Source organism: Nuphar pumila, chromosome 12 (assembly GCF_984573655.1).
Source record: "Nuphar pumila chromosome 12, dmNupPumi1.hap1.1, whole genome shotgun sequence".
NCBI lineage: Eukaryota > Viridiplantae > Streptophyta > Magnoliopsida > Nymphaeales > Nymphaeaceae > Nuphar > Nuphar pumila.
The window spans coordinates 100689358-100761446 of record NC_143260.1 but is presented as its reverse complement, the minus strand read 5'-3'; the positions used below and the strand labels follow the sequence as shown (position 1 = coordinate 100761446).

At 39.4% G+C, this 72089-nt stretch overlaps 3 protein-coding genes across 5 annotated transcripts in view; all 3 read right to left on the bottom strand.

The window, feature by feature from the left end:
* LOC149821324 (uncharacterized) overlaps positions 1 to 614 on the bottom strand; it is a 982-nt gene extending 368 nt beyond the window's left edge. Inside the window, exon 1 of the mRNA XM_089983710.1 lies at positions 1 to 614. This exon is cut by the window's left edge and continues 368 nt beyond it. Coding sequence (XP_089839836.1) covers positions 1 to 559 — 559 coding nt within the window. The 5' untranslated portion in view covers positions 560 to 614.
* Positions 615 to 20175: 19561 nt separating this feature from the next.
* Positions 20176 to 43287, bottom strand: LST8-1 (Transducin/WD40 repeat-like superfamily protein). 3 transcript variants are annotated; one of them, XM_089983769.1, is made up of 11 exons: positions 43057 to 43287; positions 42855 to 42956; positions 42621 to 42733; positions 22737 to 22806; positions 22306 to 22383; positions 22098 to 22214; positions 21857 to 21951; positions 21151 to 21230; positions 20927 to 20986; positions 20698 to 20833; positions 20176 to 20510 (listed from the first exon to the last, which is right to left on the bottom strand). In XM_089983769.1, the coding sequence occupies exons 1-10, from the start codon at positions 43180 to 43182 to the stop codon at positions 20706 to 20708; spliced, it is 969 nt and encodes a 322-aa protein (XP_089839895.1). In that variant the 5' UTR covers positions 43183 to 43287; the 3' UTR covers positions 20176 to 20510; positions 20698 to 20705. The 3 variants fall into 3 exon arrangements, with proteins under 3 accessions (XP_089839895.1, XP_089839894.1, XP_089839893.1); XM_089983768.1 differs by having other exon boundaries at positions 20176 to 20507; XM_089983767.1 differs by having other exon boundaries at positions 20335 to 20507; positions 20729 to 20833.
* Positions 43288 to 64500: 21213 nt separating this feature from the next.
* On the bottom strand, positions 64501 to 66754 carry LOC149821322 (glucan endo-1,3-beta-glucosidase-like). The gene is made up of 3 exons (XM_089983133.1): positions 65614 to 66754; positions 64768 to 65050; positions 64501 to 64650 (listed from the first exon to the last, which is right to left on the bottom strand). The coding sequence occupies exons 1-3, from the start codon at positions 66676 to 66678 to the stop codon at positions 64622 to 64624; spliced, it is 1377 nt and encodes a 458-aa protein (XP_089839259.1). The 5' UTR covers positions 66679 to 66754; the 3' UTR covers positions 64501 to 64621.
* Positions 66755 to 72089: the final 5335 nt, after the last annotated feature.

The window sequence follows — 72089 nt, the reverse complement described above, 5'->3', positions numbered from 1 at the left end:
GGTGAGGCATGGCGAGCATGGCCGTGTGGTCCAGGAAGTCGTTGAGGGACGCCACGGACTGGACTACCATCCTCAGCTCGTCGGCGCTGGAGAACCCGACGCTGCCCTCCCGCCGGACGGCGTACACGTAGAAGGTGATGCACCCCTTCCTGAACTTGAACCGAGCCATCTCCAACCCCGCCACCCCGCGGATCAGCTTGCGGTTAACCTCCCCAAGCGAGATCTCGTACGGCCACGCCCGCTCCACCCCCGACCTCAGCGCCCCGGATTCGAACACGAAGATTACCACCTTGGACTTCTTGGTGCCGAGGCCGAGGGTGAGGGTGTGGAGGGCGTGGTGGGCCAGGATGGTGAAGTTGGTCGGCAGGTACGCGGCCGTGGAGGAGAAGGGGGAGTTCGTGGTGGTGGCGGTGGTAGCGGCGAAGGAGGGGAGGAGGCGGAGGAGTTGAGGAGGAGAGGCGCGGCGGATGGTGAAGTTCTTGATGAGGATCTGACCGCCGAAGCGGAGGCCCTTCACCTTTGAGGATGGTAGGAAGGAGGCGCCTTTCTGATCCTCCATGCACTATCTCTTGCTCTTCCTCACTATATCTCTGTATAGTCTAGCTAGAATCTAATCTTGAGAAGGATTATAGACAGAAAGACAGGGGCAGGCTTTTTTTTGGGGGGGGTGGGGGTGGGGGGGTTCTGATAGAAAGAGAGAATGGGTTTCTAGTCCCCTCTTTTCTCTTAGTGTGGAAGAAGCACTCTGAGAGAGAGAGAGAGAGAGGTTATAGTCTCTTTCTCTCTGAGCGAAGAGCCACTTGAGAGTTTTGAGAGAGAGAGAGAGAGAGTGAGAGCGATGAAGTAGGAACGCATTAAAGCAAAATAAAATGAGAGAGAGAGAGAGAGAGAGAGAGATTAGTTCCTTAATTTATCAAGCAAGTTGCCAGTGAAGGCAAAATGGGGCTTTTGCAAAAGCCAAATGGGAATCGTTTCCACTAAGGTGACGTCCGCAAAACCTTGTGATTGTAATTTTTTTTTGACGAAAATGGTCCCCTATTATTCTATAAATAACGTTCGTACTACCTTTTTTAGGAGAATGTCGAATATGCCCTTCAACAATCTTGTTTTTTGTTAGAAGTCCATAGTTACGGGAAGCGCGCGCTTCCCACTCGCTTGACACTCCTTTTTTTTTTCCCTCCCTTTCTCTTTATTTTTTTATATTTTGTTATTATTTATTTCTTTTAGCCTCAGACTCGTTTTTCCTTTTTTTTCCCACTCGTTTTCTTTTTAGCTTAGCATAAGCTTCTGCAATGGCTTCCAAAACTAATGCTTGCCTCACCCTTGGTGCTTCTTTTTTTAACACTAGCTTTCCCACTTTGGTTTCATGCATCACTTTTCATAGTCCATTTAGCTTTCATCAGTCATCACTACTCATGGAGCTGGAAAGGAGACAAGCCACTCATGGTTCAGCTTGTAAGGAGCTTGTCAAATTCGTAAACTAAACTTGGCAAATTCAGCACAAATATTAGGAGTTTAACTCTGCTCAACTTGTATGCGTATACAGCATCAATTAGTTGAAACACATAGGTGCAAGTTGTTTTGACTCAATTTGAACATGCAGTATTATCAATTTATTAAAGACCCATTGTGTTATTTTATAAAAATATTTTTTTAAGTCATGCAAATTTAGCACATTTATAGTCATTGATCTTTAAATCACTAGAAAAACTTGTAGACACTACTTTGCATGATTTAAAAGTTGATTCACTTAAAAAACGCAAGCAATATGATATAACTCATTGATATTAATTCCCCAGAATTATCTTTTTTTCCTCTCTCTCTCTCTCTCTCTCTCTCTCTATATATATATATATATATATATATATATATATATATATATATATATATATATATATATACCAACAAAATATGTAAACTTGTATGAATTAAGATTTTCATAGTTTTTTTTGCAAATCTAACCCTATAGATACATTCGACATAATCCATTTGTTTGGAATCGATTATTGAACACCACAACAAAGCAGTGGATTAGCGACGACCACATTTCGTCGCTAATTGCGATGAAATAACGAGCGATGTATTCCGTCGCCAATCCGTCGGTACTAAACGGCGACCTCAGCTTGGCGACGGATTTACATCCGTCGCTAAGCCGTCGCTAGATTTATATACATAGCGACGGATGTTTCCGTCGCAAACACGAAAAAAAATAAAAAAATTTATTTAAAAATTAAATACCGAGAACGGTACAATTTATATTTTTTGTAAATAAAAAACAAACTACACAAAAAATTCCATATAAAAGAAATCTACAATAATTAATCGTTCCACCTTAAAATTAACAAGTTTAATTATTTACAATTCAACAATTACAATTAGGAAACAAAAAAAACAAAACTTCTTCAACACAGTTCTCTAATCATCACCAAGATTTTGTGCGTTTTCTTGTTCATTGCCTTTATCTGTCCCTTCAGATCCGCTACGTTGATTATCGCTAGCAGCCTACATAAGAAAAGAACAATCAGTATTGATAAACAAAATATAATGAAATAAATTACACACTATATGTGATTCTATCATGTGCTCATATGTGTTCTAAGGCAATAAAAAAACTTTATATGTGATTCTATCATGCTCATATGTGCTCTAAGGCAGACAAAAAACTCTATATGTGATTGTATCATGAATTATATGTGTTTTAAGGCATTAAATTTTTTTTATATGTGATTATATCATGCTCAGATGAGTTCTAAGGCAGCTAGAAAAACTCTATATGTGATTCTACCATGCTCATATGAAGAACAATTAGAATGCTACGATGAAGAAAATATCAAATTTATCATGCAATATATGATGTCATACAATAACAAGAATTTTGATGCATGCATTGGTAACTTAATATTTTCATGTGCAAACTATTAATGACACGATAGAATCATTTAAAACATGCTTTTATTATACAATTTCACATGGAAGTCATAATCAAATTGAAAGTAACTACATGCAAGCATGGATACAATTACATCAAACATTGCAATACATCGTAATCATTCATATCAAACAAATGACAAACATGTACCTGCAGCAAACACTCTTCAATATCTCACTAACTACTATCATGCCTAGCATGGACTCCGTACTCCAAAAATAAGAACACTTCCATATTCATACATTAAAATCATGCTCAGCATGATCTTCGAACTCCAACAAAGCAACCCTAAATATCAACAACTAAGCGAGTATGTGAACAATAAAGTGTTACATCTAATAAATTAAATAACATGTGAACGCTTGTATCACTTACTTACCATGGGTATTTACCCGATTTGCATTGTTTTTGTCACTTACTTACAACAGGTGGCTGAGCACGAGCTGGTTCCGTTGAAAAATCTGCACAAAAAAACATTGTTTTAAAATGAAGTCACCATAAAAAAAAGAAGTTGTTCCGGCAAGGGGTCGACGCCCCTGCTGTTCCGGCAAGGAGTCGACTCCCCTGCTGTTCCGGCAGGGGGTCGACCCCCTTACGGAACATAGGGGGTTAACTGACCCCCTGTTCGGGTAGGGGGTCGACCCCCAGCCTTTTCGCCAGTGAGTCGACCCCCTGCCGAAACAACATGGGGTCGCCTGCCTGCCTGAGCAGGCAGAGGGTCGACCCCCTGCCGGAAATGCAGGGGGTTAAGACCCTGTCGGGGTCGACCCCCTACCGGAACAGCAGGGTGTCGACCCTCTGCGTTTCCGGCAGGGGGTCGACCCCCTGTCGGAAAATGCAGTGTCGCAAACGGCGTTTACCTGCCTCCGGGCGGCGAGGCCTGCGGACGGTGGGACCGGCGGATGGTGGGACCGGCGAATGGCGGGAGTGGGACCAGCGAACGACGAACGGCGGGAGTGGGCGAACGGCGGGAGAAGCGAAAGAAGAAAAGGAAAAACTGTCTGGGATTAAGGTTATTCGAAAATTAGCGACGGATTAATTATGTGGCTAAGCCAACGTAAATCAAATTTATGAAACGAGCGACAAACTATATTCCGTCGCCAAGTCCGTCGCTAATTAGCGATGTAACAACTTTTGTCGCAAACGTCGTCGCCAAATGGTGCGGCCGTAATGACAAAATAATATGTCGCAAAAGCCGTCGCTAATTAGCGACAGACTATATTCCGTCGCTAATTTTGTAAGCTTCGTTCATTATAGCGACGAATGTTTTTCGCTCGTTAATCTGTCGCTAACTAGCGATGAAAATATTCCGTTGCTAACAACATATTTTCTTGTAGTGGAATCATCATAATCAGATCAAGAAATGTGATTTTGTATGCTTGAATATTTATAAAAATTTTGAGTTGTTGATTTTTCAAGCCTTAAAAGACCTTTCTTATGCATATTAATGAGATGATGTAAGAGTCTGTTTCTATAAAACCAAGCATCTATATTGCATAAAATTTTAGAAAAGGAGAACTATGAAAATTTTGGTGCATATCAGTTTAGATATTTGGCTGGTTTACTTCATTTATCCTATATATATATATATATATATATATATATATATATATATATATATATATATATATATATATATATATATATATATATATAAAATTTGCAGTGCAGGTTAATTAGTCAATGTGTTCTGCCTTTCCAGAGTTTAGAGTTAAACACACTGCTTGTAACTTTAAAGTTAAGTTTTTTTTTTAGTAAACGAGTCAGCTTGAGCTTTGCTCAATAGATCTAGAGTTCAAATCCTGCTGCTTCCAGCTTTAAAATGATGTATCGTTTTTGTGCATGAGCCGGCTTGAACTCAACTAGTTTAGCTTGAGCTCAAGCTCAGCTCGGCCTGCTGTAAAAATGATCTGGGCTTGGACACCTCATGTTCAGTTGGTTCTACTCGTTCATCAGCCCCAAACTTACAGCAAAGGAGCCATCATGATAACTGGGCCACAAATCCATATAATTGGGTAAGTACAAATCCAATAGAAATGGATAAGGGTTTGCTGAATATAAAATCCAAATACAACAAACGTGCCAAAGTGGACGCAGACCCATTCCACTAACAAATGTCGGTTAGTGCATCGGCTGGACTATCACCGAGTTTGGGTCAGATTGGGTCCAGGTCTAAGAAAAACGGACCCAACATGTGATAGCTTCAAATGAGCATCATAATAAGGAACTAAAACACATCTTCCGTGTGGGCCCCATAACCACTTGATGGTGCTTGATCCATCCAACCAAGGTCCTGACCCAGTTCTCCTTTTTTAACATGGTCAGCATTAGGATTGTCAATGGATTGAGTATGACCCGATCCTGAACCATACCAGATCATATAGGGTCAGGGTTTGGTTACAAAGAAAGGGGTCCAATTAACTATTTGGGTCAGATTCATGCGGTCCAATTATTAAATGGGTTGGGTATGGTTTATAAAAATTTATACAGAACCCGGGTCTGACCCGAATTCCGATTAAGATTTGCAATTTTTCAATGTAAAAAAATTAAAAAATATTATTTTACAGGGTATGGAGCTGGTCTGGTTTATGTAATTTTTATCAAATCCGGGAATGGTTTTTCTTATAAAAAATCTGACTGGACCCAAATCCAGATCTGATAATCACATCACTTAGTCAGATATAGGTGTGGACCCACCCATTTTGGCAGGGGTCCGACCCGTTGACACCCCTAGTCAGCATGTGCTTGTTTGGCATGACCCTAGTGATATGCTGCTGGATCGAGCACCATGTTGTGCTCCAGCTTGCACATCTTGCGTGGTGCTTTTTGCAGTCATTTACGGTCTGGCCTCGAGGCAGCAGCGTGCTGGATCCTGCACATGATCTCCAACCCATATTCCAATTTCCAATAGGAATGTAGCAAGGCACAACCCACAATTGGATCCATATCAAGATTGTGGTTGCTATTTTTGTATAGGGATTGACATGCAGGATGGTGGGACCCACACAAATGGGATCCCAGCATCATCATGATGCATCAAGATCTATGACCATCACCATTTTCACTTACCTTGATGCCCTAAACAGTTCGGTTTATATCCGATCAAATCTGAATCCATTTAGCCAGATTCTGTAGTCAAAAGTCAGATATGATTAATAACCGGATCCGGGCACGGTATCAAGTTTTGCACTCGAATCCAAGTCCAAACCTGATTACATGTAAATATCGGATTTTAAGTTAGATCCAAATTTGGTTTTGGCTGATCCCCGTCCGACTCTGAATCCGCTTGTGCTATATTTAATTAGGTCATGCTCAGTAATGCCTACATCCACACCGAGTCCAATATGTTTACATCCCTACCGGTATCAAATAGGGTTGTCATTTGTAGGATCTGAATAGGGTTCAATCTTATCCAGATCCATTTTTTTGGCAGATATAATTATGGTGAATGAGATCTAACAAAAAATGAGTTGGATCCATGAATAGATTGGATCCAGACTTGGATGAGGAGCCCGTAATCCAAAATTGATCCAAACCCACATGAATCCAATCTATTCATGGCACTAATGGCTAATTAGGATAACAGTGCCTTGGTCGTTAAGACCATGGCTACATTGTAAAGTGTTTTTTTCTAAAAGTTAAATAAAAAAATCATAACTCAGAGGAACAAAAGCAAAAATGCAATAGTTTGGCAAAGTTGACCCATAGATGTCAAGGATGTAAGTGTTAATGTAAATTGTAAATACCATATTCTTAAACTCTTCTTGAACCTTATTAATTGTGTTTTTTTATGTAAATACCATATACCAAAGCAGGCAATCTTCGGGTGCAGGGCCGTCAACTGGTCGGGTTTACCCAGACCCGACCCATACCAAACCCTATAGGGTCCGGTATGCTGATAAATGAGAAGACCTGATTAAGACCCGGGTCCGGACTCAAAGGTCCGATTAATACATGGATCCTGATATAGTTTGTGAAATTTTATACCAGACCTGGGCTTGACCAAAGTTCCGATTAAGACCCACAATTTTTCAATATAAAAATGATAAAAAATGGTATTTTACCCGGTATGACCCTCGTCTAGTTCATGTAGTTCTTATCGGGTTTGGGTATGGTTTCTCTTATACTGGGTGTGAACCCAATACCATACCCGAAATCAGTGTCAGGTCTGGTTTCACTTGGGTCTAAACCAAACCAAACCCGTTGACACCCCTATTCGGGTGGAGTCACAATTCAAAAAAAAAATCTCGGGACTGGAGTTAAGCTTTAGGGAGTCCACCAGCGAAAGGCACTCCCACTGGTGGAGGCCCGCAGCGATACTGACGTGCAAATCGTTCGTCTGACTTGGGTATAGGGGCGAAAGACTAATCAAACCGTCTAGTAGCTGGTTCCCTCCGAAGTTTCTCTCAGGATAGTTGGAGCTCGCGAGAGTTCTATCAGGTAAAGCCAATGATTAGAGGCATCGGGGGCGCCTTGTCCTCAACCTATTCTCAAACTTTAAATAGGTAGGACGGCACGACTGCTTTGTTGAGCCACGTCGTGGAATCAAGAGCTCCAAGTGGGCCATTTTTGGTAAGCACAACTGGCGATGTGGGATGAACCGGAAGCCGGGTTACGGTGCCTAACTGCACGCTAACCTAGATCCCACAAAGGGTGTTGGTCGATTAAGACAGCAGGACGGTGGTCATGGAAGTCGAAATCCGCTAAGGAGTGTGTAACAACTCACCTGCCGAATCAACTAGCCCCGAAAATGGATGGCGCTTAAGCACGTGACCCACACCCGGCCGTCGAGGCGATTGCCATGCCTCAATGAGTAGGAGGGCGCGACGGTTGTTGCGAAACCCTGGCAGCGAGGCTGAGCGGAACGGCAGTCGGTGCAGATCTTGGTGGTAGTAGCAAATATTCAAATGAGAACTTTGAGGGCCGAAGAGGTCTAAATCAAACCTGGAATGAAGAGGTTAGAACCTTCTTCGTAAGGCCACTACTTAAACTCTCAACTGTAAAAAGGGTAATTTACATATAAGCATCTAATTGTGCTCATTTACTGCATTACCCCTTGTTTGTGCTCTCATTCATTTACACATACACACATGAAAAGAAAGAGAGACAGGTTGGACCATGTGAGAAAACATAAGGGTTAAAACTATCATTTTCAAGACCCAAGGGATTTGGCTTAGTGGGATGAGAACTAGACTGTTTGTCGGGTAGTCTAGGTTCAAATCTTGTGGGCGTCGTAAGCAGAAGCTTGGCGACTCCCTAGGGTCGAGGGGTAAGCCCTCAGGTTCAAAAAATATTGTCGTTGGCACACGAAGCAGAAGAGAAATGTGTGGAAAGAGTTGTTTTTTGTTTGTTCTCTTGGGAAGATCTGTTTTTACTGAATAAGTAATTCCCTTGTTCAAGAACAAAGTCACACATAAAACAAACACGAGAGTGACTTGAAACACAAGGTGGTGAGCAGGTGGCCCCACCTCACACTCTCAACCGACGCTTTATTGTTTAATAACCGTCCATCTTGTGAGATGGGTGGTGCTAAACCTGTCCTTTGCATTTGGTTTCTCCTCATGGACGTTTCCTTCTTTATTAAGGAGCAAGGACCAAATGAAGCAGTGGGTGCAGAGGCATTAATAACTTGCTTTTCTACGTCAAGAATGACTGGTCTTTCTTTTTTAGAAATGTGAAGTGAGAAGCAACAACAACAACAACAACTACGCCTTCATCCCAAAACAATTGGGGTCAGCGATATGAACCAAAAAAGAAATTCATTTTGGGTCTTCCACATGAATCCTTTTCCTCCAATCATTTCTATCCAACGCCATGTCCTCGGTGAGGTTCAAAGCATTCATATCCTTTCCTATCATCTCCATCCAAGTCTTCCTAGGTCTACCCCGACCTCTTTTAACTAATATATTTTTTCATTTCTCCAACCTTCTAACTGGAGCATCATTAGGCCTTCGCCGAATATGTCCAAACCACCGTAAACGATTCTCTCGCATCTTATTTTCAATGGGTGCAACACCTACCTTCTTACGTATCTCTTCGTTCCGAATCTTATCTTTTATTGTATTTCCACACATCCATCTAAGCATCCGCATCTCAGCTACACTCATTTTTTGAATATGATGTCTCTTGACAGCCCAACATTCCGTACCATAAAGTAAAGCGGGTCTAATAGTCGTCCTATAAAACTTTCCCTTCAACCGCAATGGCATTCTACGATCGCACAGCACTCCAGTAGCACTTTTCCATTTCATCCACCCAACCTTTATCCTATGATTTACATCTCCATCAATTTCTCCATACTTTTGAATGATGGATCCCAAATATTTGAAATAATCATTCACCGGTATATCTTGCTCACCAAGCTTCACTACACTACCATCACTACTTCGTTGCTTACTAAACCGACATTCCATATATTCAGTCTTACTCTTACTCAACTTAAAACCTTTAGCTTCCAATGTCTGTCTCCATAATTCTAACTTAGCATTAACCCCAGCTCTAGACTCATCAATCAAAACAATATCATCAGCAAACAACATACACCACGGTACATTTTCTTGAATTGATCTCGTAAGCTCATCCATCACTATCGCAAATAGGAAAGGGCTTAAAGCAGATCCTTGATGTAACCCAACCGTTATCGGAAAATTGGTTGTCACCCCTCCACAAGTGCGGACATTGGTTACTACTCCTTCATACATATCTTTACTTATACTAATGTACTTGAGAGAAACACCTTTCTTCATCATTGTCCACCAGAGAACGTCCCTAGGTACTCTATCGTATGCCTTCTCTAAATCAATAAAAACCATATGCAAATCTTTGTTCCTTTCTCTATATCTTTCAATAAGTTGTCTAAGAAGATGTATAGCTTCCATAGTTGATCTTCCAGGCATAAAACCAAATTGATTCTCCGATATCATGACAACCTTCCTCAACCTAGACTCAATCACCCTCTCCCAAAGTTTCATAGTATGACTCATGAGTTTTATACCACGATAGTTTGTGCAATCTTGTATATCACCCTTATTCTTATATAAAGGCACCAAAGTACTCTTCCTCCACTCATTAGGCATCTTATTTGTTCGCCAAATCAAGTTAAAAAGATTTGTCAACCATTCTAAACCTTTCTCTCCCAAGCATTTCCAAGCCTCGATAGGTATACCATCTGGGCCAACTGCCCTTCTTGATTTCATTTTCTTCAAAGCCTCTGCAATTTTTTTCTTTTGAATCTTGCGCATGAAGTCACGATTTATCTCATGAAAAGGAATGGAGAAGTCTCCAAGATCTTGAGCATGACTATCATTAAATAGCTTATCAAAATAATCTTTCCATCTCTCCTTAATCTCCTCATCTTTGACTAAAACCCTTTGCGTTTCATCTTTGATACATCTAACCATACCCAAATCCTTCGATTTCCTATCTCTCATCTTTGCAAGCCTATAAATATCCTTCTCGCCTTCTTTGGTATCCAACTTGTCATAAACCTCCTTATATACCTTAGCCCTCGCGTTTCGAACAACTTTTTTAGCTTTCTTCTTTGCTATCATATACTTCTCCAAATTCTCATTATCACGACTCTTACTTAGATTTCTATAACACTCTCTTTTAACCTTAATAGCTAATTTGACATCCTCGTTCCACCATGATGTATCCTTACCTAGTGGTGCACCGCCTTTAGACTCACCCAATACCTCCTTAGCTACTTTTCTCATACCACCCGCTATCTTATTCCACATTGATTCTGAATCCTCCTCGAGACACCAATCAACTTCCTTAACTACCTGCTCTACAAACATTCCTTGTTTAGCTCCTTTCAGTGCCCACCACTTAATTCTAGGATCTATCCTATGTCTATCCCTTTTGCGGCATTGTCTAATTCTAAGATCTAAAATTAAGACTCTATGTTGTGTAGCTACACTTTCTCCTGGTATAACCTTACAATCGATGCAACAACCCCTATCTCTCTTTCTAAGTAGGAAAAAATCTATCTGACTCGTATTAACCCCACTTTTAAATGTTACTAGGTGAGACTCCCTCTTCCTAAACCAAGTGTTTGCTAAGATCATATCATAGGACAAACAAAAATCTAAAATCCTTTCTCCACTTTCATTTCTTTCTCCTATACCATAGCCTCCATGGATATTCTCAAATCCATCCCTACTAATGCCTACATGTCCATTAAGGTCACCGCCGATGAAAAGCTTTTCTCCATAAGATGTCTCTTGTACTACTCCATCTAAATCTTCCCAAAATTGATGCTTAATGGAATCATCTAAACCTACTTGAGGTGCATAAACACTAATAATATTAATAATATCCGTACCTAATACTAATTTAATAAGTAAAATTCTATCACCCTTCCTACGGACCTCAACTACATTATCTATAAACTGACGACTCATAACAATCCCTACTCCATTCCTATTCCTATTTATTCCTGTATACCAAATCTTATATCCCCAAGGTTCTATCACTTTAGCTTTCTCACCTACCCATTTGGTCTCTTGAAGACATAAAATATCAATCTTTCTCCTACACATAACATCTACTAACTCTACCAACTTACCAGTTAAAGACCCTATGTTCCAAGTGGCTAACCTAATTTTATGGTCTTGGACTAACTTCTTTACCCCCACCCGTCCAACAAAGCGAGGGAACCCTTGCCTATTTGACACCACACCCGGGCACCGGTGTGACGCGTCGCTTCTGGGCGACGACCTAGCAACCCTTGCACATTTATCACTGCCTCCGGGCCTAGAGAGTACAGCGCGTCGCTCAGTAGGGAACGCCCCAACGAAATTCTCATATTGGTTCATTTTCATAGGATATGACAAAGTTTTTATGCTGGCTGTCACAGGCCTACCGCAACCCTCCTCCTTTATCCGGGCTTGGGGCCGACAGTGTATAACTACACAGGCGGAGTTAGAGAAGCATAGGACATAAATGAGGGGTTAAGGTGGGTGGCAAGCAGTGTCACGAGTGTTGGTGTTTTACCCAAGGAATCCAATTTATGAGATAGTTTTTTTCTCCTCATTACTAGTAGCAGCAGTACCGTATGATGAGGAACATTTAATTTGATTGGTAAAATTGTTTTTTGAGAAAAAAACAATAACTCTCTCTCTCTTAAGGACAATTTGGTTTAAGTAATTCTTGAGAAAAGCACCACTTATTTCCAAGAAACTATGTTTATACGATGTGCATCAAATATTTAGTTGCATTTAGTAATTTTCAGAGAACCGTATATTTCCTACCTATTCATATAGGAAGAGGGAAAGTAGGAAAGAAAAAATTAATAATTTTTTCAACCGTTCCAAGAGAAAATTAAAAAAAAAATGTTTTTCTAAAAAGTATAATTTTTTATAGAAAAAAATCATGTAACTTTTTCTATAATAAATTCCTTTTACATTAGGGCAACCATCCACCCATAACACATCTCATTCCATGGGAAAAAGCTTCCTTCTTCACCTTCCTCTCACCCACCACCACCATTTTCTCTCACCCAGCACTATTTGAAAAGTAATAGTATCAAAACTTATCATAGGCAAAAAAAATTAATTTTTTCTTGCTCCGCTTGTATGGTAGGAGCAGCTAGCTCACTTAACCTTGTGTCAGGACGTTGTAGGCTCAAAGCCCAATGGTATAGTTGTTGGGTTAAACCACCACGTTGCTGGTGGTTACCCACGATGTGGGTAACGCTTCCCCACATGAATGTGTTCCTTCCGTTAAACCTGAAATCAGAGGGAACGGTTACTCAACCGTTCCCATTTTGAGCTTATAAAAGGGTTTCATGAGCAACTCTTTCAGTGAGCGAAAATACAGAAGTTTAAGGAGGGAAGAGGTCGACTTACCGTCCGCATACAGTGGCCTACGCTTGTGGTGGCTGCGGACAGGCTGAGTTGAAGATCGACCCTCTCCGGCAAGCACAGCTCCTTCAATAGCTGCCTCAGGTACGCTCTGCGTGTTTCTGTTGTCTGTTTTTGCAGGGCCACCACTCCGATGTGGGAAGCCGATTTCAACTTCGCTGGAAAATCCCTGCCGAACCCCCACATTGGGTTATGGGCCCACACCCCGTTTCCGCGCGGGGTGTGCTCCGGTTTGACCAGCAACGCAGGTCACCGTGGGGTGACCCTGCTGCTGGTCACCGGCGCCTATCGCCGGCACCGGCGACTATCGCCGTTGGGCGACAGATTAAAAAAAAAAAAAAACTTACCTCTGTTTCCTCAGGGTTTTTCCTGTTGGCGAGGTCCCCGCCGACGTCTTTTATTTTCTCCATCCGCCATTAGTAGGCTGCGGGAGCCGTTGTCGGCGACCATTGAGTCACCGGATTTCTGAAATCTTCTGCGGCATCGGTTTTGGCCGGCGGATGGATGCTTTCGCCGGAGTAGTAGCGCCATCAGACGGCGGCATTGGTCGCCGGCAGGCGCCGGCGTTGGTTGCCGGCAGGCAGCGGCAACACCCTGCAACAAATGAAAAGGGCGAAATAGGGTTCAGTAAACCCTAATTCGACTCTTATCATTTTTTTCGGGTCGGGTTCTTTTTTCTGAACCAGACCCGCACACCTGAATCCGATCCATAAAGTTGATTCGGATCGGATCAGGGATTCGGGTGGGGACCCGCTCGGGCCCGACCCAGATAAGGTAAACCCCGGGTCAGACCCGGATCCAGCGGTTACCGGGTCCGACCTGGATCCGGTTATTACCGAGTTCGGCCCAGATCCAATCCGAGCCGGGTTAGACCCGGATCCGGTTTGTACCGTGTCCGACCCGGATTCGGTTACAACCGGGTCCGACCCGGATCCGGTACTTACCGGGTCTGACCCGGATCCAGTAATACCGGGTCCGACCCGGATTCGGTTACAACCGGGTCCAACCCGGATCCGGTCCTTACCGGGTCTGACCCAAATCCAGTAATACCGGGTCCGACCCGGATCCGGTCAGTACTGGGTCCGACCCGGATCCGGTCAGTATGGGGTCCGACCCGGATCCGGTCAGTACCGGGTCTTACCCGGATCCAGTTGCAATCGGGTCCGACCCGGATCAGGACTGTACCGGGTCCGACCCAGATCCGGATAACCCCGGGTCTGACCCGGATCCAGTTAGCAGTCGGGTCTGACCCGGATCCAGGAGGGTCCAAGCACTATTTGGCTTGAACCAGATCAGGGACTGACCCAGACCCTTTCCGGGACCAGTTCGGAGCCGTTTTTGGCCGGTTCCTTCCAGTTTCTCATTGGTTCCGAGATGCTAAGACCCTGTTTTTCTTAAATATAAGAAAATATAGGGGTTTTGGCATACAGTTATAGGGTTTTAATGAACTTTTGTTCATATTTGACCCGGTTCATAAGGTTCAGAAGCGGTTCGGACCCTTGGATGACCAGTTCGGACCCTTGGATGACTGGTTCAGGGCTGTTTCAAACCGGTTCAGAGTGCTTTAAGACCGTTTCGTGGAATATATGACAGGTTCATTCAGTTTTAGAACCATTTCAAGAGTCATATGTCTGGTTCATTCGGTTTACGGACCATTTTAAGATATAATTTTGCATATTAGCATTAAGGATAGTTAAATGAATCAGTGTTTTTATGTCACCAAAGTGACTGAATACACGTGAGTCATAAATGAATTTTATACTATCATCCAGTTCCTAAGCCGATATGCACATTGTACTTATATTCATGAAACGATAGATGACCCAAAGGTAGTTTTATCGTGTTTGGAATTTAAGTAGGGTAGAATAAGGTAAATGTGTCGAGATACATCACACATGTGTATCCAAAGATACCTTGTGTTGATGGTCTATCTTCACAAGAACCTTAGTTTTACCGAATATGGTCGGTAGGCGAAATTGTTTCGCGTGTCGGAGCTCTTACCAAAGTAGGACTCCGATGACCGCCTTCACTCGCCTGGAAAGAAGCATATCAAGGGCCTTTATCATTTTGCTTTTTCCACTAAAGTTTTAGTCTCGTATGAATGTTTCCTGATACGTGTCTTTTGTCATGCAGTTTCTAGTTCTGTGATTTTAGATGGCTCTAGCTCTATACCTTTTCTAGATGGATATAATTTTAGTGATTGGAAAAAAACTGTTTCTTTTGCATTAGAGTATATGGATCTAGATTTGACCCTAAGGATAGATGAACCCGCTGCCCTCACTGATCAGAGTATTGTTGATCAAAAGATTGCTTTTGAGAAGTGGGAGCGCTCGAATAGGCTTAGCTTGTTGCTTTTGCAATCTAAAGTAGCTAAGAACATTCGAAGTGCTATCCCACAATGCATAACAGTGAGAGAATTCATAAATGCCATTGAGGCACAGTTTGTGAGTTGAAACAAGGCCAGAGCTAGTACCCTGATATCAAAACTGATATCTATGAAATATACTGGAGGGGGAAACATTCGTCAGCACATTTTGGAGATGAGAAACATAACGTCTCAGCTGAATGACATGAAGCTCACCATCTCTGATTCTTTCCCAGTGCATTTAGTTTTAACGTCCTTACCTTTGAAATACGGACCTTTCAAAATCTCGTACAACACACATAATGATAAATGAACATTTAATGAACTCATGTCCAAGTGTGTTGAAGAAGAAGAGAGGATGAAAGGTGAGAAGGTGCAGAGTGCACATATTGCTTCTCATACGTCCAAGGTAGGACCAAGGAAGAATGCATTTAAGAGAAATGCTAGGAAGAAGCCAACTGGGGATAAGTCATCCCAAGATAAGCAATCCAACTCTGCTCCCATAAAGTGCTTCTTTTGCAAGAAGAAGGGACACATAAAGGCAGATTGCATAAAGTACAAAAAGTGGTTGGAAAAGAGAGGTAATTTGTCATTTGTTTCTCATGAATGTAATTTATTACAAATTCCTGAAAATAGCTGGTGGATTGATTCTGGTGCTACTGTTCATATTTCCAACTGTCTACAGCTGTTCTTGAGCAGAAGGGAACCAACAATGCATGAGAAAAGCATCTATTTGGGAAACAAGATGCGTTCACATGTGAAGGGTGTTGGAACCTGCAAGATTACTTTGGATACGGGCGTAGTTTTAGATCTTCATGATGTCTTTTATATTTCATCGTATAGTAGAAACTTAATTTCAATTTCAAAGTTGGATAAATTTGGATATTGTTTTAAGTTTGAAAATTCCAAATTGTTCATATTCAGAAATTCAATTGAAATTGGTTCTGCATCAGTTTATGATGGTTTATATAGATTGAATGTGAAGATCCAAACTCAAGAGTCTTTGACTTCTGAATACGCATTAGTTGGAAATAAACGTAGCATGATGAATGATAAATCTTACATGCTTTGGCATCGAAGGTTGGGTCATATCTCTGAAAAGAGAATAAAGAGATTGGTAAATGAAGGGATCTTGCAATCTCTAGATTTTACTGACAATGACCCATGTGTTGATTGCATAAAGGCTAAGCATACAAACACATATAAAGAAGGTGTCAAACGCAGTAGTGAGATATTAGAAATAGTCCATACGAATATATGTGGACCGTTTTCCACCTGTTACACAGACGAAAAATATTTTGTCACCTTTATTGATGACTATTCTCGGTATATGTATCTCTACTTGATTTTCGAAAAATCTGATGTTTTTCAGATGTTTAAGGAATTTAAGAAAGAAGTAGAGAAACAAACCGATAAAGTTATTAAAATAGTCAGATCTGATAGAGGTGACGAATATTATGGTAGATTTACTAAGATGGGGCAAAGGGAAGGACCATTAGCACGATTTCTTAAAGAGGAAGACATTGTGCCTCAATATACCATGTCTGGTAGTGCCTATCAGAATGATGTAGCTGAAAGAAGAAATCGTACGCTTAAAAAAATGGTCAGGACCATGTTGAATTATTCAACACTTCCCATAAAGTTGTGGGGTGAAGCCTTAAGGACAACTGTGCATATTTTGAATAAGGTTCCTACGAAATCTGTGCCTAAAACTCTCTACGAGTTGTAGACAGGTAGGAAACCATCACTGTCTTATATGCACATATGGGGATGTCCTGCAGAGGCTAAACTGTATAACCCCCACATTAAAGCCTTTGATCCAAGAACAACCAGTGGATATTTCATTGGTTATCCAGAAAGATCAAAAGGGTACAGGTTTTATTGCTTATCTCACTCACCACAGATTGTTGAAATAGATAAGGCTAAATTCCTAGAAGATGGTTCAGTAGGATTGAGTGCACTTCAAAGCATTGGTTTTGAGGAAATACATGATCAAGTTTCATCACTTGTTAAGGAAAACATCGAAAGATACCATATTGTTATTCCTAATGATGGTGTGGTTGATCATTCGATTGTTAATGCACAAATCCAAAGTGAACCTATTGTGGACAATACGGAAGAGCACGAACAGGATGATCAGGTTCCATCTGAGCCTGAGGAACGACCTGTTTGGAGATCCACAAGGATTATGAGATCTGCCATACATTCTGATTATGTGGTGTACCTTCAGGAGCCTGGTGATTTCATAGATATGGATGATGACCTGTTGACTTTTATGGAAGCTGTTGAAAGCAAACAATCTTTGCACTGGATTGAAGCCATGAAAGAAGAGTTAGACTCTATGGCTAAAAATCAAGTGTGGGATCTTGTCACGTTACCTAAAGGAGTAAAGCCCATAGGGTGTAAATGGGTCTTTAAGACCAAGAAAGACTCCAAAGGTAACATAGAGAGACATAAAGGAAGATTGGTTGCTAAAGGATTCACCCAGATGGAGGGCATTGACTATAATGAGACATTCTCTCCTGTCTCAACTAAGGAGTCAATGAGGATTATTCTGGCCCTCGTAGCTCATTATGATTTAGAGCTACATCAGATGGATGTGAAAACAACGTTCCTCAATGGGGATTTGAATGAAGAGGTATATATAGAACAACCTCTTGGTTTCTCTGAAAATGATCGTTTGGTTTGTAAGCTTAACAAATCAATATATGGACTTAAACAGGTCTCCCGACAGTGGTATATTAAATTTTCCCAAGTCATTGTGACTTTCGGGTTTACAGAAAACATTATTGATCAATGTATATACCTTAAGGAAAGTGGGTGTAAGTTCATTATACTGATGTTGTATGTGGATGACATTTTACTTGCAACCAACGATATAAAGTTGCTTTCAGAGACAAAACAGTTTCTTGCATCACATTTTGATATGAAAGATATGGGTGAGGCTGCTTATGTTCTTGGCATTGAGATTCGTCGAGACCGAGCAAAAGGGTTTCTAGGCCTCTCCCAAAGATCCTATATAGAAAAGGTGTTAAAGCGATATGGGATGGAGAATTGTTCTCCTACTTCTACACCCATATCAAAAGGTGACAAGCTGAGCCTAAATGATTGTCCACAGAACGATATTGACAAAGCACAGATGAGTGCTTATCCATATGCATCAGTTGTTGGCAGCTTGCAGTATGCGCAGACATGTTCTCGACCAGATATTTCTTTTGCAGTAGGGGTACTTGGCAGATTTCAGTCTAATCCAGGTTTACCCCATTGGAAGGCTGCCAAGAAAGTCTTGCGGTATTTGCAAGAGACAAAAGACTATATGTTAACGTATCATAAAGTTGACCACCTCGAGGTCATTGGCTACTCAGATGTGGATTTAGGAGGATGCCTTGATAATAGAAAGTCTACTACTGGGTACGTCTTCTTACTTGCTGGGGGAGCGATCTCTTGAAGGAGTGGAAAGCAGACGACCATTGCTGCCCACACCATGGAGGCAGAATTCATTGCATTGTATGAGACTACTTCACAGGCTATATGGTTAAAGAACTTCATATCACAGTTAATGGTGGTCGATTTCATTGGAAAGTCATTGAAGGTCTACTGTGATAATGAAGCTGCAGTGTCCTTTTCGAACAACAACAAAAGTACTACGTCATGCAAGCATATGGAATTGAAGTATTTTGTTGTTAAAGAAAGGACGGAGAATCATTTAGTGCATATTGTCAATATTGGTACCAAAGAGATGATCGTTGATCCTCTTACTAAAGGGCTAGCATCGGGATTATATTCCGAACATGTAATGAGAATGTGATTGTTAAACTCTTTTTGACATATGCATATAAATAAAGTGATCACTTTCAGTCTTTTGATTCTCATTATGGTTGTTGTTAATCTCATAAGGATTAGAGATTCAACTAAGGACCTTTAGAATAGAATATAAAGGTCATTTTATTCATCAAGTTATTCTCATAAGGTTTTCTGATTAAAGGGTTTATCGTCGAAACAAGTGAGAGAATGTTGGGTTAAACCACCACGTTGGTGGTGGTTACCCACGATGTGGGTAACGCTTCCCCACATGAATGCGTTCCTTCCGTTAAACCTGAAATAAGAGGGAACGGTTACTCAACCGTTCCCATTTTGAGCTTATAAAAGGGTTTCATGAGCAACCCTTTCAGTGAGCGAAAATACAGAAGTTTAAGGAGGGAAGAGGTCGACTTACCGTCCGCATACAGTGGCCTGCGCTTGTGGTGGCTGCGGACAGGCTGAGTTGAAGATCGACCCTCTCCGGCAAGCACAACTCCTTCAATGGCCGCCTCAGGTACGCTCTGCGTGTTTCTGTTGTCTGTTTTTGCAGGGCCACCACTCCAATGTGGGAAGCCGATTTCGACTTTGCCGGAAAACCCCTGCCGAACCCTCACAATAGTGTGTAACTGGAGGGGTCTGCCTAACCACAGCCTGCCTTTCAAAAAAAATAAAAGTGCCCGCAGAAGATCCTGATGGGATAGAAAATAATAACTTGACACATACCCTGCACCTAGAGAGGAACTTTCAAAATGTGGACTAAATGTTATAAACTTAGGATGCAGCATTTGATCAGTGGGTCAAACCAACCCAATAAGCATATCTGGTCTAAAACCTTAACATGCTCAGGTTAGAATCAGATCTACTGAAATCCCTAATAGGAATTAGTAAACACTCCACACAGATTCATTAGGCTTTTTCACAACTTGTAGCTTAGAGATGGATGACCCTTAACAGAGGGTTAGATGTCGATGAAGGTTCAGCAACTGCTGCCATGAGTCATAATATTAAGCTTCTCCCATCCTACACCCCTTGTTCACAAGCTCCTACGGGTTGCCCAGTTGGTTAGATCGAGCCTCGAGATGTCCAGAGGCCCCGGAAATCACAAAGTTAATTCCCTTGGGATGAAACCCATAACAGAAACCGAACAGCCCTGTGGGGCTGGTCCACTCTTCCGGTGTTTACCACTATAAGATAAAAAAACAAAGAAACACTTGTTTGCAGCCATGGAATGACTAGTTCCTTTTTCACTGGAATACCATAAACCACAACAGTTTGTAATTATTTCAGACTTGATAGAATTTGTTTCAGAATATCTAGAATAATTACAACATTAACTGAATTGCGATACTCGATAAGTATGCAATGTTTCTTGATAACTCAATGTGCACGTGATTGCAGCTATCCAAACCAAACCCAGAATTTGAAACGATTAGCATCTATGTTCCACCCAAAACCTGATTTAACACCTGGCAGTGGCAGCTAAGGCTTTGCATCCAAAAGCCACTGACAACAGAGAACCTTCAACTGAGTTCTGATAATGCATGATCTGCTAAGAAGAATGAGAAAATGAAGAAAAAAAAGTGTAAATTATAGAGTAAACTATGAAACAGCCATAATTCCTCGTTTCCATAAAAAATAGCTGCAAATATATTAACAGTAAAGATTTGCTTGAGATAAAAGTTCGAATCCACAGAAACCAAGTCACAAAGAAGAATACTGATTCCTGAACAACACACCTGCTGATTCAGGATGGAGACGTTTCCGTACCATCATGGAGTGCACAACAAACAACTGCTTTGTGGTGTCCTTGGTAAACTCTCATAGCTTCACCAGTTGCCATGTTCCATAGCCTTGCAGTTGTATCCGAGGAAGCTGAAAATAGGACAGCAAATGATGGTTTAAACCCGCAAAAAGAGAGAGAGAGAGAGAGTTTTGAGGAGTTTTTAAGTGCTAGACATATAATACCAGTGATAAGGTAAGCACCATCAACTGAAAAGACACAGTCCCATACCCAACGTTGATGTCCTGTGGCAGAACAATCCCACATTCATGAAGATAATTGATCAACAAAAATATGCAGTACATGAATCAGACATTCTTCAAGTCATTCAGAACATGAACTTTAAATGAAATCTGAGTGATTTTGTGCTGACAGTTTGAAAGGATGTGCTTCAGAACCAATTATTCACCTTTTAAAGTTTGTTCTGGAGTAAAACCATCGACATTCCATATTTTAACCGTGTGATCAGATGATGTTGTGGCCAAATACCTATAAATAGGAAAAAGTGAAACGATTAGAAAATTGAACTTGCAAATGCACACAATCTTTCATGAGCACTTGTTCAATTTGTTCAACTGACACTTGTGGCTTTTGCTAAAAGATCTAACTACTTTTAAACCTAAATCATATGTTAACACCAAAAGCTTTTACAGGACATGGTAATGAAAAATGATTGGCTAATGTGGGAAGCATATACTCATAGAAAAGATGACAAAAACATTATGTAGGCCCAGAAACAAAGCCAGCAAGCCAGCACTGTTCTCATGCTTACTCAAGTATGTTCAGGACCTTCAGGTCTATTTCTGAATGACTTTATCAGTAGATACATGAAAAAAATCATTGAAAATACCAGCTCAGAGCAGTATGTGAGACATAATTCCAATGAAAACCATGTCATAGGCTGTAACTTGTAAATTAACTTGGAAATGAATAACTGAATCCAAATAGAGGTATCTAAACAGCACTTAGAACCATTAAAATCCAAGCGATAGACAAAAGATAATTAAGTTGACAATAGCACACTATGGGTTAATCACCATTCTCTGTATGAAATTTTTCACTCAACAATTCAAATGAGTTGAACTGAATGCATGGGAAAAGCAAGACATACTAACCTGTTAGGCTCACAGAACTCAGGCGATAGCAAGCACTTCAGGATATACCCATCGTGTGCCTGTAGCTTGTGTAATGGCTCAAAATTAGTCATTGTCTGCAGCAATAAAAAAAAATCATGTATAAGCAGAATGAAAGAGGTTTCTTTCAGGCATTTTTATTTATGAATTTCCTCTCATGCACATGATTATAGGCTGTTCAAGAAAATATATCAATCCCACATAATACAAATAGAAACAAAACCTGTGTTCCACACAATAAACGCCACACGTAACATGTGCCATGATTATTTGCAGCTACAACTAAGCTCCCATCCCACATGACAGTCAAAGATCTCACAGCAGTATCAACCTCTGGAACCTGCATTTAGAGAAGGAAAAGCTACCAGTCCTTAGAAATTATGAAGTCATAACCTTAAGAATCGTGAAACAAAACCATCAAAAGAAATTACCAATTCACAGCTACATGAATTCGCAGTTAAATCCCATACACGTATATTTCCATTTTGATCTCCAGATATCAGTTCTGTCTGCAACAAGACAGAAGTAGGTACAGGACAAGTAACCTATAAGTCTGCATTACGCATCCAGAGCATTAATGGGTTGTGAACCCTCGACTTTTCACCACCTTAAAAATTGAATATTATGGTATGCTAGACATGATTAGACAAGCTAACATAGTAAATAAACTATGTTGAACACACAAAGAATTGGTTAGATCTAATAACTGATGGTTAAATCTGCAGAAACAAGGGTGTGTACCACCAATCCATAATGCTATTGTGGTTCAGAACCAAACTATGCTTTTCTACATGTGTGTGTGTGTGCATGCGTGTAACATTACAAACTAAAAGAGGATTATCACTGGAGTTTGTACACTAACCTGGTTTGGATGCAGCACAACTGTGTTAACGGCTGCACGACTTTCATATTCCCTCTGGCAGCCAGGTGCCCTGCAGAGAAGAGTAAAAAAAAGAAACAAGTTTGAGCAACGGTAACGTGTATGATGTTTAAAATGGTAACCACTTATGCTAGTAAAACATGGATCACATTATCTCCCAAAGAAAGATATTACATGAACAAGAACAATTAGTTAATTGGAGTCAAGTAAATCCAAAGGAGGTCAAGAATATAAACTATTCCCCAACATGGAAGTATCTATATGTTCTTCCATGATATGAATCAGGAGCGACTGAAGGCAGTTCATACATTGCAAAGTATAAGATTTCCTCAAAATCAAGGCTAAACTTCCTCGTTTATTTCTAACGTAGGCCATAGTGAACTTCCTATGTCAGTGCATACCAAAGGTATCAACATCAGATTAGCAGGTGTTTTGCCACAGGTATGAAACCATAGGAGGGAAGTTCTACAGAAACACAAATTCATGCATATATATTTCTGAACTAGATCTGTTGCAATGATAGTGGATGGTGAAAACCAATGTTGCTAAACCTAGAAAATCTCCCCAGCCACTCTCAGATACTCTGTGTGATGTAGATGTCTCCTGTAGGTCCCACACTAAACCGGATCAGATTATCAATCAAACAAATAGAGAAACTCCTAACATAACTACATCTTTAGCTTCCATCCAAGATTCATAATAAAGATGGTTGAATTTTAACTGTCAATTATACACCCTCTTCTCTAGTTGCATCAACTTCAAAATCACAAGCCAGTAAAAACTATAAAGGGTACACAGACCCGCTGGCTACATGTTTTAATAAGCATACTAGTTTCAAATGGTCTCATGCAATGACCAACAAAGTCCTTAAGCTGAGACGATATGAAAACTCCAAGTTCAGCTTCCTTACTTCATCCACATGAGGGAGTCGGGTTTGCATGAATGTGCGAGTATTGATGAACACCAGCCACCAAAAATTCGGATATTCTAAATTTATTGTGCTTTAAAAGCTTGATAACTATTTGTAATAAATATCATAAACTCAAAAAGAAACAATTGCAACATTACTATGGCATTTTTTTATTGAAAGTACTTATAAGTAATTCAAACAAAAAAGTGGAAGATCAAATTTTCCTAACCATTCATTTCATCTATAGAAATGATGAACTTCAAGAGGACAAATCCCTAGCTTAAAATGTTATCCCCAAACATCAATTTAAAGATGAATTGCACTAAAAGCGAGATGAACGTGATGGAAATCGATTGATAAATGGCCTGATATGTTTTGATAGATCGAACTAGATAGTGCTCCATGGTACGATAGGGAATAAAAAAAGAATGATTTTTTTTTTGTCCATAAGAAAGAGAAATGGTTCGAGTCTACATCGTACGTAGAGCGCCCAAGCATTTTTTCGGCCAGTTATGTTCTGTTATCCATCAGTCCAATGCAAAGGGCTCATCTCATGGAGGGAAGAAAAAATGTGGTTGTGTTGTTGTTCACCGCCTCGACGCATTCCCTTCTCTCCCCGGCATCGTCCCACACAGAAAGAAAGAGCGCTCCGCCCCGGCCCGACCTGTAGGTCCCGTGAGGAGTTGAGCCTGAACTGGCGAACCAAAGTCACTTTCGGAACCATACTTCCTACAGCTAAAACATGTCCAACACACGTGGGGGAACACTTTCGCAAACGAACGTGAGCAGCTATACCGAATCCCCCACTGGCCATCAGGGACCGAGTGGTAAGGCCATGATCTGCAGGGGAACGAATCACTCATTCTTTCATTGGGGACAGGTGCACGAACAACAACTCCAAACGTCACACATTTGCCGCCTACCTATAGGTGGCACCAGCGAGATCCAGCGTTGGTAAGGAACTTTGTATCACGGCTGCTCCACTCCGTTGCGGTCTCTTGAACGGCACTTCGTTGCCTTCTCGCACAAAGCGAATGGGCATTGTGCCGTGGGTCAATTTCGGGGCGGGGGCTGAGAGAGACCAGAAGAATGAAGAATTTGGATCGATGAGCCATTTCGTGAATCAATGGAATGGATCTTTATCCATGAGCATCTATTCGATCTTTAGATCTACAGGGATCTATCTCTCTATCCAATATCAAAGGTTATGGCATGATATGGTATGACCACCTAGCCGTAGTCGCACTCACTGAATATGTGGGGACAAGATCTTTGATGTGCGATCCCATGTAAATTGAGATAATCTTTAAATTCTTTTGACAAAAATTCTCCCCTTGAATCAGTGCAAAAAATGAAAATATGATTTTGAAATTTATTTTTAGCCATTTTGTGAAATGTTTAAAAATGAAAAAAGACCTCTGATTTATGTTTAAAGAAGCATATCCAAGTATGCCTAAAGAAGTCATCAACAAAAATTACATTAACAAAAGGCATTCTTGGGTAATTTCAAAAATCCATATAGTAGAGTCAAGGCTCTATGGTTTTCCCTAATCAGCTTTCCTGACTGGTGATCCTATACCCAACAATCATGAGAAGAGAATAAGATGCTACACCCATAATCAGATATTTGAGAGTCAGATAAAAGATTTAGATTTAATTTGGGAATATATCTAACTTTTGGAATAAATAATTTTTTGCATTTTTGAAGATTTTCAAAAAAAATTATTCCTTTTATTTCAAGAGATGTACTATCAGCTGGGAAAACATTTGACACACTTGAGTTCTTGTTAAGACATTCAGACAAACAATTAATATTTGGGGTCATATGAAAGGAAGCACTAGAGACAAGGAGCCAAGTTATCAGAATCGGAGAAGGATGAGACAACTGCTCTGATTGAGGCTTCAGTTGAGGAAGATACTTCTTTGAGAAGAGGTTAAAGGATTTTCAATAATTGTGCCATAGACACGGGTGTATCTTGATTGACTTAATCTTTTGATTCTTGTGATGGACCAACGATGCAACTTTTCTTTCTTCTCTTCTCCTCAATTTAGGACATTGGGGCCTATAGTGCTCAGGTTCATGACAATGGTGACAAATGACTTTCCTTTTGTCATAATCATTACCTTTTCTACAAAAAATGAGGCGGCCTATAAGTGCACATATAATTTCCTGGTCTAGATACGGCTAGAACGAAATCTTCTTCATTCTTCGAAGTATTTTTTTAGCCTATTTTCCTCCATAGTTGGTTCTTTAATAGTGTCAACAATAGAAGAAACTTTTCCCTTATGTAAAAGAGTTGATTTGGTTGTTTCAAATTTCGGCATCAAACCATTTATAGATTGGTAAAAATGTTTCATATCGAGTTGTTTTTGTTGAAGCTTGATATCTTCGGAGCAATACCATTTTGGCCCAAGAAGAGCCAACTCTTCCCAAAGTTCAGACAATTCGCTATAATATTCTCTATTACTTTTGTCTTTTTTAGTCAAAGCTCGAACAATATCTTGAAAATTGCACACATGTATAATGTCTTTAAGAGAATACATATTTCTAAGATACTCCCAAGCCTTATTGGCATGCTCGAATTTAGCAAGACTAAAGCATTTCTTGATGTCTACGCTATTAATTAGTCATGATCTTGGCACGCCTCATCCTCCATTATTTTCACTTTTTATCATAAGTGGTTAATGCCTTATTCTTATCTTATTCCATAAGAGGTACATCTATTTCATTTTCAATTTTTGTGAGAATTAGTTTTGGTTCCGAATCGGAACCATCTACTATTCTCCACAACCTTTTTCCCCAAATATGATGCTTTATAATTGAAACCCACATCACATAATTGGAATCATTTAGTTTTACGGGCATGATAGTGACTTTATCATTGTCATCCATTCTTACAAGGGTGAAGAAGAAAGAGAGGTAATGAGAGAGAAAAAAGAAAAATATGAGAAAAGAGAAGACAAGAGCACAAGCACGATCTTTGTGTAGTCAACGATCCTCCAAACGTCTTCTTTTTTCAATTATGATGACACAAAAAGCACTTGAATCACGAACAAAGAAATTAATCAACTTTTGCTATAGAGGCACGAAAAACGAGGTGGCAACTATCCAAGATCTAGAAGCTTCCAAGCTCTGATGCCATGTAAGGAAATGAGGATCTTCCACGAAAGCACAAATGCTTGTAATAGGTGTCTATTGAAGACACTTCAATCATAACCCACAAAAGGGCATAAATGAGAGAACTCAAAAGAGAAAATAATAAACTTTATTTCATTTATTTGAAATGCTTAAAAAGCAGTGTTACAAAGGAGAGGGGAGACACCCCTATTTGTACACAAAGAGAGAAAGAGAGAGGAGCTTTAGAGAGCTCATAGAGAGTCATTGGAGCTAGTTCAACGACTCTAATTGTAGCCGTTGGACTAGCTCCAACAGCTATAACTAGTCAATATCTAGTTGGATCTTGACTAGTTTAGAGTCTAGTTCAAACTGAACTAGACAAAAATAAAAATACAAAAAGAAGAAAAAGAAAAATAAAAAAAATAAATATAAAACATTATATTATTATATTATATATAATTACATTTATGTGTACACTTTTTAACAGAAGCAACTTGGGAAACATGCTTTCTTCAAATGGAAAGCGAGTTTCCCCCATGCTTCCGCCTTTTGGGGTAAGCGTGGCATTTCCTGCTTTATAAGTGTGCTTCCCCCTTCAGGAAGACGCTTTTGGTAACTTTGTTCCCAAGTCAATCACATGAGTTGGACCCCAAACGATTTTGGCCGAGTTACTGGTTGGGTCGAGTATGCACTAGTTCATTAGCTATAGGAAGATCAGGGAATTTTATTTATGGCTCAATTAAATGAGTTTGGGCTGTTCAAGCCAAGTTCATTTAGGCTAAAACCTAACTCTAGCTTGGGCTTGGGCTTGGGCTTGGGCTCATGGCTAGCAAACCAAAGCCAAGCCTCACAGTAGGGATTAAATCCCAACCTTCCCTTTGCAAGCCATCTATCCCAATTGATCGTTCTATACAACAGTGGGTGACAAATAACAATTTGAAATATGTGTGTGTTTGTGTGTGTGTATTCTTAACAAGCTTGCATGAATTGAGCCAAGCCAACCACACCTTGTTCATTCTCCACTCAATATAATACCAGCTGGCTTTTGCTCAGCTTTTTCTTTTTGAATTTATAACCCGAAGAAACCACACCCGACACGAAGCCCTGGTCGTGCTGGTTCAGCCTGCCATACCTATGGTCGTCGTGCCGGCAGCTTAGCCTATTCTACAAGCCTAAATGAGCTCCTATATGAGTTGAACTGAACCAAGCCATGAGCTACTAGGTTTGCTCCCCATTTGCCATTGTATTCCATTGGAATGAGAACATCAATCTCTCAAACTATGTTTTTTCTCATTACTAAATGTGGATTCTTCCCAAATTGAGCATGTTATTACCTTAAAGTTTTTGAAACTCATGGACTTTGGATGTGGCCCACATGGGATCTCTACTCTTCCAAAATTGGGGAAAGAGAAACATACTCAAATTTGAGGGAGAAAAGTACCCCAAAACATTGGAAATTTTCTTCCCCCGTTTTTTTTTTCTAGGATTTAAAATCTATGAACTAAAAGTCTTCTCACAAACTGAAATTCCCTCAAAGGAAAGAATTTGGCTACTAAACACTTGGCCTATCTTAGAAGAGGTAACTTCGGCTACAAATAGAGCCGTTCATCGCAATCTAACTTATGAGAGATAGTTTTTGCTTTTAAGGAGAATAAAGGGGAATATTGGACAAGCCTGTTTCCAGATTGGCATCAGCACATATTAGAAACAACCAAAGGATTATTCACAATTTTCTACTCAAATCAATGAGGGCATGTCCAACTGAGAGAAAGCCTTTGGACTCCTCAACTCATTCGTCATTGTATTCAATTGGAATGAGAACATTAATCATCTCTCAAACTATGTTTTTTCTCATTACGAAATGTGGATTCTTCCCAAATTGAGCATGTTATTACCTTGGAAAGTTTTTCCAACTCATGGACTCTGGATGTGGCCCACATGGGGTCTCTCTACTCTTCCAAAATTGGGGAAAGAGAAACATACTCAAATTTGAGGGAGAAAAGTACCCCAAAACATTGGAAATTTTCTTCAGTTTTTTTTCTCTAGGATTTAAAATCTATGAACTATAAGTCTTCTCACAAACTGAAATTCCTTCAAAGGAAAGAATTTGGTTACTAAACACTTGGCCTGTCTTAGAAGAGGTAACTTCGGCTACAAATAGAGCTGTTCATCGCAATCTAACTTATGAGATAGTTTTTGCTGTTAAGGAGAAAAAAAGGGGAATATTGGACAAGCCTGTTTCCAGATTGGCATCAGCACACATTAGAAACAACCAAAGGATTATTCACAATTTGCTATTCAAATCAATGAGGGCATGTCCAACTGAGAGAAAGCCTTTGGACTCCTCAACTCAGATAATCCAAGATCAGCAACTCTAGGGACAATGGAAGGGCAACCATGCCAAGAACGATAAATTTCAAGTTTGTATTGGACATTCAAATAGCCCGAAATAATTTCAATGAAAATTGAAAAAAAAGAATGAGGACGAACAGAAACAATAAAAATTCTTCCATCCCTTTTCTTTGTTTAAATTCTCCCTCAAAAATACCAGATGCAAGGGATGTAGCTCCTTGATTCGAGCTATTGATGTAGACAGATCTGATATGCAAAGGATTAATGCATGACCACAGTGCATCCATTCTTTGAAAAAGGTTTGTATGGTAAAATTACACAGACACAGCTCTATCTTGCAATGAGAGCTAGTGGGTTTCAATGCGATCATGGCATTTAAACTTCTCAACGATAAAAAACAACTTATTATTTTAGAGAGGATGTTTCACATCTGAAATGGCATATTGTCTTACAATGTACACGCTTTTACAATTCTTTTGTCCTAGTCACAAACATCGGTGATGTTTTCAAAATATCGTGATATTATCACTGTAAAATAAAAATCGATTTTACATGCAAAATCTTGCGATATTTGAAAATATTGGGAATTTAAATGTATTTCAATATTGCAACAATATCAAGGATAATATTGGCAAAATCTCAAGAATTTATATTTATGTTTTCTGAATGTTTTATTGTTTCTTTTCTTAAGATATATTTTTCTTATTTATATTTATATTCATGTTTTATTGCTTCATTGTTTAACATATTTTTTCTTATCTTCTTCCAACTTATTTAATTTTCAAGATTCTCCCAATATTTATAGAAAAATGATTATCCAAGTTTGTTCTTCATTGAGAGATAGCTGAGGCCGGTCTTTGTGACTATGGTTCTATAGAATTATAAATGGCTTTGCTCAAGAAAGTAACAGCTTGATAACCAATGAAACAAACAACTCCAAGGTCAAACATATTGACTTAGCCTTATGTGCAAGAAATGATAAAGAAAATGTGAATATTCTCATTATTAATCTTATGTTTATTTTCACAATAATTGACCTAGGGTGTACTAGAGAACATTACTAGATGTACAAGAGCCACATATGAGTGAGTAAATTGAATCAGTACCAAAAATTTAACGAGGCAAGATTCTTATCATCACATAATAAAAATGTGTACATATGTGCGCAAGATGATAGGAAAATAGAGATGGAAGGAAAACCACGAGTAGGACAGAAAATTTAACATCAGTAAGAATGATCAAGAAATGGTGTGAGCTGGCCTGCACCATCAGTCCATCAGGCAATGATCACATGGTCACGTTTAGTGGGTGGACTTCCCATACATACCTTTCAAGTGCACAATCTACTGAAAGAAAACTGTTCCAATCTCTGCTTTAGCTAAAGCATAGTCACAACAACTGATATTCTAAAACTATCATGATTTAAACAAAAAAGTGTCACAATATTTTTGAAATATAAACAATTTAGGGATACTCCACAATGTAAATGTTTTTATTATTTCTTTGTTTTTGCTGTTTCAAAAACTTTTCCACCTTTTTCTTTACGCTTTTGCCACAAGAAATGAAAAATCTATCCTTTCCGATATTTTTTGGGTTGGTTTTATATTTCTTTAAAAAATGCAGAGACTTTACAGAGAATTATATAGAATCCTATGACATCCTGAAATTTTTCCTTGGCAAAATGACATTGGTGACTATAAGCTAAAGTAGCATAAACAGCTAATCCAATATAGAGGTGACTTCAAGGCTCTCATTTGTTTTTTCGTCAGAAGCTATGTCACAGGGATTCGGCCAACCAGGTGCTGCACCCGCATCGACGCGGGTGCGCGTGCAGCACCTGGTGCGGTCAACCCGACCTTGGGTGCGGTCAATGCACCCAAGGTCATTTATGTCCAACTTTTGGAGTTTAAAAAAAAATGCCCGATGAAATGGGCTGAGGAGAGGAGGATTAGGGCAAATCTTTTTTGCCCTAATCCTCCTGATTTCTCCTCCCGACCTCTCCTCTTGAAACCAACGTTGCGATCTCCCGACCCCGACGCCGGCGACGACCTCTCCTCCTGAAGCCGACGCAACGACCTGTCTCTCGACCCTGACGCCGGCGATGACCTCAAGCTTCCGGTACGTATTGTCTCTCTCATTCTCTCCTTCAATCTCTCTCTCACCTCGTCTCTCAATCCCTCTCTCCGAAATTGTTTCAATCCCCTCGAGCTTCCGGTAGGACCGGTACGTATTTTGGATCACCAAAATCTATCCTGTATACAGGTTTTTTCGGTGACAGTTTTTTTTGCTCATAAGTGAAAAAAACATATTTTTTCATCAAAAAATCATGATCCAAGAGTCGATTCTCACTAAATCCAGCATGTTAAACACATCTAATGGTTCAGATCTATCATAAGACATTTCAAAACTATGGGGAAAATGGGGCAAAATGAGAAATGCTGCCTAATATGTGCAGTTCTCATATATATATTTTGTATTCCTTTAAAACTCTTATTTACATGTGATGTGTTTAATGCTTAATCTGAACCGGCAGATATGTTTATAATTGCTTACTCACTAAGCAACATCCTTTGGACTGAATTAATTTAGCAAGAAATAGATAATATTTTAAAAATAATAAATAGTATTTTTTGTTTTCGCAATATTTTGAAAATGTGGGTGATATTTGTGATACGCACACACACCAATTAAAAAAGAAAGCATAGTTATTGGTGTTTTTCCTAAATCCCAACATGCATGTATTGTAGATGCATTTATCATGCATGGCTTAGAAAATATGCTTTCATATCGAATTAATTCAACAAAAAAAATTGATTTTTTTATCACAAAGTTTTGCTGCAATATAGACTATTAATTTTAATTGGATCTCTTTAGAAACCCATTTAAACATGATAAAATCATAAAACTAAAGATACCTAATTTAATGCATGTTAAGTGAAAAAATATGTCTGCAGAGTCCAGACTCTGCACTTATATATATTTTTTATAATCTCATGCTTAGGAGTGTTCACTTTGCATTAATGTTATTGTTATATATTTTTCTCGTACCTTTCGGTATTTATTTATACGTACTACTACTATATTTTTTAGAACTTATTATATATGTTATTGACCTTGCACTCAATATTATCAATCTTGATTGTGTGCGTAATTGATTTTAATATAACTTTTTTTGTGTTTTTAGGACAAAAATGACTGATAAAGATAAATGACTTGCATCATCATCATCCCCACATGTGAATTCTGCTGCTAGTGTTGCTGATAGTTGTAGTGTGAGTGATGATGGAGGGTCACTATGGGTACATATAGATAAGCTTGCAAAAACTGGTGGAGGTGGTGAAAACAAGAGATTTAGATCTAAGCTTTGTGAAAGAGATTTTGTTGGGTCTTACACAAGAGTTAAGCCTCATTTGTTGAAAATATCAAGACATGACATTTCAGGATGCAGAAGAGTTGATGAGGCAATAAGAAGACAATACAAGAAAATACAAGAAGAATATGAGAAGAGAAAGATAATGAGTGATTCTTATGCAATTAGTGTATCATTTTTAAGCCATCAAGAAGATGCTTAAAAAAAAGAAAAGTGAATGTAGGAGGTAGAGGAAGAGGAATGATACAAGCATCATTCAATACATATGAAAGGGAGGATATGGATAGAAAAGTAGGGAGGTATTTTTATTCTAGTTCACTCTCATTTAATGCAGCTAGAAATCTTTATTAGAAGGATTTAGTTACTTTGAAAATTTTTAATTTTAGTGGCTATATACCTCCAAACTCAAAAAAACTATGAACCACACTTTTTGCAGAAGAGAGGGCAAATGTTGAGAGATTGCTAGAGATTAAAAAATATTCATGAGAGCAAAATGAAGTTTCCATTGTTTCTGATGGGTAGACAAATATTCAAAGGCGTCCACTAATCAATTTCATTGTTTCTTTGCTTAGTGACTCAGTATTCTTGAAAGCAGTTGATGCATCTGAAAAATATAAAAATGTTTAGTATTTGAAGGGGTTTTTTATAGAAGTAATAAAAGAAGTGTGTGATCATAAAGTAGTACAAATTGTCACAGACAACGCTCTAGTTTGTAAAAGTGCAGCATTGAGTTTGGAGAGTGAGTATCCTCATATTTTTTTGACTCATTGTGTAACACACAGCTTAAATCTGACCCTCAAGAGCATCTGTAACCCCAAAGAAGAAGAAACTTCACCAGCATATGCTCTATGTTCATGGATTGAGGAATTAGAAAAAAATGTCAAAAGTGTAGAAGATGCACCGAGCCCTAGATAGAGAGAGAAGAGAGAGAGAGAGAGGGGGAGAGAGAGACGGTTGCACAAGGAAAAGATAACTCGATTTTGTTATTAGGGCCTCTCTCTATGTTAAATAGAGAGAGGCTTAAAAGCATAATTACAATCAAGCCCCATTATAAAAGCAAAAATACAAATAGCATCTAATATAAAAGGACTTCACTTAAAACCACCTATTCTCAACACTCCCCCTCAAGCTGGAGCATAGATATCAATCATGCTCAGCTTGTCACAACATTTTGAGAAATTTGGTCTAGCAAGAGGTTTTGTAAACATATCTGCAACTTGGTCTTCCGACTTTAGAAATTTGGTAGTGATATGACCAGCTTGAACCATATCCCTTACATAGTGGCAATCAACCTCAATGTGCTTTGTTCTCTCATGAAATACAGGATTGTTCGCTATATATGTTGCAGCTTTGTTATCGCACATCATGGTCATGGGAGAGGAAACCTTCACCTGAAGATCAAGAAGAACAGTACGAACCCACATCAATTCAGCAGCTGTTTGGGCCATAGCCTGATATTCTGATTCTGCACTTGACCTAGAAACCACATTTTGTTTCTTACTTCTCCAAGAGATCAAGTTGTCTCCCAGGAACACACAGAATCCTGTGGTAGATTTTCTATCCACTACAGATCCTGCATAGTCAGCATCAGAATAGGCCACTATCTCCAGAGTTCCACCTTTCCTGAACAATAACCCCTTTCCAGGAGAAGATTTTAGATATCTGAGAATCATAATAGCTGCATTCCAATGTACCTCAGTTGGTTTGTCAATAAACTGACTAACTTTGCTTACTGCTAAAGCAATATCCGGCCTAGTCACAGTTACATACAGTAGTTTCCCTACTAGGGAGCGATAGCTTTTGCTATTAACCAGTTTTGACCCTTCTTCAGACAACTGAACTTTATGGTCCATGGGAATATTTGTTGGTTTAGCTCCCAACATTCCCGTTTCCTTTAATAAGTCAAGAACATACTTCCGTTGAGACAAAACCATCCCTTCATGGCTCCTGGCAACTTCTATACCCAGAAAATACCTGAGTGAACCAAGGTCTTTTGTAACAAAGTGTTTTTGAAGATGAGCATTTGTGGCTTCAATAGCTTTCACATCATCTCCTGTAAGAATGATGTCATCCACATATACCACCATAACAACTATGTCAGAGCTAGTTTTCTTTATAAATAGTGTATGATCTGTTGCTGACCTATTAAAGCCAAAGCGTGACATCACTTCAAACAACTTTTGAAACCATGCACGAGGACTTTGTTTCAAGCCATAAATCGCCTTTTCAATCTACACATCTTCTGACACTCCCCCTCAACCTCGAATCCTGGAGGTTGTTGCATGTAAACGGTCTCAGATAAGTCCCCATATAGAAATGCATTTTTCACATCTAATTGGTACAAGCTCCAACCATGTTGAACAGCTACTGAGAGAACAAGACGAATGGTACCCATCCGTGCAACAGGAGAAAAAGTTTCAAAGAAATCAATACCATATGTCTGAGTATACCCTTTGGCTACTAATCTGGCCTTGTACCTTTCAATAGAACCATCAGATTTGTACTTTATGGTATATACCCATTTACATCCAACAATGTCAGCATCTGCTGGGGAATCAACTAGATCCCATGTATGCTGAGATATTAAAGCAGTCATTTCTTCTTGCATAGCCAGCTTCCAGCGAGTATCAAGCTCTGCCTGCTGATAGTTCAGAGGAATAGTTTCAGCAAATAAGGCTTAAATAAAAGATTTCATCTGATTTCCAATTCTGGCATCGAAGACAAAATGAGATATGGGATATAAGGTACATTGTCGTGTCCCCTTTCGTAGAGCAATAGGCCTGTTATCATCATCATGAAGATCACTATTGTCAGTAGAACTTACCTCAAGGGAAGAAGAAGATGAAGGCACTTGCGAAAGTGGATCTCTACGTACATATACCAATGGAGGATTATAAAATCTGGAAGAGGATGAAGTTTGGTTCGGGAATGAGGGCACGGATTCCAAAGGAAAAGGAGGTATAGGTAATGGACAAGACTCAGCTGGATCAACCTGCAGCGGGGAACCGGTACTAGAGTAATATGGAGTGGATTCCAAGAAAGATACATCCGCACTAACATACTCTCGGCGAGAAGTAGGATCATAACATCGATATCCCTTTTGATTTTTGGGATAACCTATAAATATGCATTTTGTAGCTTGAGCAACTAATTTATCACGGTCAGGGCCAAGTTTGTGTACAAAATAAACACATCCAAATACTTTGGGCGAGAGGGAGAAGAGGGGGGTATTGGGTTTTAGGATATGAATTGGAATTTGATCACCCACAGAAGATGAAGGCATGCGGTTGATCAGATAGCAAGCAGTTGTAATTGCATCACCCCAGATTAACGCAGGAACATTGGATTGAATCATAATGGTCCTGGCAACATCAAGTAGGTGACGATGTTTTTGCTCAGCCACCCCATTTTGTTGAGATGAATAGGCACAGGAAGTTTGGGGTTGGATGCCATTATCTTGGTAAAATTGTAACAGACATTTTGATTTAAACTCAAGAGCATTATCAGTGCGAACAATCTTGACACTAGATTCAAACTGAGTTTTTATTTCAAGAATTAAAGATTTGATAATACTTGGAACGTCAGATCGTTCCTTTATTAAAAACACCCATGACAACTTAGAGAAATCATCAACAATAACTAAATAGTATCGACACTGAGTTTCCTAGTAGGAATCTTACTAGGACCCCATACATCTGAAATTCAAAGACTTTATTACTAGACTGACTCTGACTCAAAGGGAACGAACTTCGATGATGCTTGCCCAGCTGACATGCTTCACACTGAAATGATGTGGTGGAAGGAATCTGAGGAAAGACCGAACGGAGCTTTGACAATGAAGGATGACCAAGACGACGATGCCACTGAACAGGACTGAATGAATGTTCCACTGCAGCATGAACAATACCCATTGGATGATGTAGGTAGTAAATTCCATTTTCTTCATAGCCTCCACCAATCTTCTTCCCCGTCAGAAAATCCTGAGAATGACAACCCATTGGATCAAATATTACTCTACAGTTTTGTTCTTTTATAAGGCAACTAAAAGAGAGTAAACTTTGAGGAAATTTTGGAGCATGAAGAACATTTTTCAACTGTAATGAGGAGGATATAGAAATATTTCCCTGACCAACAACAGAGGAGGAGCTCCCATCGGCTAATGAGACTCCAAGTTGAGCCTTAATATCCTTTAGATCTGAAAAAACAAGTGAATTTCCACACAAATGTCTGGATGCACCAGAGTCAATAATCCACTTACTGTCAGTCGGATGAAGATGATTTCCGGTAGAATAGGCAACACCAGCTACAGGAGGGGTGGAACTCAAAGGACGAAGAGCTATCAGCTCATCATATTCAGCACGACTGAGGGTGATACTACTGTCACTTACAGAGATATTTTCCTGTGCCTTTGTTGCCTCGAGAGTAGTAACATTTGCTTTAGGAGCATATAACTTTGATGAAGAGGAGGTTGGCCGGCCATGCTTATCCCAGCAACGATCTTCTAAATATCCAGATTTTTCACAGAATGTACATTGAAGCTTTCCTCTGCCTCCCACACCTCGTCCGTGACCTCGTCCTCTGATGTTCTGAAGATTTCCACGCCGATAACCAGATGATACAACTAAGGCAGATGACTGAGTCACAGGCTGAGAATGTGGAAGAGAGATCGCAAGTCTACTCAGACGATTATATGCCTCAGCAAGAGTAGGTACATCCGAACCAGTCAACATTTGGACTTTTGCAACAGAGAATTCTGAAGATAAACCTGTAAGAAACCGAGCAACCATAGTTTGTTCTTGATGATCCTTTTGTTTCGAACAACAGAGAGGTCTGTTAGCATTAAGTCTTTCAAAGGCAGCTTTTACGGAGGCATAGTACTGGGCCAAGGTTTGATCTCCCTGCTGTAAATTATATATTTCCTGTTCAACTTGCAGGATACGACTCACATTAGTCTCTTGTGAGTACGTATCTCGAAGATTGTCCCACATCTGTTTGGCTGTATTATAGTAAATTAAACCATCTGCAATATGGGGTTCGACACTATTCATAATCCATGACATAACTATGTCATTATCTTCATCCTAGGTAACATATTTTCCCACCTTTTCAGTGGGTTCGTCTTCCAACAAGATATGTTTTCTACGATGTCCAGATACCGACATCATAAATGTTCTGGACCACCTGGCATAGTTAGTTTCATTCAATCTTACAGACGAGTCGTACGAAAAATGGATTGGCAAATGCCGCCTTATATTCTCCAATATTTTTCAATTTTGAATCACATTTCGAAGATTCAGCCATACTTCTGGTTCAACAAAAAAAAACTGGACAGACTCCAATCAACACAGGGAAAAGCGTGTGTTACACTCACACACCAACCGATATGACAATCAATAGTTGTTCACACACAAACAAAAAAAACCCACGACAGTAGTGAACAACAGCCCACAAACATGAAAAAAAAAAATTCAGCACGTCAGTGAATCACGACCAACATAACTTCTGCATACGCAGAACCTGTTTCATAACAAGGGCAGCTCCCCAGACATATACAGCTCGACAATCAGTCATTTTTCAATCACGAGCAACACCACTACGAGTTGGATTGTTGTTTCTAAAAAAAAACAGGAAGTCGCGGCATGAAATCACGATAAAAAACAAACTCAGGGCCCAAAAATCAGGGTATCACGGCTGAAATAAAAGCACTAATATCTTTCACACATTCACTGCAGATCAGAAAGCACAGAGAGTAACACACAGGAGCTAACATGGTTCAGTGCAAACTGTACCCATGTCCACGATATCAAGATCTCACGCGATAAAAAAAAACTGGGCCCAAACATATGCAGAATCACCAACAGCAATCAAACTCCCAGCGTAGGTAGTCACGAGAACTCACAGTGAAATTACAACCAACATTTTCAGAATCACCAACAGCAATCAAACTCCCAGCGTAGGTAGTCACGAGAACTCACCAACAGCAATCAAACATTTGCAGAATCACGACAGGAACTACCAACTCGACAGTAGGTAGTCACGAGAACAAAAAAAAACAACACCGAGGAGCTACGAAACCCACAGCAAGCATCCACGACCAACAGCACGCCCAGATCTGTCATCAGATCTTAAAAAAAAAATTTAATCGCTGACCTGATTGGAAAAATATTCATTAGATCGAAGTTTGATCACGATCAAGAAAGCCTCCACGATCGACTGTGCTTTGATCACACTCGATCACGCTCCCACGATCGGCTAGGCTCTGATACCATGTAGAAGATGCACTGAGCCCTAGATAGAGAGAGAAGAGAGAGAGAAAGAGAGAGAGAGAGAGAGAGAGACTGCTGCATAAGGAAAAGAGAACTCAATTTTGTTATTAGGGCCTCTCTCTATGTTAAATAGAGAGAGGCTTAAAAGCATAATTACAATAAAGCCCCATTATAAAAGCAAAAATACAAATAGCATCTAATATAAAAGGACTTCACTTAAAACCACCTATTCTCAACAAAAAGCATTAAGAATTTTGTTGTCAACCACCATTATGCTAATGATATATTTAATAGGCATTCTGACCTAAAATTGTTGAAGGTCGCTGAAACACATTTTACGTCCATCATTGTGATGATAAAGAGGATTAAGAAAGTGAAGAATGTTTTGGTTAACATGGTGACTAATGAAAATTAAACATTCTATCGTGCTGATAATGATGTCAAGGCTCAAGAAATTAAGAAATCCATTGTTGATGATGAGTTTTGGAACAGAGTTGTATATTTTATTTAATTTACGCAACTTATTTAGGAAATGTTGAGAGAAGTTGATAAGGACAAGCCCATGCTTCACAAAGTTTATGAAATGTAGGATAATATGATTGAAAAAATACAAGTTGCAATTTTCAAGCATTAAGGAAAAAAATCCTGTATTGGATGATTCAAAAGTTTTTAACCATATTCATTCAATTTTAGTCAGAAGATGGGATAAGAGCAACACTCATTTGCATTGCATGACACAATCTCTTAATCGAAAATATTATGCAAAAAAGTAGCAGGAATGTGGAATTAGTTGTGTCCCTCCAAATTTAGACCCAGAGCTACCAAGGCATAAAAATATTAGTATGCCAAGACTTTATTAAGAATCACATATTTTAAATCAAGTCACACAAGAGTTTAAAAAATTTGCATCTTCGAGATTATATGGACAAGCATTACTAGCGAGAGAGGAGGAGAATATAGATCCTATCACATGGTAGTCAACATTTGGATCAGAAACACCTATTCCCCAACGTCTTGCATTGAGATTGTTATCTCAGCCTGCTAGTTCATCCTGTTGTGAAAGAAATTGAAGCACATATTCTCAAATCCATAACATGAAGAGAAACAAACTCACCAGCAAGCGTGCAGAGGATTTAGTATATGTTCATTCTAATCTTCAACTAGTTTTGCGAACCAATGATGAATACATGTACTAATTGCTCTCTTAGTTATTTGACTATTTCTTAGTTTTTTCATTTAAATATACTTGTATTTAACATTTTCAAATTAGGTTTGTAATGTATACAAGGGTCATCCAAATTTTGGGATGTAAACCTAAAAGAGTGTGACTTAGAGAGAGAGCATGATTTCAACATTACAAACATGGATTTAATTGAGCTCAGTCTTTCTTCTTATGATGCATTTGATGATGAAGCAGAAAATTATTAGGATCCATTACCTCATGGTCATATACATTGTGTAGGACATACTTTTGGTATGTAATTATGCATTCTTTACTTCTTTTGTTGGTATACTGTATAATTTACTTCTTTTTAATGAAAGTCATGCTCAAGATCTTGGAGACTTGTCCATTCCTTTTCATGAGATGAATCGTGACTTCATGCGCAAGATTCAAAAGAAAGAAATTGCAGAGGCTTTGAAGAAAATGAAATGAAGTAGGGCAATTGGCCCAGATGGTATACCTATCGAGGCTTGGAAATGCTTGGGAGAGAAAGGTTTAGAATGGTTAACAAATCTTTTTAACAAGATTTGGCGGACAAATAAGATGCCTAATGAGTGGAGGAAGAGTACTTTGGTGCCTCTATATAAGAATAAGGGTGATATACAAGATTGCACAAACTATCGTGGTATAAAACTCATGAGTCATACTATGAAACTTTGGGAGAGGGTGATTGAGTCTAGGTTGAGAAAGATTGTCATGATATCGGAGATTCAATTTGGTTTTATGCCTTGAAGATCAACTATGGAAGCTATACATCTTCTTAGACAACTTATTGAGAGAAATAGAGAGAGGAACAAAGATTTGCATATGGTTTTTATTGATTTAGAGAAGGCATACGATAGAGTACCTAGAGATGTTCTCTGGTGGACAATGATGAAGAAATGTGTTTCTCTCAAGTACATTAGTATAATTAAGGATATGTATGAAGGAGTAGTAACCAATGTCCGCACTTGTGGAGGGGTGACAACCAATTTTCCTATAACGGTTGGGTTACATCAAGGATCTGCTTTAAGCCCTTTCCTATTTGCTATAGTGATGGATGAACTTACGAGAACAATTCAAGAAAATGTGTCGTGGTGTATGTTGTTTGCTGATGATATTGTTTTGATTGATGAGTCTAGAGCTGGGGTTAATGCTAAGTTAGAATTATGGAGACAGACATTAGAAGCAAGAGGTTTTAAGTTGAGTAAGAGTAAGACAGAATACATGGAATGTCGGTTTAGTAAGCAACGAAGTAGTGATGGGAGTGTAGTGAAGCTTGGTGAGCAAGAAATACCGGTGGATGATTGTTTCAAATATTTGGGATCTATCATTCAAAAGTATAGAGAAATTGATGGAGATGTAAATCATAGGATAAAGGTTGGGTGGATAAAATGGAAAAGTGCAACCGGAGTATTGTGCGATCGTAGAATGCCATTGCGGTTGAAGGGAAAGTTTTACAGGACGACTATTAGGCCCGCTTTACTATATGGTACGGAATGTTGGGCTGCCAAGAGACATCATATTCAAAAAATGAGTGTAGCTGAGATGCGTATGCTGAGATGGATGTGTGGAAATACAATAAAAGATAAGATTCGGAACGAGGAGATACGTAAGAAGGTAGGCGTTGCACCCATTGAAAATAAGATGAGAGAGAATCGTTTACGGTGGTTTGGACATATTCGGCGAAGGCCTAATGATGGCTCCAGTTAGAAGGATGGAGAAATGGGAAAATATATTAGTTAAAAGAGGTCGGGGTAGGCCTAGGAAGACATAGATGGAGGTGATAGGAAAGGATACGAATGCTTTGAACCTCACCGAAGACATGGCATTGGATAGAAATGATTGGAGGAGAAGGATTCATGTGGAAGACCCAAAATAATTTTCTTTTTTGGTTCATATCGCCGACCCCAATTGTTTTGGGATGAAGGCGTAGTTGTTGTTGTTGTTGTGTTACTATTGTTAACTGTTAAAACTTAAAAATTATATATATATATATATATATATAATTTTTTATATTTTTGCCGCACCCCCGCACCCAAGTTTTTGAAAGTGCCGCACACCAGCACCCATGTGACATAGGTCAGAAGGTATCGCAAGTCTGGTTAAGATTTTGACCCTAACCGATCTCACCAATCACACGGTTCTGTATTTATTGTAACAAAATAAGAAGAAATGAAGTTATTCATGTCCTAACATGCGAACAGACTCCAGAGTTTTGTACACGAAAACAAAGCAACAGTGGTGAAAAGAAGCAGCAGCATCCAACCCAGTCCCATGACGCCGTCCTAGAACTTCGACCTAAATGTCCATTCCAACCAAATCTTCTTATCAGGGTTCCTACCTTCAAACAGCCTCCACACTAAAAGAAAATCTTTTATATCACAGTATCCACTGAATATTGGTATCATCAAATTAAAAGATCAAGATGAAGCACTTTATCCAAACAACAGCTTAACAAAAGATAAGCAGTTAATGATGGAGCCATCTTTCACTAAACCAAGTAAACATCCACCACAAACAAATAAACGCATTCACACCAACATTTCAAAATTGTACGTGTATATCAAAGACATAACCAACAGGTATAATCTTCGCCAAAGTTTAAAAAACAAATAAAACGATTGATCAAACAAGAAAAATTGTTACCTCAAATCCCAAATCTTGACAGTACCATCTTCAGAACCGGAATACATCCAATTCCCCTCGCACTGGAATCCGACGGCCATGACATTGTTAGTGTGTGAGTCATAGGTGAGCACCTGCCATTTAAACTAATCACCCATTAACAACCATCATTCTTTTTGAAAGACCCATTAACAACCATCACTGAAAAACTAAATTGGGCTAATCAAGCAGAGGGTGAAGAAGGGTGCAAGGTACCGGTTGAGGGCTGTTGGAGTTGACATCGAACAACCGAATATGAGGGTTCCCCGCTGCAGCTATGCGTTGCTTATCAGGAGTGATTTCCAAGCGGTTTACTTGCTGCCCAATTAATCACACCCCAAATTGAGATTAACAACAGTGATCAAGACCATGGTGATTGAAGGAAACGTCTGAGAGAGAAAGAGAGAGAGAGAGATACGGAATCTGGGTATTGAAGGGTTCGGTAGCAACGGCCGCTACGTGCCTCCCAAAACCTGATCGTATGGTCGTAACCCGCTGTGGCTAGGATGACGGAGGGTTGAGATTGAGGCATCCCAGATTGCATACTTCAGAGAGAAGGGAGCTGTGGCATTGGAGAGAGAGAGAGAGAGAGAGATTCAGGAGTCGGCCGTCTCATTCATCAACGTTCGGCTCGTTGGGCTCTCTCTCTAGAATCTAGAGAGAGGAATTCCCAGAGGTTTTAAGATCAAATGTCCATGTCATTCAGGGCTTGACTCTGGTGTGAGATCAATGATACGGATTGGGTCGGATATTCTACTAAACCCGAATCCATTCAATTAGATTTGGCTTCATTGCTGGCAACTAAGGTGTCAACGGGTCGGGTTTGGTTCAGACCCAGGTGAAACCAGATTTTCGTGTATGATATTGGGTCCAGAGTTAGGCCCGGGTAAACCAGACCCGTTGATACCCTACTCAACTGGTGGTGTTTGTTATCATAAAAAAAAACTTGGGTGATTGGTGTCACAGGGCTAGTGAAGCAGCTGAGTGAACCAAGTTTGAAGTGGTTAAGCTTGGCTCACTCTTGTGGCAAGTCAATCTTAGTTAAACTAGTTGAGTTCAACTTATTTAAAGAAAAATACATTGTTTTAGAGATGGGAGAAATAGGATTACAAAAAATGCATGTAAAATACACCTAAAATATATTTATTACTATTAGTTAAGTACCTATTGTTCACATTTAGCTTGTCGAGCCTATTTTACAAGTTAGAACGCCTTTATGAGTTGGACAAGAACAGATCCACGAGCAACTCGGCTTATTTCCTAGCACTAGGTGTTAGTCATAGTGATGAATTCTATTCTTTGAAAAATATTGGTGCTACGGTTTGAAAAATGATCGTAGATTCATATATAGTACTCAAGATCCAAACACTACATCTAGATCCTTACGAGGGTTGATCAATAGTGTGGGGGTCTCAGGGTGATGACATGGTAGTTGATGTGACTTCTTTAATTAAAGAAAGGCTAATTGTCTAGAGTTCTAAAGAGAAAGAAGAAAAGCTAAGCATATAATATCATTTGGATGTAAGCTAATTAGCAAAGAGGCCCACATGAAGGGGCGTGAATTCAGAGAGTCCTATGGGAAGTCTCTCTTTTTTAGAAGTTCATTGATTGCTTTTAATTAAGAATTTTTATAGCGTGAATTTCTTAATAGAGTAGGAGTCATAACTTGATGACTTATTGACTTTTCTTAATTAGATGAAGCGTAGGTTAATTAGAAATCAACCACAACTCTCTCTATATAAAGAGGTCTGAGAGAATTATTTTCGTTATGGAATAAGATTTTAAGTTCTCGCATCTCTCTCTATCTCTCTCTAATGTCTCTCTCTTTTTAATGTCTATATCTCCTCTCTCATAACCCCCTTGACCTCTCTATATATAAGATCTACGAGGGCTGGACAATCAACCCTTCTTTAAAGCTAGAGCTTCCCCAATGCCCGGACTATGCATTTTGCTTTTTCGAAGAGCTGAGTAGCATATTCGCATTGCATATTGTATGTTCAAAATTTAGAACATGTGAGACCTCATACCAACCTGCTATAGACCTTTCAAGTGCCTCTACCAACCTTCCTTAGCCTTAAACTAGCTTTTGTTAGCTTCCTAAGTCCCAAAACCGCATCATGTTGGGTGCCTGAATTCACTAAACTGATAAACCCTGATCATTAGCAGTCTCTCTCTGAGTTTAGGACTTATTCTAGACTCTCACACATGACCCTAGGTGTCTCTAGAATTTCTTAAACAGGACCTCTAAGTTTTGGATCGAATCTACACCTGAAATTCTTATTAGACCCAAACAATAATGCTTCTCCTGTTTGACCTTGTTTTTTTCGTACCTTCCAAACTGTTGAGATATACTGAGGCATAGATTATGGGGTAGCAACAACAACAAGTAGTATCAGAGTAGGGGATCGCCAAAGCATGTCTCAACCTTGGATATGGTGATTGACGTACTATTAAAACTATGTACGAACTTAACCGCAATTGTGGACCGAATACACATGACAAATTGTTGGCCGAATTTAAAGATGCGTTTATAGTTGGAAGCACTTGTCATAAGATTCTTGCAATGTGTGAAAGATTGTGATGCAGTGGGAGCCAACATTGTCGATAAGCGATGCATTTATGTCGTGTGTTAGTCCTTAGAACGCTTACAATGGAAATTGTGAGAAGAAATCTCTTTGATGAATTTTGAATCGTAGCTGCATGTATTCAAATGGTACATATTCGAATGAAGGCGGGTGATCACAAATCTCGGCACTTATTTCTATGGCATAGTACCCTTGTCCTTACATTAGTGTGTTTGAGAGTCAACTATTTCACTAACAAAATAGCTATCGAAGGTGATTCCTTTTCTAGCAGCAGTATCGCCAATGCCCCAACAACATGCCATGGACCAGGTGCAGGTCCAGTTAGGCTGAAAGCACAACCAGTCTGCATCATATGACTGGCACTCTGAGGACAACAACAAAGATTCTCGCAATACCATGCATGCAGAGCAGGACACCCCTATGCTCAGTGAGAAATCACCATTGTGCGTAGTATAGAAGTCGAACTCTCTACCGAGCAAGTGCATCTTTGAATGCAGCAGGGATATGGCTTTAAACCACAAGATCCTTGCAGAGGGTCATGTAGATCCTGAGGTGTAGGTCAAGCCTCTCCTTATTTGTGCTCATTAGCAACTCGATGAAACAAGCAAGGATCAGATACGTCAGGTTCACCATGAGGGATGCAACTGTTATCAATTGGTTGTGGTCATTCTCATGCAACCACAACATTCTGACAATTTTTCGAACGTGCAACCCTGTCATTGTTATGAGATCAACTGCATGCTCCTCACTAGCGGATGCACTCACAAGCAATATCCCTTACTCCTTCACTGATACTCGATTTGGATTGGGAGTTCAGCAATGGGTAGGAAGCCACAGTTGAGCAACTGCAAAATTGTCTTAATGCATGTGGACAATCAAAACCTCGTGTTTGGTCCCGGAGATATGGCAATTCAGAGGGTTGTGGACTACACTTTGGGAGCAATGTGGTACAATTACGGCCTAACAAATGATCGTAGATCCATATCTAATGCTTAGGATGTAGACACCACCTCAAGAGCCCCAAGAGGCTCGATCAATAGTGTGTGGATCCCAGGTGATGACATGACAACTGGGGTAACTTTTTTAATTAAGAAAATGCTAATTGTTTAGAGTCTCCGATAAGAATAGGAGAAGTCAGACACGTGACATCATCTTGAGGCAAGCTAATTAGCATAGAAGCCCCACATGAGGGGGGATGAATTCAGAGAGTCCTAGGGGACGTCCCTCTCTTATAGAAGTTCATTAGTTGCTTTTAATTAAGAATCCTTAATTAATTCAGTTGATTAGTTTGGTGTTCTTAATAGAATATAAGTTGCAGCTTAGATGAGTTATTGATTTTTCTTAATTAGATAAAGTGTGAGTTAATTAGGACTCAGCCCCAACTTTGTCTATATAAGGAGGTGTGGGGGAGCTATTTTCATTATAAAATAAAATTTAAAGTTTTCACATCTCTCATCAGATCTACGAGGGTTGGATTATCAACTTTTCTTTGGAGCCTATGCTTTCCTAACACTTGGATCGTGCATTGACGTCTTCATATTGCAGATCGTGTGTCCAAGTTTCAGAATATGTGGGACCTCATACTAGCCTACCAGGGGCGTAGCTAGGATTCATGTGAGGGGGGGGGGGGGGGGGCAACAGGGGTGTAGCAAAAAAAAATGGTGTGATAGTTTGGGAAGTGAATCAGGTCATGCTGAACATGAGTGTTTTTGCTCATGCTGACATCGTGGCAGTCTGTTTGCATTTTGGATGAATGCCACGTGGTTTTGTTGACTTTTGAGCTTTTAAAATGCAAATTGGATGGCCACGATGTCAGCATGAGCAAAAGCACTCATGTTCAGCATGACTTGATCCGCTTCCGATAGTCTCGGGTTCGGGGGCAGGGCCCCCGATTTTTTTTTTGAGATAAAATAAGAAATGGCTATAATTATTAATAAAAATCTATTTCATATGGACAAATTAAACTATTTGTTGTAGTCAGGGTTGGGCTAGGACTGGGCTACAAAAATGGATACAAATCTATTTCATATGGAATCAGGGCTGGGCTAGGACTCGACTTTTAAATTTTTTATTTTTTTAACTGGGTCGGGAGGCAGGACTGGGCTACAGCCCAGTGCAGACCCCCCCCCCAGCTCCGCCTATGCAGCCTACTACATACTTCTTGAGTACCTCTACCAACATTTTTAGCCTTAAACTAGCTTTCATTAGCTTTCAAGCTAAGTCTATTCGAGCGCTTCCACTTCTTCTAGGCAGCCTTCTGCACGGCTGTACTCTACTCTGTAATAGCGAAAGATTTATCAATTCTAAGGGTCAAATTCATGTATCATATAACCCAGAGTGAATAAAACTATTTTTTCTAATCCGAAAAATAGAATCGTCAATAATGAAAGAACATGGTACTGCAAGAAATGAGAGGAAAAGAACTTATAATTGCTCAAACTAGACTTATGTTGAAAAGGTAAAAACAAAGACCCTTTATTAATCTTTTCTAAAACAAGCATAATTGAGCCATTATCGTTCCACTTTGGTAGAAACAATAATACTTATACTTGTTTCATCTTCTTAATTCATATGAAATTGACTTTAATTGGTGAAACTGGCAAATCATGTAACCAAAGTTAATTCAACACTATACATTTGGGCACAAACATGCTTTATGAGCTAATATACACATCTACTATTAACCTTGTGTGAATTTGGAACATAACAACCTATCTTTGGGTAAAATCATTGTTTCATAAAGTTACACACACTCATAATATTGAATCTTAATACGGTCTAAAGAATCCTTAATTAACACTACACATATCACTTTGGTGATTGCATGAGTCAGTTGATCAAGATTTTTTACCACAAACATATTCGTACTATGGAGCATACCCATGCACACATGATAATGCATGTATATTTATGATGTATATTTATGACGAAATATGTATTATATCATAAAAAATATAAGTTCATGCTTCAACTTATATGCATAAATAAATTTTGATGAAAATACATAACAAATGTTATGAATTTAGTTATAATTCATGCTTAAATATCATGCATAGCTTTAAATAATCACCAAACACATGAAAAAATAACAAAAACATGCTCTTTTGAGTAAAACATAGTGGCATCATGTTAGAACCGGTCTAAAAATGCTCTGAACCGGTTTGAAATGACCCCAAACCGGTCAACTAAAAGCCTCAAAACTGTCAAACCGGTCTGAAACATGTACAAAAGCCTATAAACCGTTAAAACTGAATGAAAAAAATCTTTGTTCCTTTACTGATTCATGAAAACAAGTCTCTACATTGAGGAACCAATGAAAAATGATATGAACTGATTAAAAAGGGCTATGAACCGGTTCTGAAACATCCTATATCGGTCACAAAACTGGTTCAAGTATAAATAATGCATGAACCTCATTTCGGATATGATTCAATTTAATTTGGATCCAGATCTAGATCCAATGGATCTTAGGTTAGATCACCCTGATCCTGATCCAGTCTGGTTCCACACCCATAATGACCAGGTCTCGGGTTGGATGCCATGATCCAAACTTGATCTGAATCTAGATCCGTAAAGAATCTAGGTCAGAGCAGGATCCTAGGTCCAGTCTATCCAGATTAGATCCCGATCTGGAAACACAAATGGGTCTGGGTCGGATTCAAATCCTCAAACTGATCCAAATCCAGACAAGATCAAAACAACACCCAGATTGGATCCCGGAGACTGACCCGGTCCAGATCCGGACTCGGTCTGAAGAGGACCCGGGTCAGATCCGATATTTAAACTGATCCAGATCTGGGTCAGATTCGGATCCTTGTCTGGTCTGTCTAGATCCGACCTAGACTCTCAACCCAATTGGATCTGGCTCTGGCCAGTCCAGATCAGACCCATACCTGGAGCCACAAATAAGTTTGTGTCAAATCCGGTTCTCTGGGTATGGGTCTGACCCATACAATGGGTGTAGATCCGATCCACTTGGTCCATAACAGATCCGAGCCGGGATCGAGTCCGCCCCGAGAATAGTTCCAATACCCGATCCACACAGATTGGGTTTGGATCAAGCCACTCACTGGGTCGGGTTTGTGTTCAGACCCGACCCGCACCAAACTATTAACTCGATAAAAAATCAAATACTTTTAGTAGGGTATAGGTTTCTTAGAAACCGAAAGGCTCACGTTGCCCAATGTAGCCCCATGCCGGGCAACTTCCTGAGGGCAAGGCACAAGTTTTATGCTGTCAGGACAGTTACCTTAAGCAGGGCAGGAAAAGCCAATGCGGCTAGGTCTCTGATCCTGAGGACTGTTTCTCCTTGTAAATATAAAAAAAAAAAGTTGGAAAAGAATGGTGGCCATGATATTGATGTCCCTTTCTAAAACAATTCCAAGACGTGGTTTATGTTTGGAAAATTCTTGGCATTTAGTAAAAAAAAAGAAATTGTTTCCTTTAAGAGAGAAAAGAAACAAAAGTGTTTGTTTCTTCTTTTTAATTCTGTAAAGATAGTTAATTGCTAACAATAGTTAAATTGACCAACATAAACAGAGGCTCTTATTGGAACAGTTACTAGCTAAGTCAGGTGTTTATTTTGTAATTTCTGACAATGCATGCTGTATTAATTGCAATACCTCAGGCAACCATATGTAAAATTGACAAAAACCAACAACAATGACAAAAAACCTGTAGTGAATTAAGGCATTCCCTACCCAATAGACGTGTGAACGGGCTGTACCTTTGTCCCAATTGGGTGGTCCAGACCCAGATCCTACTACAAGAAAAACCACACCTTGGTTCCAATTCCATCAGGATTACATAAACCAGACCTCAGATAAAAGAATCTATTTTATGTTTTTTTTTTAAATTGAAAGTTGCGAAGTCTCAATCGGAACTTAGGTAAAACCAATGTCAGTATCGGTATCAGCTCTGAATCGTTTGGCCAACGATTCATGTGAATCAGCTGATACCGATTCTCAAGTGAATCGTTCTGAATCGGCTAAAAAATAATTAAAAAATATTTTGTGTCAATCAAAACGTGACATGTGTTAAAACCATTAAAATAATATTAAAAATTAATTTTACGCATTTTTTATATTGATTAAAAACAACCGATTCAGGTTAGTATTGTATCGATTTTTTGCCACATACGATACATATCAGCCGATACTGACAACATTGGGTAAAACACTGGTCTGGTAGGGAATTTAATGAACCATACCTAACTCCATATGCTAACGGGACATCAGATGTTCAACCCAAGTAGTAGTTAATCGGACCCCTTCATTTGTTACCAAACCCTAACTCTACTAGATTCAGTACGGGTAGGGATCAGGTCATACCGGAGGCGCCCCACTACCCAATCACCGGTGAGTCTATGTGGCTCATTCTCTTTATGTCTTCACCACCTCATTCAGAGAAGTCTTTAACTCTATTAATTCTGCTGATTTTATTTATAGTTGTACATCAAGTCCGCTGAATTTATGTCTAGTATGTTTTTCTTGGTTTGTTCTGTTTAGAGGGATGGAAAACAAGCTTAGCAGCTTCTTGCTCGGCTCATGTTCAGCTAGTAAAGAGCTCGTTCAAACTGATAAAATAGGCTCGGCAAGCTGATAAAATAGGTATTTGGCTCGGCTTGACTCCTATAAACTTATTAGGTAGTAAGAAATATGTTTTAGACATATTTTACATATATTTTTTTGTAATAATATTTCTTCCAGATAGAAATCAATGTTTTTTTTTTTATAAACAAGACTACTCAAACTGACTTATTTAAGTTGGGCAGATTATGCACTCGTACTTGGCTTGACTCGCCACTAGAATGGGCCAAGCTTGAACACTTCAAGCTCGTTTACCAGCCCTATTTGTTTACCATGGTGCCTTTCCATTTCATAGGGAAGTCTCTTGTTAAGGGTCGCGTAGGTTGCACATGCACCTGTGATGCTCTGTCTATTATCTAATGCAGTTCAAATTTTATTCTAGAAGAGAAAAAAAAAAGTGGAAGAAAGGATTTTCTCTTGAAAACTTTCCTAAACCCTAGGGTTCTAAAGTGTTTTTGGAGGACTTTGGGCAAGGGTTTCCATCGGGCCGGGTGCCTGATGGGCTGTCGGATACTTGGACCATTTTGGGTTGGGCTCATGCCCAAATCAGACCAGGTCCATGGGTAAAATGCACAGGGCCAGACAGACCCGACCCATTAACTAGGTCGAGCCTAAAGGGTCCAGCCTGAGTTCAGCCCGAGACTGACTATATTTGTGTCAGGTGAGGCTCGGGCCAGAATACGGGTCAGGCAACTCGGACCCTAATCAGGCCAGGCTGATGGTCGCCCCTATGGAGAAGTAAAGTTGCCATTAGCTAATCTTTTAATAGTTGGTAATCTCATCGTTGATTGTTATTTGTTAAATTGCCTCTAGACATAGACCCTTTGTAGGGCCCACAAGGGCTTTGCTCATCCCATAGGAGCCACTTGTGAATGTCACCAAGTTGATGTGATATCACAAGTTTTCAACCCGTAGGTAATGTCCCTTGCTGCTGCAAAGTCAAAGATGGGTGTACTCACCAGTGTGTAGGAGGACTTAAAGGGTTTTACCAATTTGATGTCAGCCAATGAGCAGTCAGTGATTGGGAGGTTTTTTTATCTTGGACTATAAAAAAAAAAGAATCAACTTTCATGGGTGAACCATATAAAATTTTATATTATGGTTTGTACTCTTTTGTTTCTTTATTTTCCTAGTACTTTTTTTTTTCCATAGAGCTGGGGAGGGGAAATTAGGGCTCTTTCCCTTTTTACAAATAGCATTTAAGCCAACCCAGAGGCCTGTTTAAACAACTAAGACAATTATTCAACTGCCCGTATACTAGTGGGGTTAGAACTTACAACATCCCATCACATTGTGACTTGCACAAACTGCTCTTACCAGGTAGTTAGAGCTCTGGTTCGTTATTTCCCTAATACTTGTAAGGCTATGTGGCCATAAGGTAAATGTTGCGAGGCTATCCCAACAGTCAGTATGCTTGAAATGCAAAGAGACATGTCTCTTGGTGCTGAAGGGATTTCTCCCAAGGATATGTCTCAAACTTGAACTCTTTACAAAGTTATAAATACAATACAATATTATAGAAACATACAGTTACAAGAACTAAGACATTCAATTGTAAGAAAGTTGAGAGTGTAGATCTCTTTGACGATTTTGAGCTTAATAGCGTATACTTCACCTTAAAGAAATTATACACTTACGCATTCAAGTCCTTACATTGGTATCAGAGCAAGGTTCGTGAGAACCCTTAATTGATGATCTTATACACCAGTTGAAATCACATGCAACACTACAAATCAAAAAAATTCAAAACAAAGAGCAAAAATGTCAGTTTTATTTTTCTGTTTTGGGTAAATTGGTGAACCAAGGGTTCCCGATTGCATAAACTCAAAAAAAAAAAAAAGAGAAAGGAAGAGGGTTCGGTTGCCCCCTTCGGTTTTGTTTTATGGGTAGAGAAGGAAGAGATCACCACCATCGGTGGTGATCGAACACCACTGGTGGCTTGATCTTCCTCACTCTCTCTCACTGTGTCGCCTGGTTTCACGATAGGGGTCGTATTGTCAGAGAAAAGAGAAAAAGAATGGTGGTTCCCTTCATCGTTGTCGTTGGGGGGTGCTGTGTGACGTTGAGAGCAACGTGTCGAGTGGGGTCCTCCATTTTCGGCAGGTCATTGCCAAAAATTGCCTGCATTAGCATTGGCTGAGCCGTTAAGACAAAAAAGGGAAAAAAATAGAGGGCCCCAAACCGTACTCATCTTTTTCGGTCGGTTGGGTGGCCGAATTTGCCGCTGGGTCAAATTTTTCCAGCCCTCAAAACCTCGTCGGTAGTGGCCTCATTCTCTAAGGTCATGCCATGACCGTCGATCACCACCTCTGGTGTTGCGTGATACCATACCGATCACCAGGTTCTGCGTGGTGCAGCGTGCCATCGTCGGTCTGATTCTACTCTTGCATGGCCTCATTGCTAGAGAAGGAAATCTGAAAGGGTTTTAGAGAAGAAGAAGGGTCGAGAACTCTTCTTCTCTCGTTACTTAAAAAAAATATTTTAAGTCCATATATTTTAGTTAATTCCATTTAGGACCCCTTTAGAATTTTTGTTCAAAGGGTTTATTTTTTGGAAATTCCAGAAAGAGGCTTACTTTCAGATTTTTTTTCAAAATAAGCCTCTACTTATCTTTTTTTTGCAGAAACAAATGTTTAGTTTTTTGAAATTATAAAAAGAGGGTTGAATCTTTTTATTTAACTCAGAAAATTTTCATTTTGAGGTTTTTGTTTTGTTTTTTATTAGAGAGGCTTCTACTTTTTTGAAAATTTACAGAAAGGTGGTTCCTCTTTTCTGATAAACTCAAAAAATTCAGAAAGTATTCTGCTTTATTGAATTTTTACAGAACAAAGCATCTAATCTTTTTTGATATTGCAGAAAGAGGGTCAAAAACCTTCTCTTTAACTCAGAAAGTTGCAGAAAGAGGTTTATGTACTTTTGCTTACATAAATCCTCTTCTTTTGTTTTTTGAAATTATAAAAAGGTGCTCCTGAGTTTCTAAAAACCACCTAGTACTTATTTTTGTTAAAAGTATTTAGAATTTAGCATTTTTTATGTGCATATTCTTGCACATTTAAGTATCTTATTACATGCTAAACTTGTTTAGAAGGATCAAAACTAGTTACATTCATAAATATTAATTGAAATAAATTTATTAATCCTAATATTTGTTTATAACTAGAAAAATGGCAAATCGAGTAGTCATGGTTGAGTTGTCAAAAATCAAAAAACTCAATGAGACGAATTTTAGAATGTTGAGAAGGAAGATGAAATATCTATTAATACATGACAAGACTGCATGTATTGAATAATGTAAAATCTTCATTAACTGATAAATCTAGTAAAGAAGAGAAGAAAACTCATAATAAGTTTATCGAATACGATCAACTTGATTGAGCAACTCTTCTAACATTTATGTAAGATGACCTCATCTGAGTATTTGAAGACTTTGACATTGCAAAGAAAATGATAGAAGAAGTATGATATGACTTCAGAAACCCACATTCAACTTCTTCTAGAGCAATACAACTCATACAGGATGAAAGAGTCAAGCAATGTAGTTGATCATGTGAGTCGAATGCTGATAATGGCTAAGGACTTAGCCATAGCTTGAATGATATTCCTGAGCGGATACAAATTCTCACCATACTAAACAACCTTCTTCTAACTTGGAAGATGGTGTCAATTGCCATGAGGTTAGACAAAAAATTTTATTTTTAATTGAGCTCCCTATGCAATTAACTCTTGAGCAAGAGCACACATCAAAAGAAAAAAAGGAAGAAATCATAAACACCCAAGAATCCTTCCCATCAACCTCTCATAGGTTCAAGCCTAAAGGCACATTCTTCAAGAAATTCAATAAGAATAAATTCAACAATAAGCGTCTAGTGCAAACCAAGAACTTCAAGACTGCAATCAAAAGATCATATTTTCTTGTGGAAAGATTGAACATTTCAAGAATAATTTCCCAAATAGAACCAAGAAAGAGAATATTTATGCATTTTTATGAGTTATAAATATTAGATCATGTTTGCTTATTTCCTTATTCATGAGCATGAATGTTAGATCATGTATGCATTACACTTTATGCGTTTTTATGAGTTATAAACGTTGAGACTGGTGGAATCTCGACAACACCAATACAATGCCACATATTAAGTAAGATTTCACAGTGTGAATCATGTGACTTCTACTACTTTTCTCCTATTTTTTCTATTTCTCAGGTGCATTCATATAATTTCATGCAAGCATAGGAGAGTGCCACTGAGGACAATGTCATTCAAGCATAGAAGAGGGTGTAGTTTGCACACGCAAATCCTTTTTTGGCTATGTATCTGCACATTGATGAAAACTCATAAAAATTAGGCTTTTAAAGAATGAGTTTGATCTTATATGAATGCTTTACATAATCTAATGTTTTTAGAGAATAAGCGCCGCATTTTTTTTTCTGACACTAATCTAGAAAAACAAGGTTATTTATGTGGATTTCAAAGAAATGATGATAGGTGCATGCTCGAGTTTATTTTGAACCATAAGTATGAATATGCACAGTTTATTTTTGAAAAACTAAGCAAATGAATAACATTGAAAATAAGAGCTTAAAAGTGAAAAAGCGCATACATTTAGTTGTTTGATCTTTTCGTATTCCCCAGTAGTTGGGCTCAGACATAAGTTGAAGTGTTTGATTCCCATGTCGAAAAGGATAACAAAGGAAGTCACTCATTTGTCTAAGTTGATATCTGTGGCCTATTTTGTTCGAGCAAGTAGAGCTTGTGGGGTATTTACACCTGGTGGCCTAAAGCCATCTGGCTTGGGAGTCACCGACTCAAAAGCCCGTTACATGAACTTTATAGAGAGCCTAATAGATGTTGACATTGCACATGACAAGAAGCGAGTTATATATAAACTATGAGAATAGAAGATCTAGTGACTCGAGCAATTAAGTCTGAGGGATACTTGGTGTCTGGTGCCCTAAGGTCATCTGGTCTGGCAGTCACTGACTCAAAGCTCGTTACACAGGTCACGAAAATAAAAAATTTGAAACAATGCTCAACAAAAAGAAATAAAAAAAGTGTGAAAAAATTAAAAAATTAAAAAAGAAAAAGAAAAAGAAAGAAAGAACATAAAAGAAAAAGTTCACTGCTTAAGAATTTTTTTTGAGAAATCTGTGCAGAAAACATATGAGTGAAGATAAGTAAATAATGACATGTATATATTTGATTTTCTGAGAATAAAACATAAATGATTATGATATTTAGAAAAGTAAAAGAAAAAATTCTACTCTGTGGTGGCATGTAAAAAACTCTAAATATGTTTGGAAAGTGTAATGACATGAAATATTTGTGAAAACAAACTCTTTAGTTGCCTAATGCTTCTTGAATTAAAATTTTTATACATACATGATAGAGATGTTTGTGGGTAGTATCATTGCAAACCCTCACGAGACCTTACTCATCCACTAGGGTAACCCAAAGGTTTAAAGGGCGTGTTGCATACGCTAAATGCACCTATGATTCCTAAGAAAGTGAGTTAGGTTTTTGTTATTTTTAATTTGTTTATTTTTGTTAGGCCAGTTTGCTCAAGGACAATCAAATGATAAGCATGTGAGAATTTGATCATGCATAATTTTTATAAATAATTTCATACATTTTCATGCATGATCATGTACAATAAATGCTTAAAAATGCTTGTTCGTGAAGGTTTTCATAGTTTTTCATTAAAGTGTAACTCGAGCAAATTAAGCCTCTTTAGAGTATTTTTGGAAAACTAATTAAGTTTTTTGAAAATATTTTTAGAAAGAGAGGTCTTTGGAAATATTAGAAATTTTATACTCTTTTTGAAAGAATTTTTAAAAACCTAATTAGAAGATTATAAATAATGGTTTTAGAGGAAGAGGGAGCATTTTTTCCTCTAGCCTTCTGCCCCCCTCTCTCTCCTCTCTACCTCTTCTTCTTCCTTATCTTCCCCTTGTTCTCTTCTCAACCGGTAGCCTACCCCATTCTTCCTTCTTCTTCTTATTCACTTTATCTTCTTACCCTCGTCATCGCTGGTTCTTCTCGTCCTTATCGTCGGAGAGAGAGTGGAGGTTCATGTGATTGCAATGGAAAAGCCGCTTCCTTTTCTCAACTCCTCCATCAAAGGTGAATCGTAAGGTTTGCTTCTTCTCCCTCACTTCTCCATAGTTTTTAGTTCGATTAGTGTTTTATTGCATAAAGCATAGCATATTCATTGCATCTAGTTACATTGCTTCATTTTATTTATCGAAAAAAGAGAATATATATATATATATATATATATATATATATATATATATATTTGCATATATCATGTCCATCATTGCATATAGTTAGAAGAAGACTGGTTTAGAGATAGCATGCAGTTTGTTATTAGTTTGTAGATAGCGTTTTTCTATTGTTCCATTTCATGCTTGTTAGTTAGATATTCTTTAGAAGAAGAGCACGCTGTCATGGACCAGATCTAGTTCTATTAACCAGATCGACGTGACCATTGTGTTAGTGCAGTACTGATTTAGTTTAATACGAATCAGATCTAGACCAGGCCGTTTCAGCGTGAGAGCACTAGAACCAAACCAATCTGCGAACTTACAGGTTGGGATCAAATTCAGCCAAATTGAACAACGTTATATTTTACTTCTTTTGCGAAGTTTGGATCATTCAGATATCTAGTCCAAACTTGTTGCAGCCAATATGACAACCTGACGGATCATGGATTGAATGTGTGATCTCTTCAAGTTTTGAAATAGCACCAATCGCCTATGTGTGATCGGTACACCATAAGCTGCAGTTTATATGATTTCATGGCTGTCACGTGCTCTTATTCGTTTGCATAAACCCCTATTGAGTAGTTAAATGGTCTATTGCTTCAAGAAGTCAGTTTATTTTTAGAAGTTAAATTGTTTCATAGATTAGTTGCATATTAGTTAAATTTTGGTTTTTATTATTTTTAGAAGTAGATATGGTTTGTTACTTGTCTTAGAAGAAGTAGTTCCTTATTGTTTCTTTTACATTAATAGTTAGGTTTGCGTGTTATTGGTTAAGTAGTAATGGTTAAAAATTCTTTTTTTTATTTACTGAATAGTTAGACCAGGTTTCGTATATTTCAATTCTTTTTTTTTTTATAGTTTGGAATTCATGTTTTGCTTAAAGTAGAAATCGTTATTAGTTTAGTTCATTTCATGTATAGTTAAATTAATGCACTCCACAATTTCTTGTTTCGTAATTAGTTGAATAGTTAGTTTTAGTTTGTTTTGCATTTAGTTAAATTGATTCTTAGTTGTTAAGTAGTTAGCTTGATTGTTTGTTCATAGTTTGTTAGTAGTTGATTGGTTAGTTTGTCTTTTAGTGTAATGGTTTGTTTAGTATAGTTAGTCATTTTATGTCAGTTTGTTTCTTGTTTTTGTGATTTTTGTTTATACTAACATTAAAGTTTCTCTCTTGTTTTGTTTGTTTCGTATTTTTATTTTTGTATGAAAGCGTCCAGACGTGCGATAAGACCTCAAACAAGTCCTTCAGAGAGCTCCTCAGGAATCCCTTCAAGACTAAAAACCAATGATGAAGAAACAAAGAAGGGAAGCAGTGAAGATAGAAAGGGACTAGAAGCTCTAAGCTAAAGACCTTTTCTTTCTTTTTAGTTTAGGATTTATTTTATTTTATTTATTTATTTCAGTGGGTATGTAATAAAATCATTAATTATTCTTTATAAGTCCTATGCAGAGGGCATCACTCATTCTTTTATTTAGTTAATTATTTTTTATTTTCAAGGCAACAAAAGTAGTTCTGTGTGGGGTACCAAAGTACTTATCACATTTCCTAAGTTCAACCCGGATTACACCACTAGTGTGAACCGGTTTTTATGATTTGATGCACGGTTTGCACAAACATTTTTATTGAAAATATATCTCAAAAATACTCTATTGAAAAAGATGCATCAACATTCTTGAGGAGGGGATTTCTCACTTTTGATATTTTTCTATATCACTTGTTGTGTGAGATCCTCTCCCTTATAAGGGAGAGTATGATGGTGGTTTCACCTAGTGGGTAGCTATTACTTAGCTTTATGGGACCTATCAATTTTTTCTTTAAAGAGAGAAAATCGGTAATAGGTTTCACCTCATTTCATGCTTACTCAAACGAAGCACGCTCAAATGTGCTTCATTTGATAAGGCCCATTATTGGGCGGTTTCATATGTTGGAGAGCGAATGAGTTCACCTCTCTTCTCACCGCATGAAAAATGGCCAGCCCTGGTCATGTAAGACAACACATGCAATGAAAAGATGATAAGATGTTCTTCCTCTTTGGCCATAGAAAACCCCAGTTTTTAAAGCCAATCTTGGGAGAGCAGACAACCTTATGATGCAAGGGTTATAGCAGCCCTTGGCTAATGTCCTTTGCACCAAATGAAACACATGTGTGAGGGCTTGGGATAGTAAGTGCGACTTATCTGCCATGACTGCTGTGTTGAGAAAGTTGAAGAGTTGCCTAGCATGAGGGAGTCTTTTTCAGCAGGGCGGATCATCGTAGAGAAGTCCTGAAAACCAGCATTAACTACGACTTGCTGCACATTAGAGGGAACATCCATATCCCCAAGCGAGTCTTGGTAAAAGATATCAGCCACCCGAATGGGAAGAAGGAATTGGATAAGAGATTTGGAGATCGGTGTACCAATAAATTCTATATAAATTTTGTGGAAGCCAATGGGTCTACCTAAAAAGGAAAACCGCTGGCTGTTTTTGACCCGCCATCTGATGCCTTCCTGAATGCTAACCATGAGTTAAGCATCCGTGAGAACCTCTGCCCACAAAATTTGGGTACCAAATGGAAGTCCTTTGAAGGTACTTACATTTAACAATTTTGACCCATAGATTAGAATCATCTTGAATCACCGACCAACCTTGTTTTGCTAGGCAAGCAGAGTTATGATCTTTTAATGATTTGATTCCCAGCCCACCCTCATCTTTAGGCCTGCAAACTTTTTTTTTTTTTGAAAGGCTAACTGGGATTAGGCAGACCCTACCAAAACAACAGCCACCCTATGTGACATGGGGATTTGATCCTGGGCCTTCAGCTTGACACAGGACCCCGCTTACCACATGGGATACCACCTCGGTGGTTAGCCCTGCAAACTTTGTCCCAAATGGTGATTGGAGGGAGAGTCATGTCATAGGAACTAATTCATAATTTTCACCATTTGAAAAACCACAGAACCCAGTAATAGGAATCAAGACATTCAGTATATAGGAAAAGATACTAGAACAAATTTGATGAGTACTAACCTGCTTGCCATGGATAGATCCGTCTTAAATAGGGATGGCAGTGGACCGGGGGAAAGCGGGGCCCCGCCCCGCCTCGCCCTGTTTGGACTGGGGATGAAGGGTATGAAACGGTGATGGAGGCGGGGACGAAGGTTAAAATCCATCCCCGTCCGGGGGTGGAGGCGGGGATGGACGTGCACTTTTCCCCGCCCCGCCCCGTCCCCGCCCCGACCACTTTTCCCTGCAATATTCCCGCCCCGCCTCATCCCCGTTTGAACCGGGGATGGAGGACATGAAACGGGGATGAAGGCGGGGATGGAGGCGGGGGTGGAGACCTTGTCCCCCACCCCACCCCACTGCCATCCCTAGTCTTAAACATGATAGAGGCAATCTTGTTGTTAGCCATCGAGTGGACGAGGATCATGGATTAAGAGAATACTTTCTGGGTTATTCCTGCATTTCAAAAAAGCTCTCTGATTTTTCTAAATGATGCGTTGGAGGATGGGGGGTCATACGAGAGACCACAATCTTAATAATATTTTTGTAAAAAAAAAAAAAAATGTACACAAGTTAATTGGCCTAAATTTAGAAAATGATCATTTTTCAAACATGCTCTCATCTTGAGCGCACCTTCTTCTTTAAAGATTTAGAACTATGTGAGACATTAATGCTTGAAGATAAAATCTTTGATGGCTACACATATCTTTGAAAATGAAAGATCAGAAAGAGGTAAAAAAGCTACCTGAGAATCCATCAGGGCCAGGAGCTTTCGCAGTCCACATCAAACACTGTCTTGGTTATCTTCTCGTCAGAAACTGGGGACAGGAGATTTGAATTCTCCTCTATGTTAACCCGAGGATCTCAAGATCCCTGGAAAGAATCGAGACAGGGCATTAGGTATTATTTTAGGGAGCACTGAGGATCAACTTATTGGATCATGGCCCATATGACAAAGATTTTATAGAGGATCAATTGAGACTGCATAGAATGAGTAGCACAATTCAATATTTGAGCACACTCTCTAGAGCAAAACCATTCAAACCTTCCAAAGAAGCCATAGATTTTATTTGGATCGGGTTATTGTTTGTTCCCAAAACAAGAAAAGAATTGTGGGCCCACTTTATTGTTGAGGGGCTACTAATGCAAATGTAAACATAGCTTGATTGCACCTTGCAAGCTTGACCTATCTCTGACCCAAAGGGGGTTTGGCGTAGTGGGATGAGACGTAGTCTGTTAAGGTGTCTAGGTTCAAATCCTATAGTCGTCACCGCTTGCGCAAATCAAAGTGTGCCAACTCTTTGGGGGCAAGCGGTCAGCCCACAGACATGGTGTTTTATGCGGTCAGGATAGTGATCATAAGTACGACAGGCAGAGCCAAATCCTGGTGTCTAGGGTCTTGAGAACGGAAGGGGATCAGGTCATGCTGAACATGAGCGTTTTTCTCATGCTGACATCATAGCCGTCCGATTTGCATTTTAAAAAGCTCAAAAGTCAACAAAACCACGTGGCATTCATCCAAAATGGAAACAGACGGCCACGATGTCCGCATGAACAAAAACGCTCATGTTCAGCATGACCTGATCTGCGCCCCCTACCTGTTGCAAAATAAGGAAATGGGTGCCACCAACTCCCATATGCCCCTCGGAGTAGGGGTGGCAATCGGGTCGGGTTGGCGGGTTGGCGTGTCAGCATACCTCAACCCGAACCCAACCCGTTTATTAAACGGGTTGGCTGTGGCAAACACGAATCCGACCTGTTTAATAAACGGGTAACCCAACACGACCCGCCAACCCATTTAATAAATGGGTTGGGTCGGGTAAACGGGTTTTCAGGTTCGCGGGTCGGGTTGGCGGGTTGACGGATCGGGTTGGCAGGTAGGCAGGTTGGCGGGTTGACGGGTCGGGCAGACGGGTTGACGGGTCGGGTTGGTGGGTTGACCCACCCGCCTAACCCGTTTATTAAACGGGTCAGCCGGGTTGGCGGGTTGGCATACCCCCAACCCGAACCCGACCTGTTTAATAAACGGGTTACGTGGGTCGACCCGTTTATTAAATGGGTTGGCTTAAGCCCAACCCGAACCCGCCTAAGAGGCGGGTTGGCGGGTCGTGTCAGAAATTGCCACCCCTACCTCGGAGCATATCCAGTGATCGTACTATACAAAACACAACAGTTCGCTGGGCAGCGATTTTTGTTTTCCCATCACATGCAATGACTTTATATGTTCACAACTAATCAGAAAATTAATCTGTTTGCACAGCGATTTTCTGTGTTTTGTGTAGCCTGAGTATTTTGTAAAATACTTGGAACCGATCACTAAAACGTGTGTCTATGCCCTTTTTAGCAGCTTAAAATATGGGGCCGGCCACAATGGGCATGCCTAAGGGTGTCAACAGGTCTGGTTTACCCAGACCCAACCTGAATCAAACCCTATAGGGTACGGGTATGGTGATAAATAAGAAGACCCGATTAAAACCTGAAGGTCTGATTAAAACATGGACCCGGGTATAATTTGTGAAATTTTATACCAGACTCGAGCCTGACCCTAGTTCCGATTAAGACCCACAAATTTTCAATGTAAAAATAATAAAAAATTTATTTTATCGGGTATGACCCGGGTCTGGTTTATGTAGTTCTTATCGGGTTTGGGTATGATTTCTCTTATGATGGGTCAGATTAGACTCGAGTCTGGACTCGATACCATACCAAAAAATTGGGGCCAGGTCTGGTTTCACCTGGGTCTGAATCAAACCTGACCTGTTGACACCCCTAGGCATGCCCTTTTCTGGTCTACCTATTTCAAGCCTCCCCTCCCCTTTTTTCTTATTAGGGGTGTCAACGAGTTGGGTTTATCCCGACCAAACCCTATAGGGTATGGGTACGGTGATAAATAAGAAGACCCGGGTCTGAACCTGAAGGTCCAGTTAATACATGGATTCAGGTATAGTTTGTGAAATTTTATACGAGACCCTGGCACGACCTGAGTTCTGATTAAGGCCTTCAATTTTTCAGTGTAAAAATGATAAAAAAATATTATTTTATCAGATATGGTCCGGGTCCGGTTTATATAGTTTTTATCAGGTCTGAGTAGGGTTTCTCTTATAGTGGACCCGATTATACTCGGGTCCAGACCTGATACCATACCAGAAATTTGGGTCCAAGTCTGGTTTCACCTGAGTCTGAACCAAACCCGACTAGTTTTTATACCAATCGACTAGCGAGAGAAGTGGTTAATACTGGTAAAAAAAAACTTCACGAACTAAATAACCTGTTCAAGTGAAACAAACCAAGCGAATTGTTTATAGGAAAAACACATTGTTTTAGAGCTGAGAGAAATAAGATAAAAAAAATACACGTAAAATATGTCATGTAAAACATATCTAAAATATATTTATTATTATCTAACGAGTTTAACCAAGCCGAATACCTATTGTTTGCCAGTCCTAAAAGTGGTTTTATTTACCCTACTTATGAACAAAAAAAAAAAGCAAAAAAGAGACTTTAAAAAAAAAAAAGAAAAGCAAAAAGAGAAAAAAAACTCGTGGAGAGCACGTAAGATCGTAACATGGACTCATTGTTCGACACTATCCAGGCCAAGTCGCATCCAAGTCAGTTTAACTAGAGCCTGTATTGGCTTACGAAAAGGCCTAGCGTGAGTAGTCTGATCGGGTTTGGACAAATAACCTGATTCCAATTTGCAGGCTGGACATGTTTTGGTTGAGTACCAAGGTCACGACCTGGACTAGACAAGTTTTGTGACTTACTAGTGTCTAGGGGTGGCAATCGTGTCGGGTTGGCGGGTCAGCATACCTCAACCCGGACCGACCCGTTTATTAAACGGGTCGGCTGTGGCAAACACGAACCCGACCCGTTTAATAAACGGGTAACCCGACACGACCCGCCAACCCATTTAATAAATGGGTTGGGTCGGGTAAACGGGTTCTCAGGTTTGCGGGTCGACGGGTTGGCAGATGGGTTGGCGGGTTGACGGGTTGGGGTGGCGGGTTGGCAGACGGGTTGGCGGGTTGACCCACCCGCCTAACCCGTTTATTAAACGGGTTGGCTTAAGCCCAACCCGAACCCGCCTAAGAGGCGGGTTGGCGGGTCGTGTCAGGTTTTGCCACCCCTACTAGTGTCCCCCCAGGAAAAAAAAAAAAAAACTTAGTGTCGAGTCGCGTTCACCCGTGTCCTGTCCCGACCCACCTGACCACACAAAACAACAACAAAAATCTTTCAAAGTCCAAAGAGGGTACAGCCTTAGTGGCTTTCAACACCCACCAAACTCCTCGCCACCTGACTGAAACAAAAAAGCTATTTTTGACGAGACCATTAATGAATGAACAGCACACCGGTCCACCACGAGCAGTAGTCCACCAACACACGTTTATAAATAAGGCAGTTTCTCAGACACACACTAAACACCCTTTACATTTTTCTTCAAAGGTTCAAACCCAACCCAGTGTGAGTCACACAGCTTATCCCTAAATAAAACAAATTCTAAAGCTCCGGCCGAAACAGCCGGTGCTTTTTCTTTCAAGTTTCTATTTCAATGGCCTCGACTTTCACGCGCTGTAGATGCAGTTGCCGTAACCTGTCAGGCATAAACAAAAAGAAAAGTAGGTTTGAAATTCAAAGCGGTGATAAGAAGAGAAAACAAAATTAATTTTCTCTCTGAAATGAGGGGTTGGTGGGGTTTGGTGAAGCTTACTGGGGTCGGAAGTGGTGATGAGGGCGGTGTGGGCGAAGTCGCAGTTGAAGTCGTGGCGACCAGCGTACTGGTAGTAGGCGTTCATGGCGTAGGCAGCGTGGGACTGCACGGTGGAGGGCTCGAAGCAGGCTCCTCCCGACTGGATCGGGGAGCAGTCGACGCCCGAGCTGCAGACGTACTCGATGTTGGCCTGCAGCGCCTTCTCGTCCACGCCCGCCGTCGGCACGCACCACCTCTTACCCGAAGAAGATGGCGCTGAACTCGCCGGCGCCGGCGTCCCTGACTGCAACCACCACAACACAAAAAATGCCATCAGTATATATCTTCTATAAAAATATACAGACTTTGGAGAGAAAGAGAGAGAGAGAGAGAGAGAGAGAGAGCGACACGAATGAGGGTGACTCGAAATAGCACAAGAGGCGAGTTTTGCAAAACTTCTACTCGCAGACGATCACACGGCTTCTTCTTTTTTCATTTTTTCATTGATTTGTTTTTGTATTTACGTAAAACATATATCTTATAGAAAATATTGTTAAAATTTTTAGAAAGTAAATTAAAAATTCTAAAACAAGTTAAAACTAAATGATACGTGTCGCGTCGCGTCTTAGACATGGACAGAAAAAATGAGGGTATAATGGCTGCATTTCGTGGTGCAACAAGCCAGGTCGAGCAAGAAGCTCTATTGTTAAGATTTTTTTAAAAAGCATTAAAAAGGTAAAACTGCTAAAGGCAGGTGTCAACAGAAATGGGTCGTGTCGTGTCGTGTGACGACGGACTCGAATATTTTCATCAGAAAGAGGAGGAGAACAAAAGAGGGGTCTAATGGTTTCGTTTCGTGGTGCAAACCTGGTCGAGCAGGACGCCCACGTCGTAGACGGGGGTGAAGTCGGCCTGGAAGAGCCCGAAGTGGCGCTCGGCGGTAGGCCCCGGCTTGAGGTTCTCGTCGAAGAGCGAGAAGACGAACGTCTCGAACGTCCGACCGGGCATCAGTGGCGTACCCCTTCCCGACGTGACGTGCCGGATCAGGTTCCCGTTGTACGACCGCGCGCTATCCACGCTCACCGCCGGCTGCTGGGCAGCGTCGCCGACCGACGGCCACCCCGTCTCCGCCACCACGATCTCCACGTCGCCGTACCCCATCCGCTTCATCGCCGAGTACACCGCGTCCATCTGCCCGTCGAACATGTTGGTGTAGTTGTGCCCGGTCGCCGGGTCGTAGATGCCGGAGTTCGGTCGGAACAGGGCGTAGTTCAGCGTCTCCGGCGTGTAGCCGAAGTAGGGGTAGGGGTTCACCATGAAGGGCGAGCCCGTGGAGCGGTGGAATTCGAGCATCGGGGCGAAGATGACGCGGTCGTAGCCCCGCCGGAATCGGCCGGAGGACGGCGGGTTAGAGACGGAGAGGATGCCGAGGGAGTGCGGCGTGGAAACCTGGATCCGGCCGAGGCCGGCGGCGGAGAGGGCGGAGTGGAGGGAGCGCATCGCCGGGAGGAGGCGGGCGATGAGGACCTTGTCGCCGGTGGCGAGGATCTCGTTGCCGACGGAGATGCGGGTGATGTTGGTGGCGGGGACGAAGGGGGTGACGTGGGCGGCGATCCACTGGGCGGCGCCGGGGGCCTTCGAGAGGGAGAGGATCTCGTCGTTGGCGACGGCCACCGTGACGGAGATGCCGGTGCTGGAGAACGCCTGGATCAGGGCAGGGTCGGAGCCGAAGAGCTTCACGCGGTCGATGGAGGTGCGGGTCCGGAGGAACTCGGCCACCTGCGTCGGCGGAGGGAGGTTGTCTCCGACCGTGCCGTAGTTCACCCCGATGCGTGGAGCCGCGGCGTTGGCGGTGGTGACGAGCACGAGGAGCAGGAGAAGGAGCGGCGCCGCTGCTATGGTGGTGGCGGGTGGTGGTGGTTTTCGGGCCATGGTTGGTGGTTCAGGAGATGTAGCGATGGGGGGTTTTCTGTCTTTACGTTTCGTTACCGAATAATTCTTTTGGCTTGAGAGAGAGGGTTTTGATGGGTTGGGAGAGTCGTGGTGGGCATTTAAAGCGGACGCTTAGCTGAAAAGTGGTCTCGTCTCAAATTCGTAGTTTTTTTTTTTGTCGGTTTACTCATGAAAGCCCATCTTGATGACGAGGGTAATGAGTTGGTCCAACCTTCCTTGTATTTCCTTAACCATCTTAACCTGATTTAAAAGTTATATTTACATAAAACTTGTGTTAAATGAATATATTTGTAGAGTAATGAAAAATTAATGGTTCATATATGCACTAGAACATTTTGACAATAAAGGAAAAAATGTATATTACTGCTTAAAACTAAACAGTATTGATCAAAGCATTTGTGTTCAAATTAAGAAAAAGACTCGTATAGCTAATGTAAGAAGAGGAGGTGGGAGAGAATTCAAATAAAAAAACTTGAGCTGTTTTTTCCTTTTCAAAAAGTTTGGACTCGATGACGTGGAATAGTCTCATATTCAAGAAGTTTGAGTTTGCTGTGGCTTTATAACTTATATGTAAATTCTTACACTTGTTCCTATAATGACTACCACATATGCCTGTTGAGCTGGGCCCGAGTGTGAGTATGGGTAATTGGCCCTTTAGGGTTATATCCAATTAAGATCAAAGACTTTGCGTTTTCTCTCCATGCTGTTCGCTCTCTCTCTCTTTGCGTTTCCCCTGAAGGAGCTCCGAAGCCAAACGCCAAACACAATCTTAATTTAGATTGAGCCCCAAGAACCCAACATATATCGAGTCGTGACTTGTGGAGCTGGGTCATTCACTGTCATTCAATTGATAACAGTGAATGACCATTGATAGGAAAATTGATAACAGTGAACGACCATTGATAGGAAAAGCAGTAAAAAAACTAAAAAACAGATGAAAGCCAAATATATCGTTCGTTATTTTGTTTGCAATTCAATGATCTCTCTCTCTCTCTCTCTCTCTCTCTCTCTCTCTCTGGGAGCGTAGAATCATGTGGAGAAATGAGTGAACTGGGAGCGCAGAATCATGCTCCCCACTAGGACAACAAAGTCTTGAGTTTTGTTTTCAGATCGGCTTCAGCGTTTAATTTAATGCTATAGTGTAATGTGAGTTTTCAATTTCAAATTTGATAAAAAGAAAGGCAGCTTCTTCATCACCACCGTCCGTCGAAGCAACAAAGTATCCGTTATAGATGCATTGTTGGTTCGAGTGCTGTTCCCTAGGGCAATAAAAAAAGAAAAGCAAAAAGATTGCCAGGCTGCTACGTTGTGTTTTTTTTTTTTTAAGAGCTGCCCTCCACATGAGCGTGCTCCCTTCAATACAGCGTTTGCGTGGCAACCAAAACCCTCACTGATCTGTGAAAACAAAACAAAAATTGCGTTTGCGTGTCATGGGATATGAAGGTTTTTATAGAAACGCTCGTCGCAGTTCTTGGGAAAACTCTCCCCTGCCTATGAGCCGAACCCTAAATTCCAATTAGTGTGGGCACAAATGCATGGTATTAGTGGTTGCATATATATATATATATATATATATATATATATATATATATATATATATATATATATATATATATATATATATATATATATATATATATATATATATATAAAGTGCAAAATTGATACACGCTAAATGGGTTTTTCCATCTTTTCAGTATTTTTTTTGCAGTTCTGACCCAATAAATGTGGTGGGCATGATAGATTTACGAGGATTTCGGATGAAAAAATGATATTTGAAGCTTCAAAAATTTACAAAGATTTTGGACCGTTGATTTTTCGAACCTTATAAAAACCTATCCATATGTGGTAATCTAACATTTCAATAGAAAGCAATGAGAGTAAAATTAAAATCATTGAAAAAAGCTCAAACTTAGATCATTCATAATCTTTCACAAGAAAAAAAAACTTTTAGGTTGTACGTGGTATAGAAAATAAAAAAAATAAGAGTAATGAGATCTTTGAAACATACAAAACTAAACTAGTCGCCAAATAATATTTGTAAGAGTATGACATAGATTATAAAAAAAGTTTTACTCATATTGTCACCCATGACCACAGTTAGGACCCTCATTGCATTAGTCTATATATCAAATGGACATTAAAAATATTTTTCCAAATGAAAATCTTATGAAAGAAGTATACATTGAGGGAACATTTCTCAAGAAAAAGTTATTTACTTACAAAATACATTATATGGTTTGAAACAAACTCCCAAAGGTTAGTATCATAGATTTAGCAGAGTTATGTCTAATATTGGTTTTAGTTCTTATTTGACGGACACAACTATGCTTGTTAAGGATTTTGATGCATATACTGTTATTTTGCTTCTTTATGTTGATGATATGATTACACTATAGGCAAAAAATAGGGAGTTCAAAATATTAAAAGGATTCTTAAAATTGATTTTGAAATAACTGATTTGGGTTTTTTAAGATACTTTCTAAGTATAAAGGTTGTTATTCTCTTAGAGGACATCTATTATCTCAATTTAAGTTTGTTTTTTATATTATTTTCAAGTTGGTATCACAGATAACAATAGGGTTGATACTCCCGAAGTGACAAATATCAAAATAAAAATTGATGATGGGGAGATTTTTTATGATCAACACCTTATTGGTAGCTTGTTGGAGTCATTTCTTATTTGTGAATTACTAGACCTGATATAATACATATTGTACACACTACTAGTCAATTTCAGCATGCTCTCACATCTGTTCACATGGGGGTTATTTTGCATATCATTAAATATCTTAAAAACTCTTTCTAGAGGTTTGTTTATGTCTTCTTCATCTGCTTTAGACTTACTTGCATATACTTTTGCAAATTGGGGAGGTGATCCCAACAATAGGCACTCAACCATGGGTTTCTGTGTTTTGACGATACAAAAAACAACATATGGTCTTTCTTCTTTTGACTGAAGCTGACTACCGGGTCATGAACACTACTATAATGGAGGTGGTATAACTAAAAAGATTGTTAGCTCATATGAGAATCCAAATTTAAGAAGCTTAAAATATGTGTTGTGATAATAAGAGTATTATCTACATTGCTAGCAACCACAAATTTCATAAAAGGACCAAACACATCAACATGAATTGTTATTATGTATAAGAAAAATATCTTTAAATCATTATTGATCTGTCATATATCATATCAGAGTACCAATTGGCAGATTTCTTCACCAAACTTCTCATTGCTCATAGATTTCACTTTCTTCTTAGCAAACTTTCGGTTATTTTATCGTAAATTTGAGGGATAGTGTTATAATGTGTATATACATATAATGTGTATATACAATATGTATGTATATGTATTTATAAGTATATACACTTATATATGCATATATATTTATATATATATATTTATTGTAAATATTTTTTCCTTTTTCTCCATCTATTTTATTTTATTTTTGTCATTTGACTAATCAATACAAGGTTGATTAGCCTTTGACTAGTAGTTGGAGCTAGTCCAACGGCTGCAAATAGAGTTATTGGACTAGCTCCAATGACTCTTTTTGCTCTCTCTTGTGTATAAAAGGGGATATATCCCCTCTTGTAATCTAATACTTTCTGGCATTTTTGGGTTGTTAATAAGTTAATATTTTTTTAATGTTTGTGAGCCTTATTTGTGTATTCTCTTTGTGGGATTTGTGAGTATTTATTGTGACCACTTTTTGTAATTGTCCACTTTGGTTTTTGGTAGACTTTTGTTTGTGACAAAAGGCTCTTTTGGTTCTTTACACATCCTTATAATGTGACAATATGAGTGTTATTCATATAACAACAAATCTTGAATTTGATGAGCAAACGAGACATATTGAGATAGATTGTCACTTTATAATAAGAGCTTATGAAGATTGGATTGTCTCTCTTGAGCATGTGCATTTTGAAGAGCAAATTGTAGATGTGTTTACGAAGTCTTTCACCTACTCATTTCAAGACATTTCTTTTCAAAATTGGAATGATCCCTCTTGCGTCATCTCAAGTTTAAGAGAGAGTATGAAAAATGTAAAATATTGTAGTATTAGTGGTTATGATAACCCCCCTTATAATTTACATTATTTATTAGGGGAAGTTTTGTACATATCTAAAGTCATGTTGTAGCAATCAAAAGTCAAATATCCTTTTGCGCACAATTTTATTTTTAAGGGGTTGACCTAATATGTGGTTGTATATTGAAGTATTCCTCTCAACCCTAATCTTGCACTTTCTCTTTCTTGATTAGTATGCTATGATAAATGGCATATCATTTAGTGCCCAATCTTACAAAACAAAAAAAAAGAAAGGAAAAGAAACTGCATTTCCATGAGTTCCTCTTAAGGGCTCAAAAACATGTCACTGTATTATGCAGGAAGGACCATGTTAAAATCAGCACCCAATTCCCCAATTAGTAAAATTATGATGCAAAACCATGCAACTCCAAAATTTCATCTTCTTCAATGCTATAAGTTCGCATTCTTTAGCCTGGGCCAATATGAGGACCAAGTATCTTTGAGATTGGAGCCTTTGGCCTATCAATGTGATTTCTAGAGGTTTTTATGCCTAGAAAAGAATAACTTGGGGTTGGAAATGCATTAGTGATACTGATAGGTTGGAAATAACAAATATACGAAGATTAAACTATGCTATATGCCATGATGAAATATTATGCATGTATTTTATAAAATAAATAAAAGCTAATATAAATAATAAACTATGGAGAGATGGGGAAGAAGAAGCAAAACTCTCAGTTTACCTCCGATGGAAGAGTTAAGAAGAAGAAACAGTCTCTCTCCAAGCTGCACATACCTCTGACGATAGGGATAAGAAGAAGCTAGCGATAGCAAAGGTTAAAAGCAAGATGAAACAAATGAGGGAAAGAAAAAACGAGGGAGGAACCAACCAAGATCAAAATGGGGAAAGAAGAGAAGAGAGGGAGAAAGACAAAAGTTGCATGAAATACAAGGAGAAAGATGTCTTTTCTGTTGAAACAATACTATCTATACTACAAATTAGGTCATAAATGTGTTTTCTAAAAAAAAAATCAATTAATTTCCAAAAATTCTAAAGACACACTCCTCTAAAATCGTGTTTTATAAAAAAAATACTTCTAAATAAAATAGAAAATATTAGTTGGAATTCCTAAACTAATCAAGCTACAAACTAAAAAGTCTAAACTAATCAAAATACCACAAAAATGCAGGGAATGATTTAAATATATGATTTTATCATTATTTTGAATTTCAAAGAAGTTTCTCAAAAACATTGCTAAGAATGAGTTTTTAATATATTTTTTTGATGGATCATTCATAGAAATATATGTATAAAATGTTGAATTTATGCATGATCACTTATACTCTTTTCCTTTTA

Coding starts and splice junctions, on each gene's coding strand:
- LST8-1 (XM_089983767.1), bottom strand. CDS start 43,182: ATGCAATCTGGGATGCCTCAATCTCAACCCTCCGTCATCCTAGCCACA. Junction 22,807..42,620: donor GTCAAGATTTGGGATTTGAG/GTAACAATTTTT, acceptor TCTTCTCTGCAG/GGCACCTGGCTGCCAGAGGG. Junction 20,834..20,926: donor TGGTGCTTACCTTATCACTG/GTATTATATGTC, acceptor TCCTATTTTCAG/CTTCCTCGGATACAACTGCA.
- LOC149821322 (XM_089983133.1), bottom strand. CDS start 66,678: ATGGCCCGAAAACCACCACCACCCGCCACCACCATAGCAGCGGCGCCG. Junction 65,051..65,613: donor TGGGCGTCCTGCTCGACCAG/GTTTGCACCACG, acceptor TGGTGGTTGCAG/TCAGGGACGCCGGCGCCGGC. Junction 64,651..64,767: donor CATCACCACTTCCGACCCCA/GTAAGCTTCACC, acceptor TATGCCTGACAG/GTTACGGCAACTGCATCTAC.